The 72,089-nt window shown below is 42.3% G+C and overlaps 3 protein-coding genes and 1 long non-coding RNA gene across 8 annotated transcripts in view; 3 read left to right on the plus strand and 1 right to left on the minus strand.

The window, feature by feature from the left end:
* Positions 1-22,217: 22,217 nt before the first annotated feature.
* LOC105031090 (G-protein coupled receptor 22) lies at positions 22,218-36,142 on the plus strand. 2 transcript variants are annotated; one of them, XM_010905311.5, is made up of 5 exons: positions 22,218-22,696; positions 25,634-26,994; positions 31,449-31,590; positions 31,778-32,806; positions 35,069-36,142. In XM_010905311.5, exons 3-5 carry the CDS (start codon positions 31,453-31,455, stop codon positions 35,246-35,248), a joined length of 1,347 nt encoding a protein of 448 aa, XP_010903613.1. In that variant the 5' UTR covers positions 22,218-22,696; positions 25,634-26,994; positions 31,449-31,452; the 3' UTR covers positions 35,249-36,142. The 2 variants fall into 2 exon arrangements, with proteins under 2 accessions (XP_010903613.1, XP_034143908.1); XM_034288017.1 differs by lacking the exon at positions 25,634-26,994.
* A 5,978-nt stretch (positions 36,143-42,120) lies between these two features.
* Positions 42,121-46,038, plus strand: LOC105031089. The gene is made up of 5 exons (XR_002198235.2): positions 42,121-42,351; positions 42,708-42,768; positions 43,170-43,263; positions 43,354-43,465; positions 45,322-46,038. It is a non-coding gene; the product is annotated as an uncharacterized LOC105031089 (long non-coding RNA).
* Positions 46,039-51,965: 5,927 nt separating this feature from the next.
* Positions 51,966-58,124, plus strand: bcap29 (B cell receptor associated protein 29). 3 transcript variants are annotated; one of them, XM_010905310.3, is made up of 8 exons: positions 51,966-52,041; positions 53,383-53,508; positions 54,578-54,678; positions 54,970-55,123; positions 55,278-55,413; positions 55,750-55,846; positions 56,377-56,480; positions 58,023-58,124. In XM_010905310.3, exons 2-8 carry the CDS (start codon positions 53,417-53,419, stop codon positions 58,065-58,067), a joined length of 729 nt encoding a protein of 242 aa, XP_010903612.1. In that variant the 5' UTR covers positions 51,966-52,041; positions 53,383-53,416; the 3' UTR covers positions 58,068-58,124. The 3 variants fall into 3 exon arrangements, with proteins under 3 accessions (XP_010903612.1, XP_019896188.1, XP_019896187.1); XM_020040629.2 differs by having other exon boundaries at positions 51,975-52,041; positions 53,399-53,508; XM_020040628.2 differs by lacking the exon at positions 51,966-52,041 and adding an exon at positions 52,219-52,284.
* The window catches only part of LOC105031086 (solute carrier organic anion transporter family member 1C1), a 22,293-nt gene continuing 6,685 nt past the window's right edge, over positions 56,482-72,089 (minus strand). Inside the window, exons 3-15 of one of the 2 annotated variants that reach the window (XM_010905308.3) lie at positions 70,663-70,804; positions 69,815-69,947; positions 69,301-69,422; positions 68,525-68,671; positions 68,113-68,211; positions 67,657-67,908; positions 66,010-66,174; positions 64,779-64,974; positions 63,980-64,145; positions 61,300-61,490; positions 61,064-61,128; positions 60,868-60,985; positions 56,482-60,667 (exon numbers count right to left, since the gene is read on the minus strand). In XM_010905308.3, the coding sequence (XP_010903610.2) occupies positions 60,442-60,667; positions 60,868-60,985; positions 61,064-61,128; positions 61,300-61,490; positions 63,980-64,145; positions 64,779-64,974; positions 66,010-66,174; positions 67,657-67,908; positions 68,113-68,211; positions 68,525-68,671; positions 69,301-69,422; positions 69,815-69,947; positions 70,663-70,804 (2,022 nt within the window). In that variant the 3' untranslated portion in view covers positions 56,482-60,441. The remainder of the gene's footprint in view (positions 60,668-60,867; positions 60,986-61,063; positions 61,129-61,299; positions 61,491-63,979; positions 64,146-64,778; positions 64,975-66,009; positions 66,175-67,656; positions 67,909-68,112; positions 68,212-68,524; positions 68,672-69,300; positions 69,423-69,814; positions 69,948-70,662; positions 70,805-72,089) is intronic. The other variant, XM_034288378.1, reaches the window with a different exon arrangement.

Below are 72,089 nucleotides of genomic sequence, written 5' to 3' on the forward strand. Positions count from 1 at the left end.
CCCTCACCTCTCTAACTCTACACCCCCATTACCCCCCACCTCTTACCCCACTTTTCTCCTTCCCCGCTCTGTCATTCTCCCCCTCTCTCTTATATCCCATCTCCTCCTTCCGTTTCTGTTCCTTACCACCTCCTCCGTCCCCTACCTCTCTCCTCCTTCCCGTCTCCCCTGCACCCCTCTTTCCTCCTCCCCATCTCCTCTCTGCCCCTCTCTCTTCTGTTTTTGCTGTGTAGCAGGCAAACAGGCGCAGTGTGTAGCAGTGTGATGCATGGTGGGAGCGACGGGGTGACAGTGATATATCCCCTCCTCTTCCTCTGCAGGATGGAGACACATGTTTAAAGTTGCCCAGAGAAACAAACACTGTGAGGCTCAGTGGGAGACGCTGGCTGTTACCTGTCTGCTTAAGTCAGAATCTATAAACTGGAGATCAGGGATGTGGAAAGTTTACAGTCAGGCTTTAGAATTAGAATTCTTATTAAATCATTTTGGGGGTGAGATAAGAGGTGCACTGGCTATAGGTTATCTAGCGATGAACTTCACGTTTAGAAAGAAACAGTAGCACTTGTCTCAACCTGGTATCCTCGTAAGGGTCTATTGTCTTCAGTCGATACATACCCAGGACCTCTCATCACAGAGGCACCAACCTACAACCAGGGCCTCCTGTACATGTGGCCATTTTCACTGAAGAGCCTGAGAAAAGCCTGAGTGTAATCTGAGTTCCTTTAAGTGCAGATAAGACTGGCCGGCTAAGTGGGCTGTCATCATCCTGCCCCAGAGAAGTGTCTGAGGGGATAGGGTTTAGGAGGGCATTCCTCTGACTTCAGTCAGCTTAATGAAGGGAAACAGGGAGACATGATAGAGGGATAGAACTGAGGGGAGGAGAGAAATGTTCATGGATTGAGGGAAGGATGAAGGGAAGAGATGGAGCATGGAGCGAGAAGGGTTGGGATGGAGGGTGGAGATGGAGGGTGGAGATGGAGGGTGGAGATGGAGGGTGGAGATGGAGGGGGAGATGGAGGGTGGAGATGGAGGGTGAGATGGAGGGTGGAGATGGAGGGTAGGGATGGAGGGTGGGGATGGAGGGTGGAGATGGAGGGTGGAGATGGAGGGTGGAGATGGAGGGTAGGGATGGAGGGTGGAGATGGAGGGGGAGATGGAGGGTGGAGATGGAGGGTGAGATGGAGGGTGGAGATGGAGGGTAGGGATGGAGGGTGGGGATGGAGGGTGGAGATGGAGGGTGGAGATGGAGGGTGGAGATGGAGTGAGAGCAAGAGAGGATGCTGGAAAGAGAGAGGGGTGAAGAGAGATGGAGTGAGGGTTGGCCGTAGGAGAACGGAGAGAGGACGAGAGGTTGAGATAAGGGAATGCAGATGCTAACAAACACCCAGCCATGGCAATGTCGGACAGACATGATGATGGAGATAATCAAGCAAAAAAAATTCCATTTAGGATTGAGTGGCCCAAGGTGGATTCCTCACCTCTGCATCGCTCTCTTCTAAGACCCTGGTTAGACAACGTTGTGGGCAGTGTCAGTGGCCTGTAGTGGAGGGGTTTAACCCACTGGTTTCTGGCGGCTGCCTGCCTCTGTCACAGCTGACAAAGGCCCCACGTTCCCTGGTCAAAGGCAGTGCAACCGGGGGGGAATGGTGTGTCACTTTGCATCACGTCCGCTACATTCTCTCTGCCTCCGCTGACTGCAGACATGATGGCGGGATCGTGGAAGAGTAAGGGCTTGGAGCTGTGGCGTGGTTCCAGGAGAAGCCTGCTGGTGAACCAAAGGAATTCATAGAAAAGAGAGAGCGGTTGTTACTCTTCATTCCTAAAAATCACTCATCCGTCTCTACCTCTCGCCCTCTGCTCCCCTCCCTTCTCCCTTTTTATTTCCCCCCTCTATCGCTTTGCCTCCTCCCTCTCCTCCCTCACAGCACTCACTCTCTAAGGATTATTTCTCGGGGGGCATTCTGTTGTTGTCGTACACAATAATGATTCCCAACCTGGGGAATTAGGACCCCTGTGGGTACAATCCACCAAGGCAACTTGCGAAGACACATTAGACCATGGGCTTACTGGTAAAATGAGCACAAGGGGGCACTTAAGAGAAAACAGTGGGTGATACAGGAGCCAAAAACGTTATAAACTGCCTGTGGTATTCCTAGGCAATAAGGCAATAGGGGGTGTTGTACATCACCAGTAAACCATGGCCTAGCACATGATGCATTGTGGAGTGCCTGAACATTGCGCTTCGCTGTGGTATATAGGCAAAATATTACAAAGCCCCTGAGATGCTTAATTGCTCTTATAAACCAGTTACCAACTCAATAAGAGCAGTAAAAATGCCATACTCTTGGTATTTGGTCTCATATACCATGGCTATCAGCTAATCAGCATTCAGGATTCACACCAAAAAAGCCAACAGTGAGCCAACAATTTGGGCTGTCATTGAAACAGTATAAGCAATCATATGTTCTTCACCCTTCATCCGAGCCTGGAATTGAATTGCACATCGTTCTCATTCCTTTATACATTTCAAAATGGGTCCTGCCATATATTTTATCTCTATAAAAAGGGCTTATGGAACTACTATTTCGGTAAAATGTGGGAAGGAAAATTTGGAATTTAGATATGATTCTTTTGTGATGCATACAGCAAGTCTTTATATTCTGTATTTTTTCCTTTCTGAATAACTTTTTTCATTGTCAATGAAAGCATGTCATAGGTTGTATCTTAATTTAGCGGAGATTATAACCCAAAACAATTACCCCACTTCCCAGGTTGTAGAAAGGATGTATTTGTAAATAATCAGAGATTGTTATGTATGGGGTTGAGGGGCATGATCTCATTCAGTCCAGAACACCAAACATGTTTGTCAAACTACGTACTCAACCTAGAGGTAACTTTTCATCTAAGAGTAAACCGCAAAAACGCTGATGCACGCAAGCCAAACCAACAACCCGATTTCCATATCTGAATGTGGGGAACCGGGGAGTGACGAAAAAGTGAGTCTCTTCCCTCTTTGATCTTAAACCACAATGCAGCAGGAAAGAAAAAATGCTGGTTCTTATCAGCACTGTATCCAAGGATTTTTCTGTGGTTGCTCAGGAATTCATGCCCATCACCCATTCGGTCACCAATGTGAAGCAGAGGTTTATGAGCTCACTTCCTGCTTATATGAACTATTTCTTACAAATATATGATTGAAAGGGAACTTGATTGATCAACAACTCAGTATACATTTCTAACTCCTTTTGTATTAATAATCTTTGCTACTTTTTATGCAGGGTGTCTGTAATACTTTGCTCTTTCTCTCTCTCATCTCCTTTCTTGTTAAGGATGATCATGCAAATAATTGTTAGTCAATAGCGCGATGAGCTCTTTTTTCCTCTCCCTTTCCCAAACTCAATGTCCCATTGCAAATCATTTTGCCACAATGTTCCATTGATCCTTTTATTTTATTGTTGTTAATTATGTGTTTTTATGAAATATTTTGTGTTATAAAACCATTCTTCTGACTACAATAATTTGAACCAGACTGAAACAATTGAATAATGTCCGATGAAAATCTGAAAAAATTGCATACCTCCTGTAAAAAGTTAGAGGACTCTCAGTTTATTTTAAGATTGAATATACCTAAATTCATACCTATAATTCATAATGAAACATCTACATCCCTTCAGTTAACAAATCCAATGTATTTTATAAAACCTTTTCTACATCAGCAGTTCAGACAAAGTGCTATTACAGATACCCAGCCAGAAATCCTAAAGACCGAGGAACAACAGCATAGCAGGTCCTGGCTGTGGGGCCACAGTTCAGGGTCTGACCACAGAGGTGCCTCTAGGCATCTCTATGTGCCTGGGGCCACAGTCAGGGTCTGAGCACATGGGTGCCTCTAGGCATCTCTATGTGCCTGGGTCCACAATCAGGGTCTGACCACAAAGGTGCCTCTAGGCATCTCTATGCGCCTGGGGCCACAGTCAGGGTCTGAACACAGAGGTGCCTCTAGGCATCTCTGCGCTTCATTTTTCATTGTCCCCAGTTAGAGGGAGCTGTCCCACGATGCCTCTAATTGGGGCCCATATTTAATTAACCCTTGTTTTCCTTGGTTGGTGGATCATTGTTTGTGCCATTTGTGTTGTGCCTCAGTGCACGGTTTGCCTCTCCTTTTGTTGTTTTTGTTCATGAGAAGAAGCATTAAATGGATATTTCCCTGTACTCGCCCTGTGCCTTGTGTTCTGCCTTCCCTGAACTGTGACACAGCAATCCGTTACCATAACCCTTAACCATTGTATAACTTTTTACCCAATATCTAAGCCCTCAGCTAAAATATTCCTCTAAAATAAATAGGTAAAGTTTGCCTTTTCTAACCATCTTTTTGATGATTTCATGCTTTATACCTCCCAATTGTATAGTTAAACCTGTTTTATACAGACACAAATAAACATGCCTACACTAACACATGGTTTTTTAGCTATCCTTGTGGGAACCAGAAATCCATGCTCCCCATCCCAAAACCTAACCCTAATCCTAAACCTAATATTCAGCTAACCCTTTCCTGCCAAAACTTAACCTAGCCCCCCCAAAATGTTTTCCCTGTATGGGTCTAAGAGTATATTTTCCAAAAAACGTATTTGCTTCATAAATTTGAAAAATTTAAGTTGACAATAAAAAAATATATACTGCATTGTATCAGTTTTTTTTTCATTAGATACATGTGATGAGATTAGATACACACATATACAAAATAAATTACTGATAGCCAGCACAAATAATAAACTTAATAAGAAAATATAAATGCTACATTTTTTCTTTTCCTTTTTACAGCTCCTGAACACAATGCTACAAAAAAAAACAAAGAAAAAAAACCAGATACACACCAACAGAGTCTAATAAACATCCAACCAGTCTTTGTTTTCCCCCAACCATCCAATTTAACAACAGTCATGAGTAATCTGATCTGAATGCACACAGCAAGCCCACAGCCGGGACAGAGACGTGTCCTCATGTATCCTGCCATTGAGCACGATGCCACAGAGTACGTGAGCAGGTCATTTAACACCCGTCTACTTTAGTGATTATCCAGGCTAACATTTGGTTTTAAAGCAGGCTGTCTAAGAAGGAGCACTCAACAAATCTAAAGAAGGGCGATGAAACAAAAAATGCTGGTCAGAGTTTGCCCAGAGCTCATCGCTAAGCTGTGGGAAGCAGAATTGGAGAGTGACAGATGGCCCCCCTCTGACAATTTGGAAACCCACTCTGCATTCAAGCCAACTAAAATGTTGTCCCCTCCTTGCTCTGCTCTGCTCAGGCTCTACTCCACTATAATTATGTCCCATGGAGCCACAGAAAATAAAACTGGAATTGCAGTCACATCCAAGTTGTATGAGCCAAGGCTCAGGCCTGCAGGCCCTCTCCCATCACATGTGTGAAAGGCTCTGTTGAAAGTAGTCATCGGTACCAACAGCTGACGCACAGCCCAGTCAAAGCTCTTCTCTGTCCTGGCACCCCAAATGAATCAACTTCCCCTTGAAAATGGGACACGAGCGCTTTCCCATTTTTTTTACAAGAGTACCTTTTACAATGGTCTCTAAAATATATCCAGATCAATGTGAATGTGACACAAGGCCCAGGTGGTCTAAGTGTCTTTTAAATGACTTGGAAACTGGCCAGTGGGGAGGATGGCCTATTGATCGCAATTACATTTAAAAACACCCACAGTTTGCAATGATTTTGTGGAATGGGAAGGAGGGCATTTTATTATGCAGCTGACACCAAACGTTGTGGCTTTGAATCAATGTAAAGATTAATACTATTTTAAGATAATGTACCTTTAATTAGTGAATTATTCAACAGTGCCTTCGAAAGGTATTCAGACCCCTTCACTTTCTCCACATTTTGTTGTGTTTATTTGTTAAATATTTTAGCCTGCCATCAACCTACTAAATTTGCCCAATAATGACAAACCCAAAACACATTTTCAGAAATGTGTGGTAATTTACTAAAAATAAAAAATTATAAATCTCATGTTCATAAGTATACAGACCCTTTGCATTGATACTCCAGATTGAGCTTAGATACATCCTGTTGCAAATTATATTTATTGGACATGATTTAGAAAGGAACACACCTATCTGTATAAGGTCCCGATGGCTGTCTCCAGGCATAAGCGACATAAGCAGCCATTAGGGCCCCCAACCACTAGGGGAAAGGGGGCCCCAAATGAAATTTACTTAGGGCCCCCAGAAGGCTAGAGCTGGCACTGAAGGTTCCACACTTCACAGTGCATGTCAAAAACCAAGCCATGAAGTCCTAGGAAGTTTAATACACCTTTGATATAGAATTTTAAGTTCCCAGGAGGACAGTGGACACCATTGTTGTAAAATGAAAGAGTTGGCCGTCCATTCAAGTAACCAGAAAAGGAGCTAGGGTAGGTGCGATGAGACAGAGCTTCCGAGTTTCTTTGCAGATAAGAGAACCTGTCAGAAGAGCAACCATCTCTTCAGCCTTTATGGTAGAGTGGCTAGACCGAAGCCACTCCTGTAGTAAAAAGCATATGACAGGCCACACTGAGTAAAAATACATGCTGTCTGGAGTTTGCCAAATGGCACTGAAAGGACTTTGAGAGCATAAGGAAAGATATTATCTGATCCCAAGAGACACAAATCCAACTACTCAGTACTGAATGCCAAGAACTACATCTGGTGAAAACAAGATACCGCTCGTGACCTACCTATTACCATGCCTACAGTGAAGCGTGATGGTATGAGTATCATGATATGGGGATGCTTCTTAGCGGCGGGACTGTGTGACTTGTCAGGGTTGAGGAAAGGATAAATTGAATAAACTAGAATGAGGTACTTGTTCAAAATACCTTGAACCAAAGAGGTTCTCAGATTAGGGCAAAGATGAATCTTTCACCATAACAATGCACACATCACACATAACCCAAAGCACACACCCAAGACATCACTCGAGTAGCTTCGGTACACGTCTTTGAGTTCCCCAGTTAAATCCTGGGCCCAATTGGATAAATCTCGAAGGAGAGCTGAGGATCGTAGTTTACTGATGCTCCATATCCAAGCTGAATGGATCTGCAAAAAACGTGACGTACATGACCAGTATCAGAGCGTCAACGACTAAGATCCTGGCAGTGACACGGAGACTCTTGCACCCCTGGAGATCTTCATGCCTCACCTGTGTCTGTCTAACTAATTGAGATCAGGGCAGCCTGACCAATAATTAAGTAACAGACTCGTTGAGCTCCATGTGCTGTCACCTGTCCAGTCAAATCTGTCCTGTAGCTGTCAGTCCGGTCACTGAACCCTGCAAAAAGGCATGTTACAATAACACCCAGAACAATAATAACCCTAGTTTATTACATTTTAATGGACTTTGCCCAAACCCTACACACAGAATTGAAATCCTTTTTATAGTTAGTAATTATAACACTAATTAACGTGGGGGAAACTGCAAGCAGACCACAATCAAAGCAATGGACAAGACATGTCAGATCCAGTAGACAAGAGAACAGTATTAGGTCACTGAAAGCATTTGCGGACAGCTCAATCTTTAGCTCAGCCTTAAGCCAGACCGGAGACGCTGCAGCCATGACACTGTGACTGGAAGTCCTTTTAACATTCGATGAGCCACACAGTTGAAAACACTGTCACCAATAGTTAATTTTTTGTCTCCCCTCAGCCCCAGAAGTAAGAGATGAGGGGGTCACCTTCAACCTATGAATTTGCGCAGATGTTCTCTCCTTAGGGTAGTTCTTAATTACCATGAAAAAACATGCTTAGAATAGAACTGTGTCTGTTTTGCCTCATGTGCTACTCTGCAAGCCTCCTGTGTGTGCGAGTGTGTGTGTTTTCTGACTAAACTATGTAATATGGCCAAAAATTGCCACAAAATGAAATCAGACAAATTGGATTAATGGGAACATTTTTGAAGTATTAGGTTTAGGGCAAAAGTTACAGTTGGGGTAACGATTACAATTGTGTTTAGGCATTACCAGTTAGGTTTAGGGTTAGGCATTATGGCCAGGAAATGTTTAGCCATGAACATTTGGTTATTGACATTGAGGTTAAGGTTAGGTTAAGCTTAGCTAGATTAGGGTTAAAGGTTAGAGTAAAATCTAGGGTTAGGATAAGTAAAAGAAAGATTATCTTAAGAGCTGTCAACTTTGTGGTTGACATTTTTATAGCAAACGTGTGTGTATATTCATTTTTGTGTGCGCTTCTCTTTTTTACCAGCAGAGACAGGAGTGTCCATGCTTGCCTGTCAGGCCAGCTGTCACCCTCGCAAGACCTGGGCCCTATTACTGGTGGACTGTAGAAGGAGCTCAGTCTACAAGGGGGAGACAGGTTGGCCTCAGTTAGTACCGGCTAATTAGCTTAAGGCTCCACCAGACAGAAGGTGAGGATTAAAACGAGAGTGCGACAGACAGGGAGAACGAAAGAAAAATCAGAAGAGGAAGAAAGTCAGACAGGAGACAGACTTTAAAAGAGACTTGGGAGTGGCAGGAGTTGTAGACAGTCGACATGAAAGAGGACTCTCTAATGCCTCATGCCAGTGTCTACAAGGTGTACCTTTGGAGAGAGGACCCCTAATGGCCTCTCATGACATCTATTAAAACAGAGCAGCTGTCACAAGCTGCATGAATCAATACAGTGAGAAGCAAATCTCCCATGACTTTACATACGTCGGCATACTGCTGTGTTAGCTGATGAAAATTATAGGTTCCAAAGGGGATTTTTGGCTGACCTTTTGGTTTCCACAATTATTTTTGTTCCAGATAAAACCGTTTATTTTCAAGGTAAAATTTTTTTTTTCAAATAGAAATCTGTAACAGCAGAAGATACACTTTCTGTTTTTCTCAAGTGTTACACCTATTGACTTTGCATTACGTATCAACAGCAGGGAAGACTGGTTGCACTGATGATTAAATCTAGTTTAAATGACATCTTTTTCACACAGCTTGTGGAGCTACGCCCTGCATCCTTTTATTGCATCACAACCAAGACGATCACAGCGATTTAGCGACGACAGAGGAATCCAACGGAAAGTACAGCAGGGGTCTGAGAAAATGGCAAAAGGAGAAGACCGGAACAGCTGCTTGTGACAGGCCCGTGTGTTGGGAGTTTGTTGCATGGGAGACTCCTGACAGCAGCCAGTGTCCTGGTGGGGTTCACCCACTGGTCATTGAGGGGTTAATCCCGCCTTCCCCTACCGACTGTAGCATTCAGAATTCAAAGACAAATCTGGGGGGTGGGGGGTCAACAAAGTTTAGTGAGAGGCCAAAGTGTTAGATCGGAAGCCAGAGTGTTCCAACCGCAGTGCTTTTGTTTTCCGACCGCAGCAACCTCTCTGCTCACTGTACATTGGCAAGCACACGTCCGTCCGTGGTCCTTGTTCCTTCAACAAAATGACAGTTGAAGCTAAATATTCTGTATGTATGGGATTTGGCCTTGAAATTTGGACAATGAAAAAATATGGCAGATGATTTTTATATATACAGTAACAGTCCAACGTTTGGACACAGCTACTTCTGCAAGGGTATTTCTATTTACAAGAAATGGACACTAAACGGAAGAAATGGAAGTTAGTCTGATGAGGCCTGTCTGAAAATATGAATGCCCTCAATGGTAAATTAATTCTAATTTCTGCTGGAACTATCGAGAAACCATGCCTATCCCTTTTTGTCTATGTGTGTGTGTTTGAATAAATATTATACAAATAGAGACAGGAAAAGCTGTCCTCTGACAACAAACCAATACACCCCAGCCTGGATGCCAGCTTGGTCTATGGTGACGGCACAGATCTAGTGAAAATGATGTGGCCTTTCGTGGACTGCATCCATTACACTGAACTGTCAATTTGTCCTGATGCATATTTCGGAATGCAAAAGTTTACAGTCCGCTGACCCAATAAATCTCCAAGTTATTTTGGTCTTCAGCAAACCAAAAATGCTACGTTGTTAAGCGTTTGGATGGAGGTTAGGATACTATCCCTAGGCGATAGCTGTAGATTCTCTCCTGTTAGCGCCCTACTTCAGACCAGGGTCCTATGGGAGTAGTGTACTAAATAGGGAGTACATTGCCATTTGTGACATAACCCTTGAGCTTTATTGCATAAGCCTAACTGTGAAATTGATCTGCAGGGTTTGAGTGCTCTGATGGCCCGGTGCCTAAAGAGAGATAGCGTGTGTGTTTGTGTTTGTGTGTGTGTGTGTATGTGTTTGTACTATGTAATCTCATAGCTCACATTAGTATTCAACGGTTGTCCAGGAGGAGATAGGTGAATTGAAAGTATACGTCTATAGGTGATATTATAACTAAGGGTTAGTGTTAGGTGCTTAGTGTGATGTGTTAAGGTTAGGATTACAGTTTTGTTTAGGTCTAAATTAAGTATTAATGTGAACTTTATGTTTTTTTTTATTCTGAACTGTTGGGAACATCTCAAAATATACAGCTTGTTTATCAAAGCTCATACACAACCCCATATACTGAATGTCATTGTCTCATCGTGGATTCAAACCCACAACCTTTTGAGCTGCTTCACCTCTCACCATTGCCCCTAGTGGCAATTCAGAAGTAAATTCAGATAAACATTGAATTTACATGTACATCAGTGTGACATCATGGGGGAGTGGGTGCACATTTCGGGGTAATCTCCTTAACAGTACGTGCTTCCCCAAAGTGTTCCTGGTCTCCCCGCCACCCTGATTGTTGCCCTGGGTCAGAGCTACGAGGACATCCCTTGGCTTCCCCATCAGTCCCCCCGTGCTCCTTCCCACGCCTCGGCCCATGCTCTTTGACTCGGCATCGAACTGCCAACACAAACAGATGCTTCTGCTCTGACAGGAAGTCGCCGGACACACACATGCAATTATATACACAATTACACACGCATTACACACACAAACACACACACACACACACAGACGCACACCAAACACCAGACCAGGAGGAAACATGATGATGGGGTCAGCATGGGGAGTCAAGGTTTATTATCTGACCAGGGTCCCTGCTTTATTGGGTTGGATACGTCATCTCACTGACCTCTGAAAGAAACTAATAGCTTATATAACATCATGGTGGACAGGATCCTTTAAAGGCCTGTATGTCAGACGATTACACCATAGCAGATTGAATCCTGTTTGGTGTCTTGTATAGGTCTATAATACGTGGTTGTCTTTGGGTCTTTAATATGTGGTTGTCTTCAGGTCTATAGTATGTGGTTGTCTTTAAGTCTATAATATGTGGTTGTTGTTAGGTCAATAATATGGGTCGCTTTTTAAATGTAAAACGTGGATGTCTTTAGGTCTATAATATGTGGTTCTCTTTAGGTCTATAATATGTGGTTCTCTTTAGGTCTATAATATGTGGTTCTCTTTAGGTCTATAATATGTGGTTCTCTTTAGGTCTATAGCATGTTTCTGTGTGTACGCAGCGACCGGAATTTGTATTGGCTACAATGACGCATCTTTACTGAAAGGCATTGACGTTGACCCTTGCACCATGTGCCTGGAGAGATGGGAAATTAAAGGAAGGGGGGCCCGGAAAAAAGCATTAGCTAAGTGGCATATATGGTATTATCCTATATGTCCAAGTTACCATGCACGTTCCAAACCTGGTTGTACTCGTATTAAGCTGCATGGCGACACTAACATTCCTTCCAGGTGAAACCCTGTCTACAATAACATGGGTAGCCACACAAAGGTCCGGTCGTGGAATGTTGTTATTAATATCATGTCAGATATTGGCAGTATTGTAGGATGGCTCGGAGTGTGTTGACGTAAACCCAAACCCCCAGCCCTGCTGACCGCCGGCTGCTGCATACACGGGATTCACATCCAACCTGGGTTCAAATACTATTTCAATTATTTTCTGTTAGTTTTAGCACTGGCTTCTTCTACACCTTGGAGTGAGATCAACCGGATCAACGAAGCCCGGGGGGGACTCCAAAATGTAATGTCCCTTTGCAGAAAGGAGTCTCCATGACGCTGTTTACCAATAAGCCCAGAGTCCAAAGTTGGAAAAGTATACATCACATTTCATAGTCTAAATTAATACATTGTTATTATTTGCATGCAGGTATTTGATGGTACTCCAGTCGGGGGACTTTTTTAAACATGAGTTAACACAGGATTCTAGAATGATGCACTTCACTATTCTAGTGCATCTCGGAAATTACATCTGTATCACAAGATATATATTTATTTACATGTCTAGAAATTCTCCTACGTTTGGGCACCAATGTTTTTGATTTAACATTAACGTTGTGTTCATTGTCACTGGTTGGGAATGATGCTTAAAGGAGTTCAACTTGTTCATGACAAAATGAACAAAAGCGAGCAGGTTTGATTGGGTGATGACAACTCTCTTCACAGGCAATTCTGAGGAGAGCAAAGCATGTGATTGTTGTAATAGCAGTAGTGATATTATTGTTTTCTGTCTGAGGGCAAAACTGGAAAATTTCTGAGGAAAAGATAAGATAAAATTGTGGCTTTATTGTTCCTGGGGGAATGTTTTTTTGTGCACCTGGTTGACTGTGAATATCTCTAGAGATGGACAGGACACCAAGACACAAAGACGACTGGTCACCTGAAAGAAATCTGAACATACTGTTTATTCACTAGCCAGCAATCCCTTTTAAATGTTTATTTTCCTGTAACTGCCTGGAGACATGTTCACTGGACAGTGACTAGTTGTAATAGTTTTTTTCCCTTTGAGACCCACAGTTTGAAAGGCCTGTCAGAAGAATGCTGTTCTTTTGGCATGGGATATGAGAAGCTGATCAAAAGCTATGGTAAACCAGGCTACGATGGGATTGGCTGATGTTGCTCACTTTGTTGGCCCAGGAAAATTAAATGTGGGCAATTTTACATGAGAAAATAAAAAATGTGTTTAAACAAAGGTGCCAGGTTTCAGGTACGCCAAACTACCATTTAGATTAATGGTTCTGGGGTCTCAGCCCCACTTAAACCTCTATTACAGAGATAATACTATGTATTCTAAAGGAATAGGATCTCAAGCAGCAGGCATTTTGACGTTGTGGCACTGACCTCTGATGGGTTGGTGTCTAAGTAAAGCACAGAGCAAAGCACCGTTTTGTTCTGTTATTGACGTGCCTTCTTGAAGGCGGATTCCCTTCGGGCTGAGTACATCCACTTACTATCTGCAATCAACTGTGTGTCATAATAACACTGTATCGTTTAGCAACAAGATGTCAAACTACATGCATAATTCATCTGGATGAGCTTCTACTGCTAATGGCTTCCCTGTTATCTTAGATGATGCACTGACGTTTCTTACAGGGCCTGGAGATGTGTTTTGTCTGCACCACATTGCTCATCCATCATCAGGGATGAGTGGTGCAGTCGACGAAGGTGGCGGGACATCCAGGCAGCTAGGGTTTCCCTCAGGTCTCTCTTCTTGTCCTTTTCCCTTTCTGTTCTCTTCTCTCTTCCTTTCATCAACCTTCTCCTCTTTTTCTCAGCCCCTCAACCATCTCAACCATCGTCTTTTGTCTCATCAACTCTATTTTCTACTCCTCTCCTCCACCGTCTTGTATCACTAACCCTGTCCTTTCAACTCCTCTCGTAAACCCCCTCACAAATCCTTTCCTTTATCCTCTTCACAAACCTCTCCTCAACCTTGGCCAACTGGTGCAACAAACCTCTCCATTCTCTTTTCCAACCTCTGTTTATGTGGTTTCCTTTATTTCACTTCCTGATCTTTTGATGTATATACATGAATCAGTGATTGTTTGAATAATATGTCATGGGTTTGGGGTGCTTATGATTCCAGAATGTACTTTTAAGGCTATATTTTGAGGACAGACAATGTAATACTTAAAATAAATGCACATATATCCAAATGGTAAACCATGTGAAAAACTGCAATCAGAATGGGTTGGCCATAAACAGTGACTTGTCCCTAACATCTATTGTTGTTTTCAGACAGACTGTTGTAGTGTCATTGGCTGATGTGGGCATTGCAATATTGTCAAGGTCTCTGTAAGCATGGACACCTACAGTTTAGAGTACAGGTGACACCTTCTCTACACAGCAAGGTTTACTGGGAATGCTGACACTGAGAAATACCTTGTTACCTGCTCTGCTCATGTCTCACACACACACACACACACACACACACACAAACAGTACACAAAAAAACACGTACAAACACACACAAACATTAAAATTACACACTGGCATCTTCTTAAGCGTGACGCTGTGTTATGATAATCTGGCAGAAAGTTACAGCGGTTCCCGGGGCCAGTGGTGGGATATAGATAAAAGGCTGCTCTGTTCTGGAGCTCATGAGCCCTGACACTTGATATTACCACTATTCCTCAGACACATCTCTTCATGCGCTGCAAAACGTGGAGGGAAAAGAAATCCTCTGCCGCCTTCCGCCCATCGCCGAAGCACCGTCTGCAGTAAAAACTGCAATGTTATTTGAGAAGGCACGACCGGGAAAGGCACGTAAACGCGCGCACACTCGCGACCACACTATCAAGGAGACGGGTGGAGATATGGCGGCGGGTATCAGACAGTGTAGTCTGGGGGGGCTGGTAGGAACAGCAGGCTGAAATATTCATGTCTTTATAAAATATTCACTACATTCTCTTCTGAACTGATATGTAGGATGGCACTCTCGCTGCATGTGTGAGTGTTTACCGCTAGATCCGGGTTACGTGCCAAACGGCACCCCTATTTCCTTCCTGGCGCACTGCCTCCCCACATGGGTCATGGGGTATTGCACTACAGAGCGGGGTGCGGTTCAGGACGCACCCTGAAGGAAGTGACTCCTCAAAGAGCAATTCGGATGCCGCCAAGTGGTCCTGTCTTTGGAATGCACTTCGGGTTTCACTCTCGCACTCGCAAAATGGCGTGCGGGCGCTCAGTAGGGAAAGGCTGCGGCATCTCATGGCACCTGTGTTATACATGTAATGAGCACCCCCCGACACCGCTTTCATTATCGCTTCATCTCCTGCGGCGAACTGCTGGGAACAGCGAAGCGTTACACTGCCTCCGGTCTCTGGAGCGGCTCTGCCATTGTCGTGCTGACTGAGATAGCGTGACAGGCCCAAGGCTTCACGGTGACATCGTCGCGCTGATGGTGGGTTTGATGGATGCCACGCCTGTCGTTTCAGGACCCACGCAATCCAGCCTTTCGACGTGTCTCAAAGATGTACACACGTGTTCACGTGGGACCTCCTGCTGCTCCGTCCACCTTCCCCACAGGGATGTCAAACCGGTGGTCTACTTCGGAATAATTGTGATCGTCCTACTTCAAGCGTCTTAACCGATCCGCCAATCAAAAGCCAGCTCATGAGAGGTGGAAATCAGAGCCATTGAAAAAGAGAGTTGCGACACACTATGATCTCGCCGCCACTGAGTCACGTGGTTTATGTAGCTCTCAATAGTTCCAAACAGAGCTGCGCTGTCAACCAGTTTGAAAGAGTTTAAGCGGGACAGACAGCAGCAGCTATATTTGCAGCAATTATAGGTAAATATTGACGCATAATGTACATTGATTATTATGTTTACGCTAACATTAAATGCATACAATATACTTTTTTGGGGGGGGGGAGTGACGGAAACAGCATTAATAAGTTTTGGTGTTTAATTTTGGAGGGAAATGGACTCCCATAACGTAGAATACATTTACAGCAACGACTATATTTGCAGCAGCGTTCGGTAAATATTAACTTCATGAAATGAAACCGGAGATATAATTACTGAGTGAATTAACTATGTTCCTAAATACGACCCATAACTGTTAATGGGATTGATTTCAGTATGGCCAATGTACCCATTCATCCTTCTTTAATCATATACTAAACCATGTATCAGAAAACACACACACAAAAAATAATTAATAATACATCCATACGATATGATGTACACATTGTACAGACTAGTATAGGCCTACTCTTAAGTATAAATATGTACACAACTAACCCTAACCCATAATATATAAATTGTATATATATTTGTATGTATGTATGTATGTACACACACACACACACACATATACATTTACATACATGAAGTCCAGAGCACCTGCTGTCATTTTCCTTCATATCCAGGCCTCTTGGCCTATTTTCTATGTCGGAGGTACATCTTTTTGCCCCAAATCTTCAATGACAGCCACTTCTGACCAGACTTCTCCAGACAATAGATGGGTGTACCAGGGTTCAACTGTTTTCTGCAGCTCTGACCTCATGGCACTGCTAAACATCTTCCGAAAACAAGGGATGATGCTGTTTGTGGCATAATTTGTCTTTCATCTGCTGCAGCAAGTTTTTCTTTGGATGACCACTACGGTCCTCAACATTGTCAGTTTATTTGTGCTTCTTTAAAAGAGCTTGGACAGCACATCTGAAAACGTCTGTCTGCCTTTTTTGTAGTGCTCAGTATAACTTTTGACAGTTAATGGTCTTATCCAATGTTGTTAGCCAGTTAACTAAAACTGGCTACATAAAACAAAACTACTGACTAGATTCATGAGAGGTCGGAAAATGTGTTTAATAGTCAAAATTACAAAAATGTCATCAACTTACCAGCGAGCGTACTTCGGAGGCTCCTAATATTAATGGTCTTCAGTGCTGGAACTATCAGTGTTTGGAACTATTGGCTGCTCCACGACACGTGTTACTTCCGCATTCCAAAGTGCCTATGGCGGTCTATGGGAGCGTCGCAACTCTCTTTTTCAACGGCTCTGGTGGAAATGTGGCAAAGGGCTGAGAATGTAGAGGTATGTAGAGGGAATCAGAGAGGTACAGACATTCGGCCAATTCACAGCTGGAATCCTCATCACCAGGGTTGCTTGCATGTTCCAGTCAGGAGCTTAAATAATGACACCGGTCCTTGTCACTGTATCAATTCATTTATGAGTCCCTTGTAGGTGAATGCCCCCTCTACCTTATCTCAATTCTTATATCCACTACTCCCATCATCGTAACCTCCACTTTGATACAGACTTTGACACTTCTAAAGCCTACATTTCTTTTGGTGGAAACTCATTTCCTTTTGCTGCTTCCGTTCACTGGAATGAATTGCAAAAGGTCTCTAATCTAGACAGTTTGGTCTCAATAAAAAAGCTGATGTCGGATAATGGCACCTACTGAATCCTTTATTCCCATCTGTCCTTTTGCTGAGGCGGAAGTTAGATTGTACCCCCACTGATGCGAGGCCCCTTGACATTTTTGTTAAATCTTACTCGGTAACACTTTATTTGAAGGGGTGTTCATAAGAGTGACATGACACTGTCATGATACTGTCATAACCATGACATGACACATGAAGGAATAATTTTGAACGTTTATGAATGTTGTCATTAGGTATAATTCGGTAGATTATGTAATTTTTTATGCAAGGTTGACATTGTTTGGGATGTTTTTATTATGACAACTTGACATTAACTGAGACAAAATATCCTGTCATAAACATGGGCCTAATTATCAAACTTGAAGAAACTATTTAGCCAGTATTCTGTCTGCCATAAAAGGAACTTTCCTGAGACTGGTGCTCATACTCAGCATATTGAGAAATAGAAATATGGAGTCATAAAGGTAATCGCACTCCTGAGTCACTGAAGATTTACCTCAAAATGATAGTGGCACCACTGGTTGGCCATGCCATTATAATGGTGTCTTGGGCAGACTTTTCCATGATGTGAAAAAACAAGTCAAGTTAATATCAAAGTTTTTTGCAGGACCATAATTTGTACTGTAAGTTTGTTAATGTTGATGCTGATGTTGATCCATTCATGTAACTAGTGGTTGGCAATGAACAATAGGCTAAGTAATATACATTATTCAAGAGATAATATACATAACCCAATTTGTAAATATGATTACAGTGCGGTAACCATTATTAAAAGGTAGACTGGCTACTTGCGTCTTCAAAAAAGTTGTCGCACAAAATCTATGGTCGCATTTGAGGTTGATATAGAATTCTGAAGCACACTTTTATATTGAAGGACACTTACTATGGTTGGCCTATAGGGGGCAGTTTGTCGTGGTCGTGTTGCGTTGGGACTGTTAACGATCAAAACACCTGCCCGTTATCTTAACGTGCAGGTGTTAAGACATGTCTTTCTCATCATTTATTCTGTTTTCCTGGTCGGAAAAGTACAGAAGTACACTGGACCTTTCGATACGGTTTGATAACTTGCCTGTTAAAGTGTATAGAGCGTTGGAAAAGTGTGGTAATTGTATAACTAAGACAGAGACCCATGTCTATGTAAAATGCCATGACGGTGGTGCATTCCTTTGGAAAAAACGAATTTGTTACTGTACTGTACTGAATTGTTTTTTTTCGAAAACAACACTCCTGACAATATCCCTTACACAAATATAAATGAATTGTTTAACTGTATTGTTTAGGAACTTTGCAATCTTTGCACTGTAAGGGTTAGCGATTAGCTAGTTCCTTGTTCCTTGTTGTTAGCTGTCTTCGGATAGCTCTAAGTTAGCTCCAGTCAAGTGTTTGTCAATTCCGGGTAGCGCTTTGTTAACTTGCTCAGCCATGTTCTATTTGTGTTAACATGAAGGTCATTTGTTAAACTATCACTATCTAGCCTACTTTATAAATAATGTTTTCAATGTGATTATATTATTAGTAGTTTATATTACTTAGGCTATTGTGCATGCAAAGAACCAGGTAATGTACATGAATGGATGTCCTGTATCAACCTTAACAAATTACAGTACTAACTGTGTTCTTGCAAAAAACTACAGTTTATGTCCTGTGTCAACATGAACAAATGACATTACACTCTGTTTGTTAATGCATTTGTAAACCATTAATAAAGTAAGGGTTATCCTTATAACCGTTTGTTCATCATTGTTCATCAATGTTCGTTCAAGGTAACTACTGCATTTGTTAATGGTTCTTCATGTAACCTTATCGGAAAGTGTTACCAAAGTAGGAATGTAGAAAGTAGTTTATTTTTTTTAGGAAACATTTGTTGTCCAAAAACAATGAAGGAAATGTATTGCTTTTGTTAAGGTATTTAAAACCATTTGTCAGACTTCATTACATCTTTATGTCAAGTCCAAATTGTACCCCTGTACTTGAGGTCAAGAAAAATATTCATGACGCTGTTATGGAAGTCTTTGACAGTGTTATAACACGTCATGACAACTTTATGACAAGTCCAAATTGTACCACTGTACTTGAGGTCAAGATAAATATTCATGGCACTGTTATGGATGTCTTTGACAGTGTTATAACACGTCATGAAATCTTTATGACAAGTCCAAATTGTACCACTGTACTTGAGGTCAAGAAAAATATTCATGACACTGTTAAGGATGTCTTTGACAGTGTTATAACACGTCATGACATCTTTATGAAAAGTCCAAATTGTGGCACTTTACTTGAGGTCAAAAAATATTCATGACACAATTATAATGGTCTCATGACAACCAATGTCAATACCAACCACATATGACAGTTGTATTTAATACTAACACATAAAGCTAAATAGTTTCTTCAAGTTGGATAATCAGGCCTGCTATGACATGTTTATGACAGGCAATTTTTCTGACTAATGGTGCCACAGCATGGTTTGGCGGTTACTCTGTAGTAGACTGGAAGGCCCTGCAACACACACCAATGCCAAAAACTGCCCTCCTTCCATCAGGCGGGTGGTACAGGTCTTTTCGTTCCCGCACCAGCAGGCTCAGGAACACTTTCTTTCCATCTGCTGTAACCCTGCTGGATTTTGTGACCCATCACTAACCATATATTTTATTTTATTTTTGCATTCACTTTTGTTCAATTTCATGAAAAGTGTCAAATGACTGGATGCACCTTCCATTTTTTGTCTGTTACATTATGTTAGCCAGCTGTTTTAGGCTAGCTACTGTAGCTTCCTGGATCTGACGTTATGCCCCATGTTCACTGGTGGTTGATTAGAAAAAATACATTATAGAATTATGAAACAATTGTCATGCAATTGAATTACTTGAAGTTTAGTGTTAGGTGAGGTTTAAGGTAAGGTTTTAGTGTTAGGTTAAGGACTAACCTGGGGTTACATTACGACTAGATTTGGTGACAGTATTTTTAGTATGAGTAATTGTTTTGCTATTCCACACAGATTTAATCATAATTTAACCTGGTAAGTAGCTTGAGAACTTATTCTTAAAGGATGGCCTGGTTAAACCCTTGTTTTACTGTCCTTGAGTGGATTCTGAGTCCCCACAAGCATAGAAAAAACCTGTACTCACCACACACACAAACAGACACGCCAAGCCCTCCACTTCCCCCACATGGTGTTATAACCCAGTAAGAATCAGATCAAAGACACATGAAGACAGCTGTTGACCTTAATCCTCAATCCCTGTAGTGGGCAGCGAGGTAGCAGTCACAACTGCTCTCGGATCTGTTCACACCGACTTGTTTCTGCAGTGTTGCTATAATCACAACAGGTCCAGGACCTTGTCAGCAGATTCCAGCATCACAGGATGATTTGATGTGATAAAGCACAAGAAAGGCCAAAAAACACTCCTTCTCTCTGTTTGTGGCTGCACAGCATTTTCCAAGTCAAGTATTATAGTTAAAACACACCTCCTCCAGTAGCTACTGTCAAAATATGAGCAGTGAACAAAATTAGTTACCTAATATCGTGGGTGCTGTACGCACTGCATCCAGTACCTCAGAAACGTCCAACCGTCTGCTCTTTTCATGCACAACTGTCTCTCAGGTCTTCAGGGAACTGCAGTAACCAACATAAATCACTGATGAGAGAGGTGAAAGGGCAACAGCGAGGTGTGTCCCAGCTGACAGATGTGACACAAAACGACACGATAATGACGACACGATGCAACCGTGGTTGGAAGATCTGAAACAACCCACTAAAGATATTCACAGCTATGACAAGCAATGTGAGCTTTCTCAGACCCAGATTTCCGGTCTTCTGGCAGATGCTCTAACACAGACCACTTAGAAATAGTTTTTTTGCGCTAAATTCAACTTGGCCAAATTCCAAAACAACTGTAGTCCAAACTTTTACCCTTAGAAGTTAAAAATGTTAATTTATGAGCACAACTGCTTTGCCACGTCTTCAATCTGTCACCTGACTAGTGAACAGAATACCTCAGTGTCCGCACAATGAAAAACATTCCAACATACAAAGCCTTCTGGGAGCGATGAGAAAGGTCCAGGCCTGATCATGAAACTCGTTACAGGGAATGAACTTTCTGGATACAAGTTCAGTGAGATTATGACACTTTGTACAGTGTGAGGGATTCCCCATTCCATGGGAACATCCTGTCGGAGGGGACCGTCCTCTCACTCCTGCCGTTGTGACTGGAGATTCAGTGACTGTGATTATATCACCGCTCAAAGCCTGGCCCCTGCAAGTTGAACTGTGCATCATCATCACCTGTGGCTTCCAGCTTTACTTCTCTGTCTTTTTTTACTTTTCCAAAACTTGAACTGAACTCGAACCTGAACTTTAAACCTTTTCCTTGACATGTTCTGTAACAGGATTTCCTTAAGGTCTTAAAACGTATACATTAACTGTTATTGTGAGTCCCTCTGGATAATAATCTCTGCTAAACAACTAAACTGTCAACTTTAAACTGGGACTAGAAAAAATGCCCTTGTCTCACTACCATTGTGGTCTTCGCAAGCACACTAAGACAAAGACACACACACATCTGTCTGTGCAACACTGCTACAACAACAGACACACACACACACACATACAACAACAACACATATCTCCTGTCAGTCTCATCCCATTCTGAAAGCATTAATCCAACATTTAGTTCTCATATTTTTTGCTAGTACTTTTACACATACAGCTTCAATACATGCAGCCTTTGAAGTTAGATTATGACCAGCTCATAAAGCCTACCTAAAATCCTGGCATTCAAAACATTACACTGGCTCAGAGCATGTCAGGAGTCAGGACCACACTGGGAGAATTGGACGAGAGGAGAACAAAAGGGAACAGCTCCTCTCTCCGGACAGAGAAGGGTTAAGCCTATTACAGAAGACCAATCACGACTGGAGGAGCACCGCAAAGCTCTGCAGTGGAGAGAAAGAGAGAGCGAGAGAGAGAGAGAGAGAGAGGGAGACAGAAAAAGAGAGATAGAAAAAGAGAAATAGAGTGTGAAAGAGAGGAAGAAAGCATGAGGGAGAAAGATGAGTCAGAATGCGAGTGAAAGAGAGAGAGAGGAAGGAGCAGAGGGAGAAAAAGAGAGAGACTAGGAGAGAGGGAGAGAAAGAAAGAGAGTAAGAGAGAGGGAGAGAAAAGGAGATCCTAGGAGCACGTCTGCTTTTACTCTACTCCACTCAGTGCAGCCAGGAGAGTGCATGCAACAGTCAGCGTGGGTGAGGTGGAAGCTGTTAATTGCGCACTGCCACACACAGGAAAAATACAGCAACAGGATCCTCTGTGTTTTACTCTGTTGGAGTGTCAAGACAGGCAGAGAGACACGGGACGAGGGGAGACGATTTCTGGTGGAAGACCTCAACAGCGCTGGACTCCTATCGAGTTGTGATGCTCGCTGTGCGGATGCCTAGAAGTGAGGAGAAGGCATCTGTTGGAATCTAGAGGCTCAGATGCGTCGGAGCTGGCAGGATTCATATGGTACCGGACCTATAGCGCTGCATGGACAGTATTGGCACTGGACCAGCTCAGGAGCATCTGTGTGTTTACTCAGTCTGGTGAGCATCCTGCCTGTTCAGATGGTTCAGGGATCCGGGCGCTCTGGTTAAGGGTTGAATATAGAGAGCGTGTAAAAGGAGAGCGTCCTGCGACAACATGGGTCACTCAGTACCAAATATCTGTGCATTTCTCACTGTTAAGAAAAAGAGCTAAGAAAAAACTGGCAACTCGCCGATGACTGCGTTTTACATGTTCATCACACACTATTGTATCACTGTATTATTTATTGTTAAGCTTTTCACCCCCAAAAGAACGTAACAATTAAGAGAACGACATTTGTAAATTGTTTGCCTGGGGTTTGGCAGAGATTTGGTCGGTCTCAAACTCCACAAATCCACTGTCGTCAACTTCCAAAAGATCCAAGATTGCATGTCTAGGGCTGTCTATTTATTATCACAGGACGCAACTGCAGAAATAAACTGGGTCTCAAAATACATTTTCATTTGTGTTTATCAAACTATATTCTTTGTTATTGCTCTTCAACTACTGTTGCGTTGATTGATCAAATGTAGGACATTGTCAAAACACAGAAGGATCAATGAAATGAACTGCTCTCACTATCCTCTTTAATGTCAATACTGTCTCTTATAAATGTTTAATTGAGCCCACTTTCATCCAAAGTGACTTAATCATGCACAAAAACATTATTGACATTGAAGGGCACAGGAACCAAAACAGCAATCCGGGCATTGTTCAATCAACTGAGCAATAACAAGCTTTACTTGTCTGGTGTCTACTGCTGCATTGAAACATAAACAATGTCCTGCACCTCCCGTATACCACAGACGCAGATCAGGTTACCTTTCTTGATACTTGTTGTGAAGACAGAAATGCATGGTAGACTGCAGAACCATGCATTTGCAGAGCTGGGCCAACTTTTAGAATTGCAGACATACAGGTAGGAGATATCTACAGGCAATTCCATGACAAGGTCACTCTGAGCAATAACATTTTTTTTTTATTTCAACAAATTTAAGGATGTTCCTCATTTATCCTATGTTTTGGAGGATGGATTTTATTGCACAGGAAACGACATGGATTCTGGCCATTACTGAGTTGAGTCAATCATATTTCAATACAGACTGAATGGAAGTGTTTAATTAGCTTTGAGTGAGCTAAAGTCTTGTAAAGAAAGGGAGGTTTACAAGGGCTGGTTGATGTATGGGTGACATGATGTATTTCCTGGTGATTACAGCTTTAGGCCTGGCAACTGAAAGGTTTGTGGTTTGAGTCCCCTTGCTGACAAGGTCAAATAGCTGTTGTGGTGCCCTTGAGCAAGGCACTTGCTCCTGTAAATTGCTCTGGATGAGAGAGAATCTGCCAAATGTCTCTAATGTAACATCCATAAATGTTTTTTTTCAGAAGTTATTGTACAACATGGACCTTATATTCCATTTTTCTTTTAAGTTAACTTTCATCAGCATTTTACGTGATATAATACATTTATCACTTTTATTGTTAGTATCAGTACACGTTGAGGGCCATTTCTGGGATGTATTTATAAGACTAGGGCCTGTACAAAATTTATTGAAATGTTTGAACTAACTTGCAAGTCACTCTTAATGAAAGTCTCCTGAATTACTTAATTTACTAAGTCCCTCCAGAAATATTAGAAAAATATTGTTCTTGTGTAATTGCAATCAATATTTTAACCTAATAACTACAAACTCACAGCATGTTGCTAACATATCAATTCTCCCCAAAAAGCTTGTCCATTTATATTAAATCCATAACGCTTCTATGTACTTTAATTTCTCCAGCATTCTTATACCTAGAAGCCCCTTTCTAGGTTTATGTTTTAGAAACACATCAAAAGTTTCATTTACATTTCGTTTTCTATTCTTTTTCCAAATGTAGCATCCATAATGGTGAAATTGCATATACATGTTCCCATTATAATGCCAGAGTCAGTTAGTGCCAGTTTGAAATCTGCTATGTCAGTTTGTTCATGGATCACTTTGTTTTGCCAGGCTGGCACGTTGACTTTTTTGTAAACAAACACAAGCAAGACGTCAAAGTGGCCAAAGCCACCCGAGAGTTGTCGACCAGCCGCTGGGCCCGCCATCCTTTTAACTGAATCTCCATAACATCTCCAGTCTAGCTACAGCAAACATTATGCTTACGTATCCTGAAGAACCATGGATACTACAACAATAACATTTCATTCGAATTAACGTAGCTGTACAACAGTCCACTGCAAAGCGATGATAGCGTTGTTACCCGCCGAATTTCATGCAGTGCAAACACTAGTCTGGAAAGTCAGCCTCAGCATTTAGCCGTACTGCAGTGCAACCACGGCGAAGATATCAGCTGGATCTCTTGCAGTGCAGACCCTTGACCGGAAAAGTCGTCCTCAGCAAATAGCTATCCTAGGTGGAGTTATGAAATACATTTGCCATTACAAGGTACAGGGTTTCCAAAATGTTTTTCGCTGGGGCCCGCACGATTTGTTTACTAAATCCAAAACTCCCCCAGTGTTGGGAACCACTGCAGTACTATACATGACATCCAAGAGGGCAACAATTACCCAGTAAACAACTCCAGTTAAGTTCACAAGTTGTCATATTTCTATTAAGTACTGCGGCTCATTCTGGTTTCTTGCAGAGTTTGAGAGACATGCAGCGTGTGTGCATGTGAGTGTGTGCATGTGAGCGGGTGTGTGTCTTTGGTGGCAGGGTGTTGCCACATCTACTGCGGCGTCTCTCAATTTTTTCCATTTACACTGATGAGAGCATTCGTCCCAATGTGTGTGTGTGTGTGTTAACAGTCTTCTTGCTATGCTAGTCAAAGGATTAACAGAGAACCAGCCCCTCTGTAGGTTGTGCTTATTTAGTCCAACATTCTGTCTCATTCTCTATCTTTGTCTTTCTCCTTTGCTCTTTTTCTTTATCAATTCCTCTTCCTCTCTGCCTCTCTCATCTCTCTCGTTCCTCTAGGACGTGGTAAGAGTGGGCTGCAACTGAAGGACAGACAGGCAACAGCAGTGTGATCTGATTGTGTGCTATCCCCTCGTATCCACATCCAATTCCTTCTCAAGCACTGGCATCCCCTCAACCAATCGCTGTGTACGACTGTTACCCTCTCAACCAATCTCTGTACACACAGCGCTAGGAGTGGTAGTAGTGCGGTAGGAGTTCAAAGAGCTTGGGGCATCAGACAGACAGATAGGTGCTGTTCTGGACTTGATTTACAATTGAATGAAACAAAGGCCACAGGGCCCAACCAGTCCAGCCATTTATTCAACAGATGAGATGAGAAAGCTGCTGCTGAGTTAAAGGCCTGTTCCATTAGAATCTCCCCAGGGGAGGACCAGGGAGTACGAGACCCAGGACCCTGCCTCTCTCTCCGCCTAGTCTCCACTCAACGCTGGATGGCTCTCACTAATGTGCGCACACATGAATGGCACAAACATGGGAACGTATGCTTCTGCTTGCCTGAAAACAACACACTGTTTGGAATACAAGCGGTTAGACCTACAAGCCCTCTGGAATGGAGTTAAAGACTATGCTGATTATTTTGTGATCAGTTCTACACCACTGGACTGAGGGGAACACCTTTCTTCTCCAACCAATGACTTGGATCCTACAGGATTTTGTCACACAGTCAGTAGCATAAAGACCCTCTGCAGAGGTCTGTGTCTGGGTGTTTTGGACTGAAGCTGCTCTGCCTGGGAATACTACCATTCGTTTATGAACCGAAGATCCGGAGGCTCTGAAAGTTTATCTGTGATCCACTCATCCGTCAACTCTCCCAGCACCGCCAGAACAAACGCCAGAAAGAGAGGGGGAGAGAGAGACCCACACACACACACAGGAAAACGACAAGTGAGAGAGAGGCGGCGGGGGGGGGGATTTCTGGGTTATATCCAGGCGTGTGTTCTCTCTCCATTTCAACGTTGATGACATAGATGCTCGTTGTGGCAGATTCTTAAACATTCTCTGGTCATTAGCGGCAGGAAGGAGAAGAACTAGCGGTCCATTCTAAACCAGTCTGTTTAAAGGAGGATAGGGAGGTCTCCAGCTAACAGCCGCCGCTGTGGAAGGTCATAGGTCACACTCTAGTTGGATGTAGTGCTTCCAGTGGTTCAGCTGTGTCTATGAGGTCACAGTGCCTCTGATTGGTTGTGACTAGGATCTCTGGTGGTGGAGCCTGCCTTCTTTGGAAACCTTCTGGTTCTTAGTTGTGGGACCCTCATGGTGATATTATGCCTGGATCAGGTGCCTGCCTGTGTGGATCCAGCTGGGAATCTACCTGACCAAGAAGACCCGCTGGGCCTCAGATAGAGCTGGTTGGAAGGGTGAGTAGAGCATGCGAAGGATGATACGTGCTCTGGAGCGTGGAGTGGAGGGTCTGTGTGTGTGTGTGTGTGTGTGTGTGTGTGTGTGTGTGTGTGTTGCACACAACACCTTCTGTTTGGAATCTACACAGACACATCAGTCAACCCAAACACACTCATGCGTTAATGATACTTAGACAATACCGTTGTGTATTGTTGCTGTTGTGAAATCTGTGACTAAGACAGCCTGTCTGCTACTGCTGGCTCTGTCTTTCAGAACCACTCATGCAGGGAATGGAGGCTGAAGGAGCTGTTAATGTTGAAGTAAAAGCATTGATATGGTTTTGCCTAAATGCTTCACTGTAATCAAGAAACTTAGCTAGCTAACTTAATACCAAACTAGCTAACTTACTTGCCCTGAGGTATGGTGATGGTGTTTGGAAACCAAAATGTGTCAAAGATGCAGGAAATAACACATTACATGGTATTAACTAGAATCTATCTTAACTCATCAAAATAATTGCAATTAGTTACATTCTTAAAAACAAAAACAAGAGGAATATCAGTTTTATCAGCAATGCTGTCGTTTAATCACATACCGTCAAAGATTTCTGACATTCTCTTGGATAATTCTGCAGTTCTGCTGATCGCCGGTTAATGGTCGAATGCTACTGTTATATGAACTGGCTGAGTGAATCGGTGAAACCTTTACACCTGGTCCACTGGCCTCTGGGGAGTTCCAGCTTGCTGCTTTGTCCAACACACCCCATTTCTGTGAAAAATGCTTTATTATTGTGAATCATTGCAACATGGATTCACAGCATAAACCCTGTATCCAGAGCATAAAGCCTACATCATGCAATTGAACAGAGAAGTAAGGATTTTGACCCATGAGGATTTTATATAGATCTATGAGATCAATACAAGCAATGTGACCGTAAATGCAAACAATAGCAAAGTCTAATGAAGACACATTGTATGTGTTTGCAAATGAACTTCATAGTATTACTGAAACAAATATGAAGATAAAGCCTTGGCTATTCACTGGTGATGAATGCTGCGCTGCGCTTTGACTTACTGTCAAACATTATTGGTTACCTCATACATATTAGTCTTCTCTTTTCCGGAGTAGTTTGCGCTCCAAACCTTTTCTTGCGATTGTTTTAAGAAACTTGTTATTAACAAAAAGTATTCAAGAAGGATATACAATTTCAAGAAAACATTTGTGAACCCTTATGAATTACCTGCATATGTGCATGACAGGCTCCTAAAACATAGTCTGGTCTTCATCTAAGCCGTAACAGTAGATAAACACAGCGTGATTTAACAAAGAACATGCAAAGACGTGAACTTTCACATGTCTTTATTGGACACATTTGTCAAACATGAACCACATAGGCTGGAAAAAGTGTGTGAACCATGATATTTACTATCTGGTATCTTTGTCAGTGCGCAATAACTTAAATCCAACGTTTTCTGTTGTTCCTGCCCGGTCTTACAAGCCGCCATTAGGAGGTATTTTGGACCATTCCTCATTTCAGAACTGTTTCAGTTCATTGATATTCTTCAGACATCTTACATGAACAGCTTGCTTCAGGTAATGCCACAGCATTTCAGTAGGGTTAAGATCAGTACTCGGAGTTGGCCATTCCAAGACATACATTGTGTTCTGTTTAAACCAGTATGCTGTAGATTTTCTTTGTGGTTTTTTTGTGCTGAATGACTCAACCTCTTTTAAGCATCAGAGGACAGACTGTTATCCGGATATATTCTTGTTGAATTTCCTGATACAAGTTTGAATTAATTGTTCCCTCAGTGATTGCAAGTCTTCAACGGCCTGAGGTAGAAAAGCAGTCCCAAATGATGCTCCCTCCACCCAGCTTCATGGCTGGGATGGGGTTCTGATGTTGGCATGCACTATTTTTGTCCTCCAAACAAAGCTTTGTGGCGTTCATCCAATAAATGAATACAAAAAGAGGCAGAGGTTACCTCCTTGGTATCCTACCATGAATGTCACTCTTGCATATTCTTTCTTAATGTGGATTCATGGACAGAGACGTTAGATCCTTAGCTGTTACCATTGTGTTCTTTGCCACATCCTTGACCATTATATGATGTGTAACTATGTGTGCTGGACATCCTCTCTAAGGAAAAGTAGCTGTGCTGATAACTTCTCTCACCTTTGTCCATCTGTCTGTGTTAATCTATTGTTGTGGCTTAAGTAATCAGACAGTATTTTAAGAGCCATTGATGCAAGTATACAGGTTATTCAAAAGGGGTTAACAAAATGTTAATTAGCAACTGAAGACAGGCATGGTAGCAACACCATGGCCTGCTCAGATAGCATAGAAAGGGAGGCTGGTATACAGGCTTTTCAGAGAGTAAATGGAGGAGGGTTTAGATCCAGGGTTTTTCGGAATGGTCACATTCAAGGAATTTTAAGACTGGTCACATCCAGGGGTGAGGGTTCAGACATGTCACATCCAGGGGTGGGGGTTTAGACTGGTCACATCCAGGGTAGGGGTTCAGACATGTCACATCCAGGGGTGGGGGTTTAGCCTGGTCACATCCAGGTTAGGGGTTCAGACTAGTCACATCCAGGGGTGGGGGTTTAAACAGTTCACATCCAGGGATGGGTGTTCAGACTGGTCACATCCATGGGTGAGGTTTCAGACTGGTCACATCCAGGGGTGAGGGTACAGACAGGTCACATCCAGGGGGGTTCAGGCTGGTCACATCCAGAGGTGAGGGTTCAGGCTGGTCACACCCAGGTGTGAGGGTTCAGACTTGTCCAAGCCATTCCTTCCCCTCCGTGGTGTCCTATCTCTAGTAGGCCTTGTCTCCATGGTTAGAACCAATGTTAGATGGATAAAAATAAAATAACTACTCCATCAGATTAATCATATTTACTGACGTAATCAGATTGCTTTTAGAATACTTGCACTAAATTGTCTGAAAAGACAAAATAAATAATATTTCAATCTTCTACACCAGAGAGACTAATTTAACCACAGTAGAATAATGTCAGGGAAATTGCTTTGGATTAAGTTTTATCAGGGCGGGCCTAATGTGGGCAGCACTCGCCAGATTTAGAACATCAGTTGCATTGTGGGTCATATAATCATAGATGTGTTTAGGAGAACAAGTAACCCTGGAAATTTGACTCTAAAACATATTGGGTCACTTGTAATAGCACTTTGTGACAATTGCTAGTGTAAAAAGGGCTTTATAAAATAAATTTGATTGATTGATTGGTCACACTTCATTTGTACAGTATATCTGCAAATTCGCTACAGTTGGTCATACTGTCAACAAACTATACATTGATAATAATCTCTTAACAATCTTAATGGGATTGTAAATTGCTGCAGATTAAAGCTAAATTACTAATTAAAATGTAAAAGATAAACTCTGGACTGGGATTGATATGTTGGTAAAGCACAGTGCTTGTAATTCTATTTGATCTCCAGTACCTCCTGGAAAATGTCTGCAACAATGTTTGTTGCTTTAGATGTAGCTTAAAGGTGTCTGCTAAAGGTATTAAATAATGCATATCAGAATATTACATTCCAGCCTTAGAGGGAAAGTCTGCTTTTAATGTCTCTGGCATGCATTTTGGGGTTTCCAAGAAAGCGTTTCCCTATTATTTCTTAACCGCCACTTATACAGTGGTTGCAATTTTGCACATTAAAGGATTCTTTCATTCTGCGTCGTAGGAACAATGTAGAGTCACAATTGCAGGGAGAAAGAAGAAGTGTTAGAGATTCAGACGAGCTGTTGGGCTGTGATGCCTCTGAGCTGTAGCTTCTAATCAGACCCCCTACTGACTGTCAGTCTCCTCCTCTCCTCCCGTACACTCCCTCTCTTTCTTTTCCATGTCCTTCTATACCTTCATGCCCTTATCCTATCTCTATGCCTATCTTAGGCTTCCTCTCTTGTCCTCTCTCTTCCTCATCTTCTTTCCCTCCCTCTTTCTCTTCCATTTCCCTCCCTCTTTCTCTTCCATTTCCCTCCCTCTTTCTCTTCCTTTTCCCTCCCTCTTTCTCTTCCATTTCCCTCCCTCTTTCTCTTCCATTTCCCTCCCTCTTTCTCTTCCTTTTCCATCCTCTTTCTCTTCCATTTCCCTCCCTCTTTCTCTTCCATTTCCCTCCCTCTTTCTCTTCCATTTCCCTCCCTCTCTGTCTTCTTCCACTCATTTGTCGGCGTTTCTTCTTCTCTCTCCACTTATTGCTTTCTTCTTATCTCCCTCAATCTATCGATCTCTCTCTCTTTCTTACTTCCTCTCCCTTTCGTTACCCTATCTCTCTTCCCATCTCATGTTTCATCTCCCTTCCTCCTTCCTTTTCCCCATCCCTCCCTTTGTTTCCCCAATCTCTCCGTCCTTTCTCGCCTACATTCCGTCTCTCCCCCCCCACCTATAGTTTCTCCTTCTCCCTGTCCCTTCACTCACAATTCCTCTCACTCTCACTCTCCAGGATAATGCATATCCTTCGCCCTATGGAGAGAGAAGAAGGCACCATGAGTAACGTCACCGTCACGGACAACGAAGCCGAGCCCATCAGCCGAACCATGTCCCCTGCAACTCCGTACCCGTACCCATACCCCATCTCCTTTCAGGTACAACCTGTTTATGTGTTACGTTCTGTTTTATTTCAGTGACCTATATTGAGTGTGGTGATATTAGGACGCTTCCCCTGGACACAGATTAAGCTTAGTGCTGAAATTAAAAAAAAGATGAGCTGTGTAGGCTTCAATGGTATTGATGGATTGATTAATGAATTCCTCCCTTTACAATTTTTTTCAGGTATCTCTGACTGGATTTCTAATGCTGGAGATTGTGCTGGGCCTGAGCTCCAATCTCACCGTGCTGGCCCTGTACTGCATGAAGTCCAACTTGATCTCGTCCGTGTCCAACATTGTCACCATGAACCTCCACGTCCTGGATGTGTTGGTGTGCATCTGCTCCATCCCCCTCACCATCGTGGTCCTGCTGCTGTCCCTGGAGGGCGACACGGCTCTGGTCTGCTGCTTCCACGAGGCCTGCGTGTCCTTTGCCAGCGTGGGGACGGCCGCCAACGTCCTGGCTATCACCCTGGACCGCTACGACATCTCGGTGAAGCCGGCGAACCGGGTCCTGACAATGGGCCGGGCCTTGGCGCTGCTGGCCGTCATCTGGGTCCTGTCGTTCCTCAGTTTCCTAGTGCCTTTCGTGGAGGTGGGTTTCTTCGCCCCCGGCCGGTCCGAACTAAATCAGACACTAGCGGCTGTGGCTACGGTGGCCCACATCAACCAGTATTACACAGAGCTGGGATTGTACTACCACCTACTGGCTCAGATCCCCATCTTCTTCTTCACGGCCGTGGTCATGCTGATCACATACTCGAAGATCCTCCAGGCACTCAACATCCGCATCGGCACGCGTTTCCACACTGCGTCGCAGAAGAAGAAGGCCAGGCGGAAAAAACGCCCCTCCGTGACGCTTATGACGTCACAGGCGACGGACGGCGCTGCCGACCCATCCCAGTCTGGCGGCCGCGCGCTCCCGACCATGGGCATGAGGACCTCTGTGTCCCTCATCATCGCTTTGCGGAGGGCGGTCAAACGGCACCGGGAGCGACGCGAACGCCAGAAGCGTGTCTTCAGGATGTCACTGCTCATTGTGTCAACGTTCCTGCTCTGCTGGACTCCCATAACCGCCCTCAACACGGTCATCCTGACGGTGGGCCCCAGCGATTTCACGGTCAAGCTGCGGTTGGGCTTCCTGGTCATGGCGTACGGGACGACCATCTTCCACCCGCTGCTCTACGCGTTCACCAGGCAGAAGTTCCAGAAGGTTAGACTACATGCTGTTGACACGCACACACATGTCCCCTAACTTCAACCAGATTTAACCTAGCCCTAATGACAAATCTCTCATGTTAACCCTTAATGTAAAAACCAAAAAGTAGCCCCCAATTCTTGCACTTACCACAAAAAGGTTGACCCTGAACCTAACCTCTTAAGAAAATGTACTTACACTGTAAATCCCAAGGCTTTATTTTACTCAAAGAATTTACTCAGGTTGGTTTTTTGGATTTGTTTTGTTATAGATTTTTGCATGTAATGTACATTGATTGATTCTTTGATTTTAGCTACCTAAAGATGGATTATTTAATCTTAGCTACAGACAGATTTTTTATTGGAGACACAAATACATTTTTCTAAAGTGATGCAATCATGTGGTCGAATGTGTTTTGCAACTGTTTCTGAAATGATCGTTCAAATTAAAATCGGTTAAATAAAAACTCCATCTTGCTGTCAAAGAAAGCATGGATTCCAAAAGGAGTTCCCCCTCCATTAGCAGACCAGTGCCTTGCAGGTAAGGTGGTACAACTCTAGGAAAGTTCCAAGGTTTTACAGAAATCTCATTAGATGCTGGAGAGTTTGGAAAGGTTATGAAAAAATTTCAGTCATAACTTTCTGGCCACTGTACTATGTAAAGCGATACTTCAAAATAAGACCTAATGGGATATGTAATGTATTACAGTTTTCCTCAATCCCATTGGCACATTTTTTGAAACAGTCTTAACACTTAACAAGTGCAAACATCACAACGGTTTCATGGGACATCACAACTCTATGGCATGTCTACAATATATGGTAACTCACCCAAAACCCTTAAACCATGCTTCCAAACCTAATTATTGTGTCAGTAAATTGGCCAGTGCCAATTTTTGTCATCATGTGAGCCGTGCTGGTCAAAATGTTTAGATGTTTTTTTTCACCATGGCAGTCAACCCTGGAAATGTTTGTTATACAGTATTTACATCATTCCGTTTTTTTCTACTTTTTTGTTGACACTGACTGCTTACTGTGCTACACAAGAATATCAGTTTTGTCTAGTTGAATGCTGTTGTGTATCACACTGAGCATTGAAGATATCGGCTTCAACATTAAGTAAAAGTTTACTGGGAAAAGTCAATCCTGTACAATATTGTAGTACACACCAAACGAATATGCACATTCGTATGTATGCAGTATATTTAGCAGCGTTACATTTAAACAGACAAAACTTTTTACATATTTCTTACATATAAAGTCATAGAAAGTGAGCTTAAAATTCATCACAAAATGACATCCAAAATGCAACAACAATGAAAAAACCTGCGGTAGTTCTGTAAAAAACATTGAATAGTACATCCTCATAGTACGTAACACTGCAAGTTCCCATCTTTGTGGACATCCACTCTTGTTGATCTGGCAAGAGATTTTCGACAACATCACATTTGATGTTTTCCCTTGCGATGCACTGGGGGAAAATCACCTGCCGATTCCTGTTACTATGTCACCTGGCAGGTCATTTGCCAATTTAACAGACATCACAAACATTCCATGTCATAGATATTTATGGAATATGCATGTATGTCTGACATATTTTGATAACTGAATGGATCATTTTGCATGTGATAGCTCACACGATGAAAGAATGTTTAGAAGTTGTGAAAAGTATGACAATTTACTGATTGTCAGTTTTGATCAGCAAGCCCTCATCAGTTTTGATCAGCAAGCCCTGTGCATGTAGGTATTTTGCAGACAATATTGTAGACAATTGTACTTACTCTTTTGCACATGTGCCAAAATGTGCAATTTGCTTAAATGAATAAGAATTTCTAATCTGGTGTGAGCAAAAAACTAATTGTTCAGAGATTTGAAATGATTGAAAATAAATGAGTTCAAAAACCATGTCCCTGTCATTAACATGTACAGTCATGGTTGGCAACTCTAGAGCTCAATTGAAAGGGCAATACATGCCGCATAATTGGAAATTATATTGGTGGTGCGGCTTAATACAACTCAAATCTGGACAGTGTTTGATGTAACTACCTATACGGAAATATATTCAATGCAATCGGTTTCCTCAAAGGTTTAGGTAATGACACACTAGGGGTTTTGTAGTCAGCTAAATCAATCTTGTGGGGGCTGATGTGTCAGTTTTGGTCCCCACTTTTACTGTTAGACCTCTAGCACACTCACAGAAACACACTTGTCTAACCCAACTATTTAAATTGGGACATGTCATGTGTTCTGATCTGACATTTTTGTGTGTTATCGCAAGGTTCTGAAGAGTAAGATGAAGAAGAGGGTCGTGAGCATAATAGAGGCTGACCCACTACCTAACAACGCTGTCATCCGTAACTCTTGGATCGACCCCAAGAGGAACAAAAAGGTCACCTTCAACGAGGATCCAGAGGCCACGCAGAAATGTCTGCCATCGTCAGAGGACGCAGTGGAATGAATGAATACCCAGTGACTTCCTAAAGAGGTTTGCGTCTCTTTGCCTAATGGCTGAGGTGTTGCGACGACTGCCACTGTGTTTGAATCCCGGACAATGCTGATGATAGGTCATCTAGAAATTAAGCAGTGGAATGAATCACAGAATCCAGTCTTTTTCACCAGAAAGAACAATTCAAGGGCGAGACACACCATGACAAACTTTGTAGTTTACAATACGAACGATGGAAACTTAACATGTTATTGTTGAAAAATGAACAGGAAATGAACGGGTTTCACCCGTTAGTGCCCCTTAAAAGCAGTGGAGGCTAGTGTAGTCCAAATCACACCATAGGCTGGAATGGGATGAGAGAACATTACCTAACACTTATACACTGAAAAAAGGACAAATCAGGTTAATCGAGTGTGATGAAAAAAAGGGAAACACCTATTCCAAAAGCAGCAATGTAAAATATGTTTATTTGCTGTAAATTTTAACATATAGGTGTATTCACTGTAAATGTAAAATAGACTGTAAATTTCACTGTACATTTACAAATGCCAAAGGTGGATAATTTATGACTATTTATTGAAAACAAAGTATATTAGAGTTTCATAGATAAAAGCTCTTTGTATTGCATGGCTGTCTGTAACTGTGGCAGTATAGTACACTTACAGGCCGACTCGCGGCTGCGGATTAAGCCCAGTCTGGGACTAAAGAAGTCAACGTCCATGGATTGAGCGTGGTATTCTTCAGTCCTACGATAGACTTAACGTGTGTCCGTTAAAACAGCCCTGTGCGCATCGGTGTTTATAGCCACATGTACAGCGTACCACCGTGTAATGGATACACATTCTATGTAGAGCTAATAGACATTGTATAAATAGTATATTTATAATAAATATGGTATTCACTTAATGATTCAATCTGTTTTACGAGTGAGCATTGCAAACAGCAGAAAGTATCCCAGTAGGGACACACTGGAGCCCCCCATGCGGAGGGTTTAGGACAAGGAAAGGTTAGGGGCATCTCCGAAATAGAATGAAACTACAGAGTTATTTTAAAAACACTGGTGCTGTCATTTATTTACAAGCTGATAGGTCTTCATCAAAGTGTGTTGAAAGCTCTCCATCCTTAACCCCCCCACCCCCCCACACACACACACACACACACACAACACACACACACACACACACACACTCCTACAGTATAGCAGATGTTGTTTAATTTAGGCAGCAGATGCAACACCATTCATCACCACCCTCTTCTTCATTCCTCATCTCACACAGCCTGTCCGTCTCTTCTGTGACCAGTGACTTACTGTGCCGGGGCCCTCTGAGGCCATAAATTCAGATTGGGATGAGGTTTATGAATTTATGAGGATTTAGAAAAGAGAGTGGGGAGAGAGAAGATGGCGGTGGGACAGACAGTCTGAATCCAACTGAGGTCAAAATGGAGTATGAAATGGGAAGGGAAAGAAGACTGGAGAATAAGACTAAAACAAGATGGAGGCAATGGTTTGCCATTGTGTGGATTATATTAAGTGATGTGGGCGGTTTAATGCAGTTCTTATCCGAAAACCCCCAGAATGCACCTTACCACTCAATGCATCTTAAATAACACCAAATGAACACAATGTCTGTTTGATTTTGCGCCAAAATGTACAAATGTCAACAACACTGAAATCACCAAATAATTTGAGGAAGGGAGAGAGAGAGATAGATATGTGGCAATCGAGAAAGAGAGAGAAAGAAAGCAAGAGAAAGAGAGAGAAAGAAAGAAAGCAAGAGAAAGAGAGAGACGGAAGAAGAAGGGTGGGGTGGGATAGAATAAATGATTAAATCGGGACAGAGGGAAATATTGGGACAAATCGTAGTCCACCCCCAATATCAAAGCACCCAACACTGCACAGAGAGATAGATACTGATTAAGCTCTTACATAACGCTGGCCTTTTCTCTAACCTGTTTTTCTTCCTTGTCAAAGCATAATGATTGAAATTGAACAGTCCTCTCGAAAAAAGAAAGAGAGATTTATTTATTCATAGGATTGTTGAAGGATTCATTTTTTTTACAAATCCTCGTTCTCAAGGATAAGACACTGTCAGGATATTATGGTGATAATAAATTGAGGACATTTGCAACCAAATTCTGCTGCCGGGGTGCAATATGTAACAGCATATGAAGACCGTGCTGAGCCGGAGGAAAGAATGCCCAGACATTATTACTGTGCTATACACTGGGCAAGGAATAGATGTGCAGTAAATTGCGGTGGGCACGCACACACACCACGCACACAGTATTTTGATCAAAGCCCCAAAAGCACATGCCGCACACACTGTAATCCCTCTTAATCCATCTCAGCCGAATACAGGTTTGAAAGGAACACTCACCGTGCGGACTCCCAGAGCCGCTGGCCATCCCAGGACCCACCACTGCCCAAACGCCCACCGGGAAGCAGAACAAGGTGGACGGTGTGCTTGCACTCCATGTTCGGCACCCCTACCGAGGGAACAGAGAGACATATTGAGGCTAACCGGGGTTCTTTATGATGTCAGGGACGTCTCCGCCGCTGGCACCCCTGGGACAGAAGTGTGATTGAAAGTTTGGGTTGGATCGTTGCCAAAGACACACTGGCTGACGAGGGAGAAAAACCGACCCTGGATCTGTGAGAAAAACATGATTAATTTGATATGTTTCGTTTTTCGATGCCAACAACTTTAAAACCACACATAGTACACGAGACAGGCACAACACAATCTCCTCTTGAAATGACGGTACTCTAAAGACCCACATTTTAAAACAAATGCCCAGTTTTTCCAGATATATGTGAGATATGACCTAGAATTATTATTTCCTTCCAAGGAAAAGTATGTTAAAAAGCAATATTTCTGTGTAGAGCATACTCTTCTATTCATGGGGAGCAGCTACATCGCGTTTGCCTTCGATTTGTTGTGATTTAGTGGCAAAACATTTTTAGGACAAGCACTCTGGCAAAAACCTATGTGCTACAGGGCCAGTAACCGCTCAATATTTACCTCACGAGACCCTAGAACTCAGTTCCAATCCGAGTTCCAGTTAAAATTACCAAAGTCCAGTTGCTGATGTTGATGTTTTGATGAGACTTTATGTGATTTCAACTTCTCAATTAAGTACTGAAGGGTATTTTCAAGTTTGTAGCAATTTTTTACTGCCACCTAATTTATAAATGTCAGATTAGCAAAGTTTTTTCATATTTCATTTGTGTGTCACCTCATTTTAACACCCGAATGGAATTCTTTATTGGATGCCTTCTTAAGAGTTTCCAATGAATCATATGAATAAAAATCTGAAATAAACCACAATCACATTTTATCCTTAGCGTTTTTACATTCTGGAAGACACTGTATTTATTTTCTCCCAAAATCGCATCCACCCTTGTGACTCAGTAATATTAGCATAATATGGATTGGATTCCCGTAGCCAGCCACGTGAAAAAACGAATGGCCGTTAAGTTTCTTGCAATGAAAGTGTCTGCTAAATGGCTTGTGTTTGTCTATCATATTATCATGAAATTGTTACGGGTCTGTTCCAACTGAGGTACCACTGAAGTACAGCTCCCAGGGACATGTTGACAATGAGACAATCCCAAATGTCAAGTAATTCAGTGTTGTGACCAACGGATTTAACATCTTCGTTACCTTCGGGCAATACTTGCAATGAATCTGCTAGTTTGCCCCTTAGGGCCACTGTATTTTCCATGTAACTCCCCAGCCTGATAATTTCCCACTTTGAGTAAATGAGTCAAGTGTTGCCTCATGCCTCAGGGAATAAACGTCTCTGCTTTTCAGCTCAGGTTCACCTCCTCAAACAAAAAAAGCAATTTCGATGCCAGTCCAGAATTTGTATTCAGATCAATGCTGCTGCTGAGAGGTAGAGAGACATACGTGGGTGACTGGAACCTCATCTCTCTGACAAGGGAAGCTAGACACATCAGATCCACCGGACAATCAACTTGATATTCCTGAGCTGTTTGCTGACAAGCCCACAAGTGGATCGCAAACACCATTTTTTTATTCCCAGACCCCCCCCCCCCAAATAAAACTCATGAAGTGTACTTTTATATTTCTTCCCACATCTTCTTCAAGACGGAGGTGGATGAAGGATGGAAGAAATCAAAGAGATTTGGCGGGCTTTGGAGAGACATTCCAAGTCTTCCGATCGTCATATACTGCTTCCCGTTCTGCTGTGATCCGAACGTGTGCTGTGAATCTTTAACCTCCCCTTTGAGTCAGCATTCCTTATTCTTATGTGGAAATAGGGGTTTCTCAACTATTTGGAGAAGTTAGCTGCACATCTGACGAACAGCCTTATTTTAACCACTTGACCTTGTGAAACCAAATCATACATATCGCCCAATTCATTCAATATGCTTATGTTTAAAGAAATCAATTTCTCTTCTCTCTCCATTCTGTAAGCCCTTCCATTGATTTGTATCGCTCCTTATTTCTCTTTCTCCCCTTCTTTCTAGATTTCTGGCACCTTAAATCTGTCTATTTCTATAGTTGTGTCCAAACGATGCACCAATGCTTTTAGAATTGTTGAAGTTTTAAATTATGTTTGTATCGCCACATGTATTTCATTTGTTTTCAGTGAAACGAAATGAAAAAATCTGACAACATTACTGGCACTGTCTAGAATAATTCAGAAATGACTTTCATTCTGGGTAATCCTCCTCCTTGGAATTGAACTCACCTACGGTCACTCATTCAACAAGTTTAAATAATGAAAAATACCCATTCTTCTGTTTCGTGTCACTGTGTGTACATGGGCATGGAGAAAGCTTATTCACGGGAAAACCCGGAAATACACTTTAAATGATGTTAAAGTCTATGGCTCCAATGGTACACCCCTGCTGAATTTATCCAGTAAAAGGTATTACAAGGAAAATAACTATGTTATAAAATCTAAAGAACAAATAGCAAACATCTACTAAAATCTACTAAAATTGAACATTTAACTAGATCAACTGATTCCAATTAACACAACATTTTATTGGAGAATGAAAAGGAGAGAGTTCAGCACAGCGAGAAGCACTCACTGCATGAAAAGGCCTGTTTCGGAGTGTGTCCATAAAAGTTAAGATATTTTTAATGGTGAGAAGAATGCAATAAGAATTTAATAACATTTTGGTACCAAGATTTCAACAGTTTACACTCAGCAGGCAACCTAAAGTTGGTAGCGAAACGTTAATAAATTATTATTGCAAGTTACGCAGAGGTCTTCTCCAAAGCACTGGTCGATCTACATGTGTGCAAAGGTTTGGTTTCTCATTGGATATAATAATGTGCAAACCCTATGCAGATCCTCTCTATCTTCAAATGACATGACAAACAGCTTTTTACGGGGAAGGCAAATCATATCAGAAGTAATTGCAAATGAAATACTGGTCAGTTGGTAATTCTCACTCTTTTCAGTCTCTATTCATTTCCTCTTTTTATGAGGGGCCGTATAAGACATTATTCATTCTGGTACTCTCAAATACATACATTCTCCTTTCACATACATATATTTTCACTCTCACAAAAACAAACATTCTCCTTTCACATACATATATTTTCACTCTCACACAAACATACATTCTCCTTTCACATACATATATTTTCACTCTCACACAAACATACATTCTCCTTTCACATACATATATTTTACCTCTCACATACATACATTCTCCTTTCACATGCATATATTTTCACTCTCACAAACATACATACATTTTCCTTTCACACACATATTTTCACTCTAACATACATAGTTTTTTCCTCTAATAAGAACATATTTTCATATGCAGTCACAATTTTAAATAAAATGAACAACGTTAGGGGCAGATGAGCATGTGTTTTGCTGCTCAATGGAAGAAATAGTATAAGAACATGTTAAAATAGTTCTTAAAACTCCAATGGCTTGCTGCAAAGCGTTCGTCTCATCTCCGTCCATGCTGATCCCGACCCGAACAAGACTCTGCTCGAGTTTCTCACCCAATCACAGGGTGAGGATGTTCTGCCATCCGTTTCTACTATACTCCTTCCGTTTCCACTAAACTTTCTCTCACACACACATACATTTTTCTCTCACATCCATACATTTTCTTTACACATGCATACATTTTCTGCTTATATACATAAATTATTTAAAATTGTGACTGCATATAAAAATATGTTCTTATGAGAGAAAAAAACTGTATGTATGTTAGAGTGAAAGTATGTGTGTGAAAGGAAAATGTATGTATGTTTGTGAGAGTGAAAATATATGCATGTGAAAGGAGAATGTATGTATGTGAGAGTGAAAATATATGTATGTGAGAGGAGAATGTATGTATATGAGAGTGAAAATATATGTATGTGAGAGGAGAATATATGTTTGTGTGAGAGTGAAAATATATGTATGTGAAAGGAGAATGTATGTATATGAGAGTGAAAATATATGTACGTGAAAGGAGAATGTATGTATGTGAGAATTAAAATAAATGTATGTGAAAGGAGAATGTATGTATGTGAGAGTACCAGAATGAATAATGTCTTATACCGCCCCTCATATCTTTTGTCTTAGTTTGTGTCCACACATTTCTTTGCACTTTGTGCCCACTGCTGCATCGGCCAGTTTCTCCGTTGGCGAACATCTGCCTTGCGCTTTGACATTATAGCGACTGGACTCAAGTCTGTTTAAAGTGTTAAATCAATCAAACAGCCGAGATGACGATTATGGGCTCAAAACTGGAGAGGTGACGGACTCCGCACAGACTATATGTTTCGAAGGCCAATCAAATTAATGCAAGTAGGAGGGCGTAGTGATGGAAAACTAAATAACCCAATCTGGCGAAGAAAACTAGGAGTGAGGGCGTGACGATTTTCAATGACCAGTGAAATTAAGAAGATTGTTCACTACAACCCCGCTTCCTTTTGAACTCACAATAATGTTTTTCTTCGCAATTGCGTTTTACTGGCAGTTGTAATCGAAGTCTAACATTTCAGTAAAGCATCGAGAATGCATTCCAGCTATTTCTATTCAACTCGCTAAAGCCATGGAAATGGCTAATGAAAAAGCGACAACAGTTCAAGGCAGTCCAAGTAATTTTGTTACTACAAATCAAGGTAAGAGTTGACTAAGACGAGCTTACTCTCTGTACATCAGCTAGCAGTACATGCGAGTTGTTTTGTGTTTCAGCTATCTAGCTTGCTGGGTACCATTGTTACATACAGAAAGCAATATTAAGCGCATTGTAACTAGATAACTAACCCTAGTAAAACATTATATAGACATATTTATACACATACATACCTAGCAAATTAACCAGACTATTGACTGTATTTCTAACAGCTTACTCTACAGAAGCAAGACGAAATATCAGTAGTTGAATGTTTAACTAAAATACCTACTATGTTAGATTTGTGATTTTATTAGAATTTTTACCATTTGCTAATTGCCAGGATTTATTCCATTTTCATAGCGTTCGGTCGGGACCTACACAATACTGCTGGCTAGGATGAAAAGTATAGGCCGCATGAAAGGTGAATGTGAATTTATATAACTTTAAATAGAAATAAACCAATAGGTGAGTGGTGGCTGCGTGAAATTGAACATTCATCATGCAAATGTATTATACAAGATTAGTCTTAAATTGTCTGGATTGTGAGCTATGTTTGGGGAGGAATAATTTGGTGGGAATAACACTATAATAAACACTGTACTAGATATATGAATTGGTTAACACTGTGTTATTGAGTTTAACTTGAATAATAACTTGTTAATTACCATTTATCTATAGACTTATTTATTTGTTAAGCGTAGAAGGGGCATGGCAAAACTATTTTCACATTTATTGCTTTACTGCATTGGTTGAATATATCATCTGCGATAGATGGCTCCAATACTGTACTGACAAAGGAATGTTTTGTCTTTCATATCTCAGGTAGAACAGTCAACACAACACTGGTGTGCTGGGATTAGTGCTAAATCAGATTAGTCTAAACTGTATTGATGAAGAATGGAGCGGGACTTTGAAGGTAAGAAACAGCCTGACTGCAAACTCTAACATTGAATTAAGGATTATAAAACATATGATAATTGCTAAAACACCACACATGACTTCTCAGATGCAGCTGCAAGCCGATACTGGACACAAAGGGAGAAACATTGTTGTTGGACAATCTGGACAAACCAGCAAAGAGGGACATCAAACAGTGGACACGGAGCCGCAAGCCACAGGTTTGTTTACAAACGTGTACAAAGAAAAAACATGTTTTGAGAATGTTTCTTTTATATTTGATTGGAAGTGATGACTAATTCATCTTACAAAATGAATCAAATAAGGCCACATCTAAAATGGGTGTATATCCCTTTTTTATATGAAGGTAAAACAGCAGAAAAAGTATTTTATTTGTTAAAGAATTGTGCACACAGATTTGCTAACTTGGAATTACTTTTGCAGTTGTATAAAAATTTGCATAGTAAAACTAACCTGATATCTGGAATCTTGCCACTCATTAATAACACTTGCCAACGTAAAATACGGACACTCAGGGTTTTGTTACTAAAATTGATCTGGAACTGTGACAAAATTATTTGTATTTGTAAATCACAGTTTGCAGTAGTATATTTCACAGAGTTTACAAGCGGATATACCCATGTGGACTCTGATCGGCACAACATAGCGTTTTCTGACCAATGAACTGAGGGCATGGTGAGTCCGTCACGTTTTCATGTTTTAACCAATCTGAGTAGATTCTGGAACACAAGTGTTTTAACTGAGTGATGTATTGCAGAGGAGGAGAAACAGGTTTCAGCAAAGTCAGCTTTTCCTACCCGCTCGTACCTCAGTTGTTGAAACTTTTCCAAACAAGGTATGAAAAACGGTTTTTATTGGAAAACCATTACGTTATAGGAATAATAACATGCTAAATTACTAAGATGGAAAAATAGTAATTAGCTAAGAATTTAAATTTTGCATATGATTTTTCATGCTGAAACTATACCCTGTTCTTTGGAGCAGAAATTCCTGTAAAGTAAAAAAAAACTGTGATGACAGTCCCAACATATGTGTAGAACAGATGCAAGCACTTCAAATGATAAACATAAACTACATGTTATGATGTGAACCATATTCAACTGGTATGTATACGCCCAGACTCCTCTAATACAAAATATGAATTGTGCAAAGTGAATTTCTATTATTCTGGTGGTAAATACATATCTAAGTCAAAGGCTAAATGTTAAGTAGCCATGTAAATTCCCTGCTAGTTGCTAGATGTACATTTTAGTAATTTAGCTAGTAGACTTCAGTAAAACTTTGTGCATTGATCTGGCTAGGTGGAAAAATAATGTAAACGGTTTGTTATCCCATCAAAAACTGAGGTACGAAAATCCAACTGTGCTTAGCTGTGTATTTCTTCCTCTGCTTCACTATAACCGGTTGAAACCCTGGCACTGCATGTTCCAGAATCTACTCAGATTGGTTAAAATGTGAAAATGTTACGTTCACAATGCATTCAGTTAATTGGAAGAAAAAGGTATGGCCTGCCAATCAGAGTCCTCATTGGTATATCCGTTTGCAAATGCTGTGAAACGTATTACCACAGGCTGTGATTTACAAATAGAATTAATTTCATCATAGTTCATCATAGATTTTAGTGACAAAACTCGTTGAGTGTCTGTGTTTTACGTTGGCAAGTGTTATTAATGATTCCAAATATCAAGTTGGTTACAAGTTATATTTTTTTTTTTTACAACTATAAAAGTAATTACTTGTTTGGAGAACTTTTTTCAAGTGTGCAACATATTTTACAAATAGAAATGCTGTTTTACCTTCATAATTTAATATGTATTTGAATTTATCCTAACACCTTTAGCTTCCTTAATTAAATGTGAAGCATATGACTTTCTGCAATGTTTGGACCGCTCTAGATTTTTACTGTTTGACATTGTACCGTTTTGACATTGTCCATTTATTGTCTGCTGTACTTTCACAACTCTTGGCTGAAGAGAAGTTGCAGTTTGCCAGGGCAACTGAGGACATTATGTCTGATATGGAGACTGACCCCTGGATTTTGGGTTTCCTCTTCTAGCTGGCGCTTTGCTGAGTTTGAGTACATGATCAAATCAGCTGATGAATAAAGGAGAGCCAACCGCTCTTATGGGAAAAGAGGTGTCGCCAAAACAACCATCACAGCCCTACCATGGACACCTGATTGCTCAGAACATTTAAAGAGAAGAGAAGCTGTGGTTTACCGGGCAACTGAGGACATGATGTCTGGTGTGGATACTGGATTTTTGGTTTCCTAATCAAATTAGCTGACCAGCGAAGGTCACTTGAACTGGACTGATTTACACACACACACACAAGTCTCAATTGCTGCTACCAGACACTCTATATTGTTTTTAGTATCTTTATTAGGGTGTAGTTTTTTTGTTGTCCATTACATAAAATGTTTTGCTATTTGTTTTTAGCCTTTCTATTGGTGCATTGCCTTGAGGTTAGTATTGCTTAAAGGTTTTATTCACATTGACAATTTATTTTCTATTGTTACTCCTCAAAATCTGTACATTATTCCCAACTTTTGGCCACCATGTGTCCTTTTGAGATATTTCTATCCTTGTATTGCTGTGTGGGAACCTGCAAACAAGCATTTCCACTTTAAATGTAACTATTTGCACTTTAATTACACTGCTGTTTTTAGTAATGTGTCCCAATATTTATTTGATTTGAATTAATATACGTAACATATTTTCTTGTAACCCTGTTAAATTATTTGTAAACTTTAAAGAAAGTTCTGATGCTTCATCGCTTTGAGGGCACATACATTTGTAGACATTAATTGTGAAATACTGTATTTTTTGCACTTAAAAAAATAAAAGCATTTTACTGGTGTACACTGTGGCTGAATACCCGGATGGGGTAGGAAAAATAATGGGGGGGGGGGTCGCAAAATATCCTAATGTCTTTACTGGTGGACACGCGTTAAAAGTCAAGGTCTGGAATCATTGCCAGTCACAATCTGTTCTCCACTGACATGTTTATACCTCACAGCAGGGGGTGGGGTTGTGACAATGGAGAGGTTTGTTTGTCGCGATATATCCTAATTCCCAGTGGTGGGCTTTCCTTAGAAGTAGGGAAGAGTAGAAGAATGTCCCATGCTGGAGCTGTTGCCAGTCAGGATTCTAACTTGACTGTTGATAGTTCCTTTGCGGTTCGTCTCGTGAAAAGTCGCGACATAAACCGGCTTTGGAGTGTTGAGTAATTAAAGGCCGTAGTAAACGTCTGGCCTGGAATTGGAAACATTCATAAGAGGTGTCAAGATAACTAGGACTACGAAACAGGGGTATTTGGCGCAGTGACTCCCACTGACAACAGAATCATCCAGCTGAAAGTTTGGCGTTCCACACCATGTGACTTACGTGAGAATGTCTGGTTTTCAGTTGCTTAATCAGATCACAGATAATGACACAAAATCATCGGATCACATCCGTACCTGACAAATTGCTCATAGTTGTAACGATTGCCGTTTTGTCCGAGGACACCAGTTTTGTCGCTAATCTCCAAGGAATGTGGCTGCAAGTTCAAATGTTCAAATGTTTGACTGGTGGAGAAAACACTTGGATCACTGCCACACAGAATCCAGCTGACCGTCGACAAAACTCACATCATCTTTCTGTTTTCCTCTGTCTCATCTGTCTCTCTCCCTCTTGCCTCTCTCTGTCTTCACCCCTTCTCTCTCTTTTCCACCCCCTTTCTCTCTCTTGTCCTCTCATTCTCCATCACTCTCTTCTCCTTCCTCCACTCTCCCCTCTCTTTTTCCTCCACTTCTTCCATTATATTTCCTTCACAGGCTGCCCCCTCTAGTTTCAATCTGATCTCTATCTTCATTTAGACAGAGTCAGAGACTAGAAGCAGTGGAAATTGCATTACCCTCCCCTGAATGGTGTCTCTATTGTATTAGGTCGTCCAACACTCGAACTGGAGAGAGAGGCCAGTGAATTGAACAATCTAGCCAAACTACAAAGCTGAAGTCTCACATAGTGGAGCAATGGTCACTTTGCAAAATGTTGTCCTTTCAACCATGTGACAGTCTGGTAAATGTTGCAGAATGTGGAGAAAGAAGGCAGACGATGTGACCTAGATCAAAGTGTGACCATGCAATTCCATTATGGTCGTTTAAATTCCTAAATGGCACCACGGTTGCTATAAAGCAATTCTGACCAGAGCCCTATCAGCACTGTTGGAAAGTACCACATTACACTGGCGCAATAAAAGACTACATTAGACACTCCACTGGCTGTGGAAAAATGGACAGTTGAAATAAAAGGTCAGCAGATAAAAACGAGCATGACCTCTGTTAAGTGAGACCTTGGTGACACCATCTGGTGGCATTTCAAATAAATAACAGTGAACCTAATCTTACCCTGGGTGTTTTCACAACAGGGCTCTACGTCGACAGGCCCCGGGTCCATGGTAGTGCAATTTACAGGGAATAGGGTGACATTTGTGAGGCGGACATGGATCACCAAAAGGCTACGTTGGTCTACCTACAGAGTATATAGTTTACAGGTTCCCTGCCAGCCATTCAGTTCGGTAAGACGGACACAGTAAACTCCAAAAGGTATGACAACAAGATGATTTTTTCCCCCTTCATCATATTTAATCTGTCAGCTTTAATTCCAGAGTGCTTTCATCCATTTGGAACCATCTGGAAACACCAGGGGCAAATGACAGAGCAAGTGGGTGTGGGACTTGGCTCAGGCTCCTGGTGCCCAAATCACAGCCGCAGTCACAGATAAGATGGCTGGCAGAGCCATGCCGTGCAACGCAAACAGAGCCTCATGCCTGAATTCACGTCTAAACCCTACTTCCGCCTTTTTCGGCCATTTTCCTTTTCCTCTCCTCGTTGGCGTCCAAGGACCACCGGAGGTCACACTTGGACCAGACCCAAGGGTTCTAACTATGCGACAAGCTCTCCGTCTGCATGCCATGCCAGCTCAGGGTAAGGGCGCTGTCTGAGCTGTGGCTGTCTGATTTGTTAGGTTCTATTGCCTCAAGGTCCCAGTTCCCTGCCTAGCCTACCGTACGCTGCTGTCAGGGCCATGAGTGGGTGAACAGGCAGTCTGCTTATTCTGCGTTGACCTGGGGGACCGCATCTTGTGGCCATTATACTTTTTAAGAAACCAGGTATTTTGGCAAGGATACAGGATTTGATCTCTGTTCGATGATTCCATTGTGGGTTTTTAAGATCGTCCAATCTTTCCCCTGGGACATATTGTCAGATCCTGCCAGCTAGTTCCTTTTCTTCCACAAAACGTAGATTTATTTTATCAAAGTCTTTTCCTTTAATTGAAATATCACAATCACATAAGTATTCAGACCCTTTCACTCAGGACTTTGTTGAAGCAGCTTTGACAGCATTTACCGCCATGAGTGTGATGCCACGGTAACGTCTGAAGGAGGCCGGACACAGGTGCAGGGAGAATGGAGAACGTCACTTAAAGACCTGAAACGTGACAAAACATGAACGAACAAACTTTATAGGTGGCAATTTAATCCATGTACAATGACCGACAGCACAGATGAGGGAAAAAGGAGCTTAAATAGGGGCAGTGAACAGGAACAAGGGGGACAAAGAAAGCAATAAGAGAGAAAGGGCGTTGGATCTAACTGGCACGGCAGGACGTCACAACTTCAGGCGTGGCAGTACTCGGGAGTTTCTCCCATTCTTCTCTGCAGATCCTCTCAAGCTCTATCGGGTTGGGTGGGAAAGTCACTGCACATCCATTTTCAGCTCTGATATAAAAAAATAAAAAAAATACGCAGAATCATATTGTCATTTTCTTCACCAGATTTATTGAGCGTTTGATCAAAAAATTTACGAAAATCACATTGCAATTCATGGACAGGCCTTTCATTATTCCATGTAATCCTTTTGATATGATTGTCCTCTCGTTTGTCGCCACTCTGCTCTTATGTAACAGATAATCACACGGATGTTCATACAACATATTGATGGCAGTCAGAGACCAGTCCTGAAACACTGATGATCGTATGTTCATTTGAAAATACAGATCTGTTTGCAATGATTAAAATGTGAAGGACACGGGGAGCTCTGCAGAATGTTGATTTCCCCACAACTGGTGCAGCTTCTGTTTGCCCCTGTTCCCACTGCAGTGTGTGTGTGTGTGTGTGTGTGTTTGTGTGTTCTTGTCAGACCGATTGTTTTATCAGCGAGTGACAGTGTCTGTGTGTGTGAGAGGGAAGGAGAGCACTGCCCTCCAGCTTCTCCGACAGGACCAACTGGTGTCTGATGATTACACACACACTCTCTCTCCTAAACATAACACACACACACATTCACTCTCTCTCTCTTTCTCTCTCACACACACACACACACTACGCTTCAAATACTTGGAGGACCGAGGAGGTGCTGCTTGCCTGCTGCAGCCCAGAACAGAAGAATCGAACCTCCAGCCTGCCAACAGACGTCATTTGGTGGAAATTTGAAGTGGACCGATGGCGTTAGCCATGTTGGTGTCAGGGAACGTCAAGGGTTCTACAGAGATGGAACCGTGTGTTCTTCTGTTCATGCCTCACTCATTTTACCTCCTCTCCAGGCACATTAGCATGCGTGGCCTGGTGTGTGTGTGTGTGTGTGTGTGTGTGCCTGTGTTTGTGGCCTGGTGTATGTGTGTGGCCAGGTGCATGTGTGTGTGTTATTTCATCTCTTCACTATAATTCTACAATGTGGAAAAAGGTACAAATAAAGAACTACTGTTGAGTAAGTGTGACCAAACCTTCGACTGGTATTGTAAGTCTCAGACATGAAACAAGTTCCTTATATTCATGCTTTTATCAATATTTGAGCACTTGACTGAAAAGCCACAGAACATTGTTAAATTCAAATGGCTCTTACAGAGCTTGTATGCATCACAGACTGAAAAACCTCAACTGGTATAATATATTGCAAACCTGACTAAGTCACAGAACTCAAAATAATAAAGGCAATCAGTTGACTTAATATTTTTATGTTCATAAATGTTTGCAGTATAATATACTAAGCCACACCCAAAATATAATTTCCCAGTATGCATTGCCCTATCAAGTGAACTTTAGAGTTACCACCTATCAATGTATTTGCTAATGACAGAGACAGAGTTATTGAATTCATTCCTTTTCAATCCTTTTCATTCCTAGACAATAGTTATAAATGTTCAACACTAAATTCACTACATTCGCTACATAAGGACTTATTTTGAAGTCTTGTTTGCATATTACAGCGGTCAAAAAAGTCCTTGATTTCCGAAAAAGTTAGTGAAGAGCATTCTGGCACTTGCCAGAACACAGGTGGGGGCAACATTACACTAGAGACATGTTTGTCCAGGGTGAACATTACACTCCAGACACGTCTGTCCAGGGTGAACATTACACTCCAGACACGTCTTTCCAGGGTGAACATTACACTCCAGACACGTCTGTCCAGGGTAAACATTACACTCCAGACACGTCTGTCCAGGGTGAACATTACACTCCAGACACGTCTGTCCAGAGTGAACATTACACTCTAGACACGTCTGTCCAGAGTGAACATTACACTCCAGACATGCAGGGGTTGAAAGCGGATGAGAGGATGGAGCTGGGTCTGAAAGCGGATGAGAGGATGGAGCTGGGGCTGAAAGCGGATGAGAGGATGGAGCTGGGGCTGAAAGCGGATGAGAGGATGGAGCTGGGGCTGAAAGCGGATGAGAGGATGGAGCTGGGGCTGAAAGCGGATGAGAGGATGGAGCTGGGGCTGAAAGCGGATGAGAGGATGGAGCTGGGGCTGAAAGCGGATGAGAGGACATCGGATCCATGTCAGTTTACGACTCATGAAAAAATGCAAATCAAAACCAGATGTTGAACTGATGCCTTTATCTAGAGGGTTTTCATTGACCAACCATTAGATCACTTATACTTGCTAGGAGTAATTACTCTCAACAAATATAATCTCTAGTCCTGATGACTTTGTATAGTAAACTCCATAGACCCTCATATGGATTTCACACTGTTTCATATCTTAATAGACCTCTCTTCCTCACCGTTTCTCTCTCTGAGACACATTGTATTTAGAGACTTTTAACTTTACAGACATTAGACAATGGCACTCCCTGCTGGAGAATTCCAAAACGTCCTTCACATGGTTGGTGTGAGTCAGATTGGAGATGGACGTGTTTTTAATGGAGATGGACAATGTTAATAAACATGTCAGGAAGAAATCATGAAGTTAAAGAACATCTAGCAACCTGCATAAAATTCAGTATGAGTCATTTACGAGTCCCAAACATTAGAAAGGCCTTGGATTCCCTTTGACTCAAACATCCTAACAGTCTAGAATATTCTGTATGTTTCATTTAAGACCGACCAATTATTATGGCTACTCACTGCTTCCTTTTGGCACCCTCATTTCAGTGTTGACTGAGATCCCACGCACACGCTCACAGGTTTAGATACTTATACAGGAAGAGGTACAGTATATGATAGCACTACAGCACTGGTTGCAGAGAATAACTAAAGACGTGTGATTCAGTAACAAGAACACATTCAATTTGGGCTAAAAGTATTTTCATCCAAAACAAAACCAGAAGGACATCAACACAGCGGCCTAAAAGGGGTTAATGACTTGGTAATAAGATCACTATCCGTTTATGGACAAGGGCCCTGTGACATCAGTGAACAGGCCACTGACAGCTGTCATAAAGGCTGGGAGCTGTGGGTGGGGGTGTGATCCGTGTTCCCCTCACTCTCCAAATCTCCCTGGGTTTGTCGGGTAAGAGTTAGAACTTTTTTGTTGATTGTTTGGGGTTGTTGGCGTGGTCCCTTCGTGTATGAAGTGGGTTGACGTCTGTTGAATTTAACAGTGGTCTTAAGATCAACCATGAGAAGCTTCTAAATAACGGTTGAAATGAACAGCTGTTTACTGCGTGTGGGCAGCCTGTATTTGTATATGCATGTTTGCAGTGAAAGGCAGGCACAGAAGAACAGTTGGCTGAGTTCTACAGAATATTCAGTGGTACAGTAGCCCTCCACCAAACTTTGATTTGTTTTATTAAATAAATTAATGAATGTGTAGTACCTACACATTCATTAATCATTGAGTGAATTATGTTTTCCACTGCTGGGTTTTGTGATTGGATAGAAGTGGATACGAGTGTCTAATAAATGACTAAAATGTATTTCTATGTGTCTATAGTGTTGTATATTCTCATATCTCTGTGTGTCTAGTGTTGTATATTCCCATGTCTATGTGTCTATGGTGTTATATATTCTCATGTCTCTGTCTATAGTGTTGTATATTCTCATGTCTCTATGTGTCTATAGTGTTGTATATTCTCATGTCTCTATGTGTCTATAGTGTTGTATATCCTCATGTCTCTATGTGTCTATAGTGTTGTATATCCTCATGTCTCTATGTGTCTATAGTGTTGTATATTCTCATGTCTCTATGTGTCTATAGTGTTGTATATTCTCGTGTCTCTATGTGTCTATAGTGTTGTATATCCTCATGTCTCTATGTGTCTATAGTGTTGTATATTCTCATGTCTCTATGTGTCTATAGTGTTGTATATTCTCATGTCTCTGTCTATAGTGTTGTATATTCTCATGTCTCTATGTGTCTATAGTTTTGTATATCCTCATGTCTCTATGTGTCTATAGTTTTGTATATCCTCATGTCTCTATGTGTCTATAGTTTTGTATATTTTCATGTCTCTATGTGTCTATAGTGTTGTATATTCTTTTGTCTCTATGTGTCTATAGTGTTGTATATTCTCATATCTATAGTGTTGTATATTCTCATGTCTCTATGTGTCTATAGTTTTGTATATTCTCATATCTATGTGTCTATAGTGTTGTATATTTTCATGTCTCTGTCTATAGTGTTGTATATTCTCATGTCTCTATGTGTCTATAGTGTTGTATATTCTCATATCTATGTGTCTATAGTGTTGTATATTCTTATGTCTCTATGTGTCTATAGTGTTGTATATTCTCATATCTATGTCTCTATAGTGTTGTATATCCTCATGTCTCTATGTGTCTATAGTGTTGTATATTCTCATATCTATGTGTCTATAGTGTTGTATATTCTTATGTCTCTATGTGTCTACAGTGTAATTTTCCACCAGTGTGCCCACAGTGTGAGGATGACTCTCCAGTGGACTGCGGTGGCCATCTTCCTCTACGTGGAGATAGTGGTCATCCTGATTTTGTGTCTGCCATTTATATCGGCCAAAAGGTACTGTGGGGATATCATACGTTCTGTTTATACCGTCCTCTAGAATGTATCTTTCAATCTAATCATCTTTTTACCCTGGTCTGGTCTGTTCACGCATCTAGTTTACACACCTAAAAGTTGGGGATAAGGTTAGGGCAATGGTTGCATGTTAGAACCAGGTCCAAAAGGGCTATGATTAAGCAATGTGATGTGCCGAATATAGCTCTAGTATACACTTTACTACTGCTCACTGATATAGCTTGTTGCTATCATTCAACAGTTCCCAATACAATTAATTGTTCGGGTCATATCCGGGATATTTGTAATCATTCAGTGTACCACTGCTTTCAGCCAATCAGCATGTATTGTTTCAACCATCGAGTTCATAATGTAACAGCCGGGACAAACGGTTTGAAATGTGTGTGCTTCCATTCGTCCTATTTCACAAGCTTATTGCCCGGTTTATAACTTAATTCCAATGCCTGAGGAAACCCCTGAAAGCAAAGTCAGACAAGGACTGTCATCGTCCACAGGTGCAGCTCAACAGGTCTCACCGTGTCTGTCTTGGGATTTGAACTAGAAACATGTAATAATGCATGATCCAGGAAGGCTCTGGAGAGCTTCTTTTAAAGGAATATCACTCTAGAGTTGTAGAATGTGTGAGAGCACCGCAGTGCAATCCATCCCATTCATTTCATAAACAGCGATCCTGGCGTATGTCAACGTCAATATATGTTTTTGCTCACGTATAGTTCACGAGAAAAATAGAAATAGACTCAGAGGTACCCATCAGAAACACTGTCTACAGGGGCTTTAAAATAATAGAAACAATGAGTTACAAATTATTCATCAAATGTAGGTACATAAGTAAGTACAACACTGCAACTCCTTTGTGGCTTCTGGAAAGGGTCGATCAATCCACATAACCAATTATGTTTGAATAATTAAAACAAAAGCAAATCAATAGTTAATGCCCGCTTTTAACGCACACACTCCTGCTGGTGAATGTGTAAAGCTTACACATCAGCATATTGACTGTGAGGGTTTAAGGGATACAATCCCTGATTTATCAGCTCCTTGTCTTTTGCAGATGGCGATCTTTGTTCAACCTGAACATTTGGAGCTGGTTCTCTTTGTACTGGAACAAGGGCTTCTTCACCATCATACTCGTTCTCATTCTTCTGTTCTGTGGTAAGTGATTGTCATTGGGTCTTTGTCATGGGCATTTTGAACAACACAGAACATATCACACCGTAAGTTCCCTGTGTTACCATTTGTCAGAATGTGTAGTGATGTCTGTATTACAGACATATAATCACATTGTGAAATACAATATTTAATGGTTATCATAAAATACACAGTACCTATAGGTTGTACATGTTGTATGCCAACAACTTATATAGGTAACAAGTTCCCATCAGTCCTGGTATGCTCCACACTTTAGACTGCTAATCCATTTCTTCTTTGAATTTCCCTCCCAAGATGCTTTGAGGGAGGTGAGGAAGTACTCCAGTGCAGAGGCGGGACCCATGGGAGACGCCAAGCTCAACCCCAACCTGTTCGACCACCTGCACATGAAGCTGTTCAGATCCCAGAGAAACCTCTACATCTCTGGCTTCTCCCTCTTCCTCTGGCTGTGAGTCAATATGCTGATTATCACTTGACGTGGTCGTTCTTCGCGGTTCAACCACGTCCTGTGGTTAGGTTTGTGGTGGAGGCCCCGTGTTGGGATTTGGGCCCATGGTTGTGATCTGGTTTACAGTTTTTTATCTCCCTCTCTGTTCCTGTAGTGTAATGCAACGTTTGGTGACTCTCATAAACCAGGTGGCTGTTGCTACAGCAAACAGAACCAGCCTGCAAACCCAAGCAGAAAATGCCAATGAGGCAGCAAGGAGGTATCAGGAGGACAACCTACTTCTAAAACAGGTGAGCGACGTCGTCAGGAAGACAGCCTGGAAGAGGGATTATTTCATGTCAAATCACTAGAGTCACGGTCAGATAGAGGTATAGAGTCCAACGAAATGGAATAGTTCAGATTTCTCTTTTAAACAGTTAACATGGGTCCTGCACAGAATTTCTGAACTGATTGTTTCCTGTATGTGTTTACCACGTTTACCAACATTTTATTGCACAATGCCTTTTATAATAGCAAATAAACTATTCATTAATTCATTTATCCATCCTTCTTTCCATTCATTCAATGAACACTTTCATTAAATCTTTAAATAAAATAACTTAAGTAACAAAAGGCTTTCTGCTCAGGCTCTATTAGATGAAGAGAAAGATAAAGTTTCAAGCAAACAGCAACTGAGGAGGGAGGCAGAAAAGCTGATGGAGGAACTCAAGGCAGCAGAGGATGGTGGGTAAACAGGAAATCATTACAGAGGTTCTCAGAGGAGCCACTTTTTATATGTTTAAACTGGAACCCTTTTCAGTTGTGGCTCAAAAAAGGATGCGTGGCTTATTGGAGGCATGGCTTTAAGACTACTTTATGGCCACTCATTAGTTTAAATGCAATTCCTGTTGATACGGTTGAGTTTGTAAATTGCAAATGTTCCTTGACTATAATTGCATAAGACATGATATGAACAAGCGATGACCATTCAACCGAACAGATGAACAGGAATTATGTTCAGTCTAAAGAATGGGCCAAAGAAATGAAATCTATAAAGCATACTTCCCTACTAACCCATGCATACACTCCAGAGCTCCTTCAGGAACCCATTGCTTAATTGAACCATTAACGTTTCTCCCAAGAACACCTGCAGCTAACTGAAGGTTGAAATATCAACAACGTCCCACCAATTGTTCTTTGAAGATCTCCAGGGTTCCTCCACTGACCACTCATTGTAGGAGTGTTTGTGACTGAAGCTTGTGTTTGGTGTGCAGCTGTGCGTAAAGCTAACGCCGAGGTGGAGGCCATGAAGAGGCAGGCCAGGGGTCTCACCAAGGAGTACGACAGGCTGCTGACAGAACACACTCAACTACAACAGGTAATATATGCACACACATTTCAGTTTATTGGGAACCACAAATCAAACATTCAAACGATTTTGGATAATCCAGACAGTTATGGATAAAGGAAGCACTTCCTTCTCCTCACCACTGGGTTGTCCATGACGACTGACAACAGAGTAGTTCATTTTAAGACACAATACCAATGAGGGTTTGCATTGCTAGATGGTATTTTGGTAGACCTCTAACCTTGTCTCAACAGTTAAGGTCACAATACCCTCTCAAATATTACACCCGCAAGGCAGTCTGGAAATTTCACCTGAGAGACCGGGGACTTCAGTCTAGGATTTGTTTCAAGAGTTGGGTGGACAAACTGAGTGAAAATGAAAGGCCTCTGCCACAGAACCAAACCAACGTCTTTGGGCTTTCATAACAAGGCAGTGATGACGCATTTCCCCGTTAGCAAGAGGCATGGGGGTGCGAAGGCTTGTTGCCACTCGTTGCTTGTAGGATCGAAGAGAGTCTTTTGAATATAGATCACCGCAGACTCTTGTATTCGGAGTTCTGAAAAGTCAGGTCACACAAGACAATGCCAACAGCAGCATTCTGACCCATGGAGAGGGACGCTAAGAGGTTTGCCCACAGCAGCACGTTTCTCCTGCTCCCTTGAAGCCAGTCCAGTGCTGCTATGACTACTTCTACCAGACGTTGAGGAGTGATGTCTTCCATGTAGGGGAAGGTGATCCACAACGGCTGACAGAGGCCTCCAGGACCACACAACGGTTGGCTACAGCGGCACTGGGCCTTCCCTGACCGGAGCTGGTTGAGGCAGCTGTTCATCACAGATCATTTGATGATGGAGCCCTTGTACACATACACACACTCTCTATATATATAGATCTACTGTCCACATAGGGCTGAGGTAGCTGGATTTCCCCAGGTGCATTGAGCATCACTCTAGGCAATAAGGAACATCGATAAAGGGTTGCCAGGTATCCTAGTGTAGGTTACACATTTTTTTAAAACGATGTGTATTGATGGTGAGTATGATAAATGACATTTAGGCAAAATGTATATATACATGCACCTTTTGTTTGGACGAATGCCAGTTTTTACAAGCAATTGCAGAATATGGGCATTTTATGAACACCTCATTGACCAATATGTCACTCTACATGTATGTTCACCTTTTTGGGATATTTGGTGGATGAAGGCACACTTTGGGGATGAAGGCTCACGAAACATTAAAGCCCTGTGAGTCAGGTACTTTTCTATTCATCAACCAGGCACTGAAGATTGGCGTTAGGGGACTTGGGATCACAGGGCTTTAACGTTTTGTGACATAATCAGATCCACTTGCCTTGATGTTTGGTGAGGAAGATGAGACTTTTTTTTACCTCGTCAGGGGACAAACTGCCAGTCATTGGGAAGTAGACTGGTTCACTGTTTCACACTAAGCCAGCATGATCAACAAAGGACAGTATTTCTCCTTAAACACAATAAACACTGACCACAATTAACTTTTCACCAACAGCTGATAACACAGATTTGATCACTTGTCTTTGACTATTTGAAAACAGAATCTTCATGCCGGAGCTGCTGAAGGATCAAAGAAGGATCTATAAACAATCCGGATGATTTAAGTGTCAAAGACGGAAGACCGTCAAACGCTGTGGACTTCCCATGGATACCTCAAATTCAGCTGAGCATTTCTCTGCTTTAAGTACAATGTGCTAGGCATGTCAAATATACATTTATTCAATACCTCTAACTAAATACAACCAGATGTATTTGCATTGTATTTAAAACATGGAGCTAAAATTGTGTCATGGTTATCGAAAGAACTGAGTGTAATCAACGTATTGTTTTACATTTCTCTTGTGGATCTTCTGTCATCTTTTTCGGTTTCATAGAGTATAATAATATAATAACTATTGTAGTGAACAGTTTTGCCAAAACAAAATATAAACTTGTTAAGTAAGTTTAGTTTTGTACATTAGTGCTAAAGTATAGAAATTATAACACTAATACATTATATATACTTACATTACACTAAGTATATAGGCAGAGCTTTCTGTTTTACACCTGAACCCAGTGGTCAAAGCTGGCTGAACCCAGTGGTCAAAGCTGGCTGAAAATGATATAACACTTTACAACCAGGACTGGTGATATTATATCACACTTATAAATGATGACACACTTTTCACATCCAGAGCTTGTTATAAGGATGTCAGACTATAGAAGTCTGTCATCATCCAGAAATAAAAGCTGCATATTGGAACAAATCCATTGTTTGAAGCATCATGTAGTAACGGCATATGAAAGCATAAGCACAAATTAAAGATTTGACAGGAGAGTGGGTACTATACATTTTGAAAAAACAATGTACTTCTAATCTTAATGAGTGGGCACACTGGTAAAACACTGACTAGCTTGGTAGACAGTGTGTTGCTTGTCAAACCCTATGGTTGATGTCACAAAACAGTTCTGATGCAGGAGCAGATCTAGTTCAGGATCCGGACTCAATATGTTCATGTGTGTTCATCTAAACATCGTCCATCTGAAGTAAACAGCTGATGAAGCTGGAACTACCTTCTCTGGTTTGTTTTTTTAATTCCAGAATACTATAGTAGTCTATCATTATTTTATATATTATATCAGTGATGCCTTCAGATTACAAACCAAAGCCAACTAACAGAACACATGATAAATCTTACAATAGCTGACAGCACTTACAATAACTGAGCGCATACAAAGTATTACCGGAAATGAAACTAGTATTTCTAGATCTAACATAAAAATATCAACTTTGTCTGACTGGATTAAAAAAAAAATTAAGGTCTACCACATATTAAATATATCACACTCTGTGAAAAAATTCCTCACTAGGCTACTCGCTAAATGGTTACTAATTCATGGTGGATAAGTACATCAGAAGAAGATGTCAGGGCATTAAGTTGGGCCAGCTGACCGGTACCCACTGGTAGCTACAGTGCCCCATATGTTACTTGGCACCTCTCACAAAACATATCAAAGTGAATATTTTCTCTAAAACCATGAATAATGGTACGGTCTGAGTGATCCCCCATATAGGCAGCGGCAAGGGTCTCACTAGTCTTATTTTTTATTTTTTGATGTACGGGCAGATTAATGCTGGGTTTACAGTTCATCGGTACAGATTATGCTGCTCGGAAAATTATATTTTTAAGATAAGCTAAGACATATTCTGGAATAACTCACAAAGCAAGCCTAATATCTGTCCAGTGGAGATGCTCGACTAGTTGGTTGCTCTGAAATTGCAGAGGCCAGATTTTTTTTTCAGTTTTGGTAACTGTACCTGGTTTAGGATTTAATTGAAAATGTATTAAATAACAAACCTTAAGTGAAGTATAGGCATTCTCTTTGACTGAAAGTTAAAATATTGATAGCAACAGTAACATATTACTGTATCTAAAATTACTGTTGAAGCAAAGTCACATTTCTGTTACTCCCTGATTTCAGCTTTACCATTACAGACAAGACATTCCGGGGTACATCAGAGTTGAATCGGGGGATTCTCCACACATGTTGAATGAGGAAAGAGGTGTAGACTCTGAATGGAATGAGGAAAAAGGTGTAGACTCTGAATGGAACGAGGAAAGAGGTGTAGACTCTGAATGGAACGAGGAAAAAGTTGTAGACTGAATGGAATGAGGAAAAAGACGTAGACTCTGAATGGAATTCGGAAAAAGGCGTAGACTCTGAATGGAACGTGGAAAAAGGCGTAGACTCATTTCTAAAGGGTTTTCGAGGGAACAGGTCAGCTTTCACAATGGGTAGTATCATTTCCCAGGGCCTCAAACCTGGGGCTGTTGGACTTTTGGCACATTTGCTAACCATGGTCTGCCATCATAGGGTTAACTCACGCGGGGGAGATCCCAACTCAGTCCTCCACGGAAAAGTCCCGACCGGCAGCTGTTTCGTCCAACTCGGGGGGCGGCATGGATGTGCTAAGGAACATCAGAGACGTGTCTCCCTACAGTTCAGCGCGCACACAAACTTGTCGCAGTGTAACACGCTGTTTCCCTCTTCTTTCCTGAGAGAATCAGACTCCACCTCAACATCCCCGTTGGCCAGGGCCGTTTTCTCCTCCTGACGGACATACCGCTGGAGAAGAGCGAAGCCCAGTATGCAGAGGAAGAATGCCACGGTCCTCAGGCCCAGGGTCAGTCCCAGATATACCATCCTAAAAATGCAGATGAACAACACACTGAACTACTGGTAAACACCTGACATAAAGAGGGCATTTAATGGGGCTGTAAGAGCTTTATATTAGGGTTGGTTAGGTACCAGGACATTCAGCCTCTCAGCATTCATCTTTCAAATGACCTGGTTTTAGATACCTGCAGACAATTGTGCTGTAGATTATCTAAGTGTTTTAGATACCTGTAGGCAGTTGTGTTGTAGATTCTGCATGCTCCTCGTCCTCCGCATTTTGTGTTTCCCCACTTTAAACAGGTGGTGTCTATGATGGCTCCAAAGTAGATTGGTGCAGGGATACCAGCTGAAATCAATCAATCAATCAATTACTGATCAACTCAATCAGTCGATCATCAAATCAAGAGAAGTAAGTGATAGTCACCAAGAGTTCTGGTGGCCAATGTGTGGACCCCAAGGGCGAGGGATTTCAACTCAGGCTTAATGCATCTATGAAAAGAGGGTTAAGGAGTTAAAAGGCCAAAATCCTGACAATATGCATAAAAGTGTAATCAACTTGAAGTTGAATCACAAATTAACCCTGTTCACCAAAACAAGTACATAGAATCCATTATATAAAATGTTGCATCCATAGTTCACCCACAAGGGGGCAGCACTGACCTTATGAGCAGCACAAAGCCAGGCGTTCCCCCCAGAGAGATGATGAAGGAAGTGATGACAGATAGGAAGAGGAAGTAGGGGAACATTCGGTCACAGCTGTCTCGTATTGGACAGTGCCCCAAGGAGGCGGTCAGGTTAGTGTACCGGGAACCTGCCTTTGTCAAAGCCAGACACCGGCACTGGCCAAACACCTGCAGGACGGGAACGACGGATGGCTGTCACAAAACATGCCAGTAGACACACGTGTTACTCCACTGGATCCCAAGCCATGCTTGGAACACACTACCTGCATTTCATTTTACCCCTCCATGAAATGCCACCTTAACATGGTGGAGGAGTTTGAGTACCTGAGTGACCCTAGGAGCTATGTTGTCTGGGTCTATATGCACCTGGTAGGGTCTCCCAAGGCAAACAGGGTTGGGGCTCGTACGCGAGCACCAGGACACCCTAGGCCGCAGGTCGATGATCGATTTTGTTGTCGTTTCATCTGACCTACGGCCGTATGTCTTGGACACTCGGGTGAAGAGAGGGGCGGAGCTGTCAACTGATCACCACCTGGTGGTGAGTTGGATCCGATGGCGGGGAAGGAAGCAGGACAGACTCGGCAGGCCCAAGCGTACTGTAAGGGTCTGCTGGGAACGTCTGGCCGAGTCTCCTGTCAGAGAGATCTTTAACTCCCACCTCCGGCAGAGCTTCGACTGGATCCCGAGGGAGGCTGGAGATATTGAGTCCGAGTGGACCATGTTCTCCACCGCCATTGTCGAAGAGGCCGCTTGGAGCTGTGGCCGTAAGGTCTCCGGTGCCTGTCGAGGCAGCAATCCCCGAACCCGGTGGTGGACACCGGAAGTAAGGGATGCCATCAAGCTGAAGAAGGAGTCCTTTTAGGCCTGGTTGGCTTGTGGGACTCCTGAGTCAGCTGACGGGTACCGGCAGGCCAAGGGGACTGTAGCCCGGGTGGTTGTGGTGGCAAAAACTCGGGCCTGGGAGGAGTTTGCTGAGGCCATGGAGAAGGACTATCGGCTGGCCTCGAAGAGATTCTGGCAAACTGTCCGGCGCCTCAGGAGAGGGAAACAGTGCCCTACCAACGCTGTTTACAGTAGAGGTGGGCAGCTGTTGACCTCAACTGGGGATGTCTTCGGGCGGTGGAAGGAGTACTTCGAGGATCTCCTCAATCCCGCCGTCACGTCTTCCATTGAGGAAGCTGAGGATGTTGGCTCAGAGGTGGACTCGTCCATCACCCGGGCTGAAGTCACAGAGGTAGTCAAGAAACTCCTCGGTGGCAAGGCACCGGGGGTGGATGAGATCCGCCCTGAGTACCTCAAGTTTCTGGATGTTGTGGGGCTGTCTTGGTTGACACGCCTGTGCAACATCGCGTGTCGGTCGGGGACAGTGCCTCTGGGATGGCAGGCCGGGGTGGTGGTCTCTCTTTTTAAGAAGGGGGACCAGAGGGTGTGGAGTGGACAATAGGGTGTGGAGTGTGCCCAGGGTTCTGGAGAGGAGAATATGGCCGATAGTAGAACCTCGGATTCAGGAGGAACAGTGTGGTTTTCGTCCGGGCCGTGGAACACTGGACCAGCTCTATACCCTCTACGGGGTGTTGGAGAGTTCATGGGAGTTTGCCCAACCAATCCACATGTGTTTTGTGGATATGGAGAAGGCATTCGACTGTGTCCCTCGCGGCATCCTGTGGAGAGTGCTTCGGGAATATGGGGTCCTGGGTCCTTTGCTAAGGGCTGTCAGGTCCCTGTACGACCGAAACAGGAGCTTGGTCCGCATTGCCGGCAGTAAGTCAGACTTGTTCCCAGTGCATGTTGGACTCCGGCAGGGCTGCCCTTGGTCACCGGTTCTGTTTTCAATTTTTATGGACAGAATTTCTAGGCGCAGCCAGGGGCCGGAGGGTGTCAGGTTTGGGGACCACATGATTTCGTCTCTGCCCCTTCAAACCAGGACCTTCAGCATGCACTGGGACGGTTTGCAGCCGAGTGTGAAGCAGTGGGGATGAGAATCAGTTCCTCCAAATCCGAGGCCATGGTCCTCAATCGGAAAAGGGTGGCTTGCCCACTTCAGGTTGGTGGAGAGTTCTTGCCTCAAGTGGAGGAATTTAAGTATCTAGGGGTCTTGTTCACGAGTGAGGGAAGGATGGAACGGGAGATTGACAGACGGATCGGTGCAGCTTCTGGAGTAATGCGGTCGATGTATCAGTCTGTCGTGGTGAAGAAAGAGCTGAGCCGCAAGGTGAAGCCCTCGATTTACCGGTCAATCTGCGTTCTTACTCTCATCTATGGTCATGAGCCGCTGCTCCTCCACATCGAGAATGGTCAGCTGAGGTGGCTTGGGCATCTGTTTCGGTCCCGTACCACCGGGAGGAGACCCCGGGGAAGACCTAGGACACGCTGGAGGGACTATGTCTCCCGGCTGGCCTGGGAACGCCTCGGTGTCCCCCCGGAAGAGCTGGAGGAAGTGTCTAGGGAGAGGGAAGTCTGGGCATCTCTGCTTAGACTGCTGCCCCCGCAACCCGGCCCCGGATAAGCGGAAGATGATGACATATAGTCTACCTACTCCTCTACAGTCAAAACCAATCACCGGCAGAAGAAGCTTGATCAAAAATGTGAGCTGTTCCAAGTAAATTGAGAATCACTCCATGAATTCATCCATCCATCAATCGATCCCTTGGTCTTACCGTGTTTCTGCCTGTCCCTGTGGCAGAGGTACAGCCAGCCAGACAGGCGGACACGTAAGTTATCCCGTTCTCTCCGCAGACAGGATCCCAGTCCTTCCCAGAACAAAGGCAGCCAGAGTTACACTCAGAGAACAGAGCTCGCTCATGGTATGACAACCCCTCCACACTGAATGAAGAGAATGATTCACAGAGAAGACTGGTCAAAATGGTTCTGATACTCAACTCATGTAACAACAAACAGCATGTTAGAAGTACATCAGTTTAATGTTGTCATGTTCTGTATATAGAATTTACCCAGGAAACATACATATTTTAATTAGTAACATCTCATGACATTACTGCCAGTCCTGATTTCAATGGGAACTTCAATTTGGTTGGTTGAGTCTGTAGATTTGTCTATCCCAATATTCCACCCCAAAACTATTTTTTGGGGTGTCAACAGCTCACAATGCTGTGTCAGCTACATGCGCACCCGTACCATCAAGAACAAATAGCCAAGGCTTCATCCCCGTCACACAGAAAGTCCATGTATGTCTTATGTATAGATTTCCTCCAAATATTGCCCTATCTGTGTGTCTCATCTGTGTCACATGGTTGGAATACTGCTCTATTATGAAGGGGATCTTTCTTTAGTAGTCGGTTGAGGGTGGGGGTTTAAGAATTCCTAATCCTGGCCTGAGTGCGGCTTGGGTGAGGAGAGAAATAATTGACAGCTTTAGCTAAGACTCTGGGGTAGCCAACTCCACTATGAAGGTATAACTCTGAGAGTAAGAACGGGTGAAGGGGTCAGGCAGCCTACCCTGTGTAAGACATGGTGATCCCAGCCACTTTGGCGTTGTCACAGCCCATGGCCAAGAAAAAGAGGGACAGGAAGTAACCTAGCAGGGACGTCCCGAAGGCAAACTTGGCAGCTCCCATGATGCCCAGCTTGAACTTCTTCATGACAACGCCCCCAGAAAACATCCCCAGAGCCACTGCGGGTATATTTATCATACCTGTGGAGCAGAACAGATGTCAAGACCTGTGGGGATCTGTGAATGTGTGTGCGAGGATGTGAATATGCCATCAGAAAACATCCCCAAATGCCACAGCAGACATGCTGATCCCACCTACAGGTGTGATGATACAGGTGATTTCACAAAAAAATTCCTACAAGAAATCCTAGAAACAAAAAGGCAAAGAAGAAACAGTTTTTAGCCAATTAAATGTTTTGTTAGATGTTCATTTTCACATTTAAATGTATTCCAAGATTACATCTGTAGCATGGCTTTCTACCTTCAGAAAATAAAACCAATTTAAATGTCTCACTGTATAACATCACTTTGCTGTACTCAAACCGTAAATTGATCTTGAGGGATACGGCAATAGGGGAAAACAATGTTTTTCTACCAGACGCGAAGGAGAACCGCAGGGGCATTTCTCAATGCGGTAAACAAACTAGTAGTACGATACATGAATGTCACAGGACCAGTGGCCTCAGTCTCAGGGACTGGATTAATGGTCTTCTCTCCTCTGCAGTGCTTTGGCGAAGATCTGGTTGGGGGTGGGGATGTGATACAGAACATACCCATGAAAGCCCAACAGGGTGAGGGAGTCATATACGCCACTTACCAGACGTGATCAATGCAAGGAATAGTCCCGTTCATATAATAATCTTTCATCCGTCCTTTCATGAGAGAATAACTTTGCTGTTTATGCTCTAAAGGATAGGTAGGATGCTCCATGTGTTTCTGAACGCCCTCTCTTCCCACTATACTCAACATTTGGACAGGATAAAAGCATTAAGGTGGTAATGACAACACTTAAAATATTATATTTATATGAAGTCAGAGGAACTTGTGAATTGGATTTCAAGACTTCTGCCATGTAACATATGTAAAAATGAACGTGGTACACATTCAACACAAAATAAGAAGAAATAAAATTCTCTCTTTATTAACAAATATCCCATTACAACACTTCACATGCTATTTTGAATGCATTTTTATTTTCATCAGACAACGGCAATGTGGTAAAGATACACTACTCACCCATTAGGAAATTAGCTTTAGAGGCCGACTGTCCATAATGTTGCTCAATGTATTTGGGCTTGTAGGTTACCATACCAATGAGGGAGTTGAACTGAATGATTGTCACGCATAGATAGATGATATAAACTGGACTTCCCAGGAGGCTCTTCAATGCTGGAACAAATTCTGTTAAAGGATCCAACAGAATGATTCTTATTACTGGATGTCATCTAGATAGGCAGGCTTTGGGAGTGTCTTGACAATAACAGATTTTCAGTCGATTGATAGATGGAAGTACAATTAATATGTTGTTTAATTTACTTACATTTAACACTGCTCTCCCGTTTAACTCGCCACTCACAGCAGTGAGTGCATCCGTTTTGAATTTGTATGAAATACAATCAATAGAATATACTGTGTACTACAGAGTATACATCAACTACTATCATACATGCTAAACATGACAAACTAAACATAATATTCAGCAAAAAGCCATCTGAATTGCCCTAAAATAACTAATTACTCAAATTTTTGAATGCCCTGGAGACCATTCCACAGGTATGGTACAAAAAGACCATTTAAAGCAGATCTGGCCAACTCCATGGAGATTGAAGGCGCTAACGCATTTGGAGAGAATCATATCACTTAACGGTGTACTTCACTGTCTTAGGTTGTTTCTACCATATTAAAGAGATTTCTAGGCGAGTGAGATTTGCTTCACACATAATTGGCCAGAAAAAATAGTGTGGGAAATGGGTTTTTGCGTGTTAAATGACAGAATGTGTTATGTTATATTTAATTTCGCAAAGCTGGAATGATATTCTGAATGAGACAAATTATTTTGTTCAGGTCTTGGTGTGGCCAGCATTAGCATGACTGATGATTGCATATTGTGTCACAAAATTTTTAGTACCCTTCGTGTAACACTTTTGGTTCTATTTAAATGGCTTTCCAATGGTTAAAACCCTAGACATACTGGCATACATCCCATCCAGAGCAAACCAGTGTAAGCCTTACTTTAGCCATGCTTTCCTACATGGCCAATGGGCTGGTTCACCCTTTGATTACACTCACCTGTGTTGTCTTGTCTCACCCCCACCAGGTGGATCCCATCCCCTCGTTATCCCTGCCTACATAACTTGTCTTCTCTGTTCCAGTTGTCAGTTTGTCTTGTGGTTTCCATGAGTCGTCCCTGTGGTCCTTTGTTTCTTGTGCCTTGTCCCTAGCCTTGTTTTTCCTCAGACCTCCAGTGCACTGACATCTGTCTGCCTCGATCTCCTCCTGCTCATTCCTTGCCTGCTTTGTTGTTTATGCCAACCATGTACCAAACCCTGCCTGCCCACAACTTGTCTCTGCTCTGTGAATATTTATATTAAACAAAACCTACGCCGGCATCAGTCCCCCTGAGTCTGCTTTTGGGTCTCAAGTCTTGTCAATGGGACTAAATAACTTCATCAGTTGTTGTTGTTATTATTATCTGTTAAATATTGAGAACCGTGAGGAGAAAGATGTGCTGGTACGAGGGCCTAAAGGGAAAAAATTGGGCAGGTGTGTTAGAAATGGCAGGGCCAGTTTATGGTCCCAGTCGGCCCCTGCTCTGCCTTCAGCCTTCTCACGGATGTCCTCAGAAAACTGTTCATAACTTACAATAGTCCAATAAACCTCTACCTTTAGCCATCTGACGGAAGTTGGTGGGTTCTTCAGGTCTGAACTTGTGCTCCATAGCGGAAGGAGAGTCCTTGATGAATCGGGTCTGTTCGGGGGTGCAGCTGGCATCGTGCTTCTCCACGGGCACCGGCAGCGACTTGGGCAGGAACCAGAAGGGTACGGCTGACGTGAGGGTGATTGTCCCGGCTATAAGGTACCCCAGCCACCACGCCCCGACCCAGCGGGCATCCCCCGGGGTGATGGTGATGGTCTCTGGAGGAGTACGGATGGATACGTGGAAGAGTCAAATCAGCACATTGACAACCACACGTTTGATGCCCACGCAGGCAACCCATATAAAAGACGTATCCATGTATGAAGGCACTAGCGTGTGACTTTTCATTTGAATGTGTATAATAAATGAGCAGGATTACAGCTGGCAGCTGTACGGGCCAGTCAGGGGATGAGCCCACTCACCCATGTCCACGTATCCAATGTCAACGTAGATCTTGGCACACAAGGATCCCAACAGGTAGCCAATAACAGGGCCGATGATTGATATGGTTTGGACACAGCCTGAAATATACACGCATAACAAACAGGGACTTCATTCAGTTACATTAGAACTGACTATATATTAAAGGGAGCAATCAGGAGTGGCTTGATCAATGTTTGGAGCGAGAAATATATTTTAAATGCATTTTTAATCATTTAAAAATGCCTCATTGGCTTAAGTTTAATCTGAAACCTTCTCTAGGGATGGACAATGCCACAAATCCATTTGCCTTTTACTGAAACAGAGGTAGGGAACAAAGGTTATCGCTTGAAGTACTGTTTTAAGGTACGTATTGCAGACTCAGAAACAGATAAAGAAAGAGAGATGATTTACCAATGTAGAGGGCTGCATTCTCTGGCCTGGCATAATCATCTATATAGGAGATTCCCAGTGGCTGTACAGGAGTCTCTCCTATCCCCCTCAATACGTTTCCTAGAAACACGTAGGCCCACATTGACACGCTGGACTCGCGCTCACAGCCTGTCATTTAGAAAGAAAATAAAAACATGTTCACATACAGGACACACTAAAATAGTAAAGATGGACAATTTAATTGAAGGGTTGGCAATGGTTTTGACTTGAGGGCCACACAGGTTTTGTCTTTGGATTATTTCATTCTGCAAGGGCCTCCCAAGAGAATCCGTGGTCTATCATAGTCTAGGCTGGGAAACACCATGGATGATGTAAATAGGGGCGCATCATCAGCAGGATGTCCAGCGCTCTAGTGCCTCCCTCAGGCAGCATCGGGAATGTGCAGAGCTAACTGTGGTCGTCGGGTTAAAGTGACATCATGTGTATTGAGCGGTGCCATTCCCGGATCTGAAAAAAGCACTTTGACACCTAGCAGAAAGGCTTGCCACGGTCTTCAACTCTCTCAAATCTGTTGGGAGCTTTGGGAAGAGACAGGGCCGACAACCGGAAATGATAAAACTTAGTAGTTAAAAGAAATTAAATAAAGCAAGTTGCCAGAGGGCGAGCATTCATTTTAAATCTCGATTGAGCTGCATATACTGGCACAGATGCCATGAGATGTAAACACCATGCAGAGATGGGTCTATGTGTTTTAGCTGTATGTGTAAAATTCTATAGGGTGTATTCCCATGTCTTACCTGCAGAGGGTAGGATAGAGGACCTGTCATCTGCCTCTGTGAACTCTGGTGAGGTGGCCGGGCACGGGGGGAATTTGGCAGTTGAATTAAAGGACTCTCTAGCAGACGTTTGGACATTATAGCTACATAAAAAATCCCAATGCAACAGTTAAGCATGGGGAGGGAGAAAGTACCAGTTTTATTACATATCTAACTTATAACAAATATAATACACATCAAATAAAATATCTACATTCAATGCAATGCAATTTCTACTCATGATTTGTAAGCTAATTTTCCCTTTCCTTTACTAAGGCAACTACTTGTACAGCTATTTATACAACTATTATTATTAACACTTTCTATGAAAAAGAGGGCTCCAAAATCACAGATTTGGATACATTTTTCAATGGGACTTTCTGAAAGAAACAAAAACAAAGATATTCTGGGAAAATCTGTAAAACCTTTTTAGGTCTACATGGCACATTTTTATTAAGGGTGCACTGACAACAGGTTGTGTAGCCCTCTAACTTACCGTCCTATAATGAAATGAGGCATGGCGATAAGGAACGTCCCTAAGGACATCAGCACACATCCCATTGCTATGATCTTGGGTCGGTGAAGCTTAGCACCAAAATAACTCACAAAGGCTATCACCAAGAGGTTACCTGCAAGGATAGAGGACCAGGGGAGAAGGACTATGAAAGATTAAGCATTACACTAACAGAACCCCTATGCTATTTGTATTCTGTTTCCCAAAAGAAGTGACAGTGGCTTTTAATAATATAACTCTAGTTCATTCATTAAGCAGATGCATTCATCCAAAGCAATCAAGGGAACTGTCAAAAATATACAATGGCCCTTATGTTTAGAATCTGTAGAGGCTCTGTCCACTCAAGATCAATGTAAATTGTTTTTTAATTGGCTAATTAAATGAAAATTTTCCACAGAATTAAACAATGTGCACTTAAGTATTCTATACAAGCCCACCAGCCCACCACACCCATTGTTTCCATCAAAGCCTTTTGCTTTTGACGGGGTTGCCTATGGAAACATAGTACATCACCATAGAAACCCAATTTGACTTCTGCTAAACAGACCGGGGTCAAGAACCAATCCCATCCATAGAACACGAGCCGTGATCATATCAGCTACTTCTATTAGAAAAAGGCATTCAACACCACAAGTGTAACTAAAGGGGTACCAGTCGCAGAGATATAATTATTTTATGGCTCAAAAACATACACTGTGAAGATGCATTCCTGTTCCATTCACTTGCACACAACATAAAGAGCTAAGACACATGAAGAAGAAACATTTAAGGTAACACAAATGCTGAGTGAAACAGAGACTGAAACGAAACATGCAAGGCACAGCACTTACCCATTTCAAAGCTGCCGTCTATAACACCAATCAAATAACTGGGGATATCAAACCTCCGTTCCAGCTGTGTTATTGTGCTCTTCATGTAACTCCCAGACAAGGCTTTGGAGAAATAGGCAAAGGACAAGGCCGCCAGGAACATCTGAAGAGAAGGAGAAAAGAAGTGAGAGAAGTAATCAAAAGAACACAAAGTATCTGGGTTGTTTGGGGGTGGTTGATTGACAGGCCATGTGTTCTGTGGTATTCTCATGTGTTTAGTTCTATCCACCCTTCTCTGCTTGTCTGTTTTCATGTAAAGAAACATTTATTTTGTGATGTTTTGGTTGCATTGTTTTGTATGAAATTGTAGGTTGTATTGGAATTTTCCTTTATTTGGGGTGTGTGTGAGAAATGAAGTTCAAAAGTAGTCTTTAATTTCATAAATACAGACACCAGAGTTTGATATTACTGTTTCTCTCTGAAGGCAGTCTTCACAAAGCCCTTAACTAGACTTCTACCCTAAGATAGAATTTCAGTTGCAGTGTCAAACAGCACCTTGCTCTGAAAACTCAGAAAACAGCTGAACAGGGTTAAAACTACCTCTACTGACCTCAAAGAATAGCGACACCACTGAAAACTGACAACACAGCTGACCAGGGTTAAAACTACTATCTTATATTTCCTGAAACTGCAGACTTATACGATACTGTATAATGATGTGAGTGGAACGGCAATCATTTTAAATGCTATTCTGCTGTTTGAAGCAGACAGGAGCGAGGGGACTGCAGTGAAAAAATGCCACCTTTGTTACAGTACAATGTCCGGGGAAAAACTGGGTCACAGTGCAGAACAAGGAGTCCCAGATAGATGGGTCATTGTCTTCCACTTTGAGAAATAATGTGGGGGAGCACGATGTGTTGTTATCACAGAGCTCCTGAGCAATGAGTGTATTGTACTGTAGCTGCACTGCAGCTGTACTGTAGCTGCATGGTAGCTGTACTGTAGCTGCACGGTGGCTGTACTGTAGCTGTACTGTAGCTGCACAGTAGCTGTACTGTAGCTGCACGGTAGCTGTACTGTAGCTGCACGGTAGCTGTACGGTAGCTGCACGGTAGTTGTACTGTAGCTGCACGGTAGCTGTACTGTAGCTGCACGGTAGCTGTACTGTAGCTGCACGGTAGCTGTACTGTAGCTGCTGACGTTTCAAATCTTGCTGCATTGTGCTCAGAAGTCCAATAGAAATCCAATGGATGTCCAATGGAAGCCCTCCTTTATAATTTGCTGGCTTGACACACAATTATGGAACAGAGGAATTAGTGATGGGGATTCTTATTCATTAAAATGTACTGGATGGTTCAGTTTTGTTCATTTGAAAACATTCTTAATGTCTTGATTCACTGATTTATTCAAAGTAACTGTAGTGTTGGCATGGGCCTACAAGCTGATAT

The sequence above is a fragment of the Esox lucius genome, chromosome 19 (genome assembly GCF_011004845.1).
Source record: "Esox lucius isolate fEsoLuc1 chromosome 19, fEsoLuc1.pri, whole genome shotgun sequence".
NCBI classification, from domain to species: Eukaryota; Metazoa; Chordata; class Actinopteri; order Esociformes; family Esocidae; genus Esox; species Esox lucius.

Bases quoted from the DNA above. Each gene is read 5' to 3' on its own strand.
- LOC105031090 (XM_034288017.1), top strand. From the start codon at position 22,641: ATGGACAGTATTGGCACTGGACCAGCTCAGGAGCATCTGTGTGTTTAC. The intron at 22,697-31,448 runs GTGAGCATCCTG...CTCACTCTCCAG, and splicing joins CTGTGTGTTTACTCAGTCTG to GATAATGCATATCCTTCGCC. The intron at 32,807-35,068 runs GTTAGACTACAT...TGTTATCGCAAG, and splicing joins CCAGGCAGAAGTTCCAGAAG to GTTCTGAAGAGTAAGATGAA.
- bcap29 (XM_010905310.3), top strand. From the start codon at position 53,417: ATGACTCTCCAGTGGACTGCGGTGGCCATCTTCCTCTACGTGGAGATA. The intron at 54,679-54,969 runs GTAAGTGATTGT...TTCCCTCCCAAG, and splicing joins TCTCATTCTTCTGTTCTGTG to ATGCTTTGAGGGAGGTGAGG. The intron at 56,481-58,022 runs GTAATATATGCA...ATTTGAAAACAG, and splicing joins AACACACTCAACTACAACAG to AATCTTCATGCCGGAGCTGC.